The sequence below is a fragment of the Macaca fascicularis genome, chromosome 16 (genome assembly GCF_037993035.2).
Source record: "Macaca fascicularis isolate 582-1 chromosome 16, T2T-MFA8v1.1".
In the NCBI taxonomy this organism is placed as follows: Eukaryota; Metazoa; Chordata; class Mammalia; order Primates; family Cercopithecidae; genus Macaca; species Macaca fascicularis.
In genome coordinates this window covers 56,502,417-56,559,268 of record NC_088390.1, presented here as the reverse complement: position 1 = coordinate 56,559,268, position 56,852 = coordinate 56,502,417, and the positions used below count along the sequence as shown (strand labels likewise).

The window sequence follows — 56,852 nt, the reverse complement described above, 5'->3', positions numbered from 1 at the left end:
TTTATTAGCTCACATAACAAGAAGTCCTGGGGGTGGTTAATTCAGAGGCCCCGCTGTGACATCAAGGACCAGGTTCTTTTTGTCTTTTTCCAACACCCTCTCATTGTGTTGATTTGTCTCTTAGACTGGCCCCCTCGTGGTCCCAAGATGGCTGCCTTTCTTGTGCAGACAACAACGTCAGAGACAGAAGAAACTGGATGCTTTCTTATTAGTCTCTTTTCCAGGGGTCCCCAGCAGGAGACCTTCCAGAATTGCATAAACGTTCACACCTAAACTAATCATTGACCTGAGGAACTAAATTATCATGCTATATTTAGACCAATCATCATTCACCTGATGGGGCTGAGGAAGGCCAAGCCTCCCACAAAGTCCAAACCCCTGAATCAGAATGCGGTTCTGATTATCAAGGAAGAAGGAAGGGATGCTATTTGGAGTGGCACAAAAAATGTCTGTCCTTACTACTTGATGAGTACCGTGAAGGAAAAAAGATAGGCCAGGTGTGGATGCTCACACCTGTAATCTTGGCATTTTGGGAGGCCAAGATGGGAAGATTGCTTGAGCCCAGGAGTTTGAGACAAGGCTGAGCAACATGGTGAAACCCCATCTCTACCAAAAAAAAATACATATATATTTTATATATTACTTATTATATATATTAAATATATATGTTTTAGACACACACACACACATATATATATAAGCTGGGCATGGTGGCATGTGCCTGTAGTCACAGCTACTTGGGAGGCTGATGTGGAAGGATCACTTGAGCCTGGAGGGGCAGAGGTTGCAGTGAGCCGAGGTTGTGTCACTGCATTCCAGCCTGGGTGACAGTGCGAGACCCTGTTTCAAAAAAAAAGAAGAAGAAGAAATAAAAATAAAATAAAACTTCTGTCTTTTCCATATTGACTCCTAGGAAGTCTTTTTTTCTTTATTTCTTTCTTTTTAAGATAGAGTTTTGCTCTTGTTGCCCAGGCTAGAGTGCGATGGCGCAATCTTGGCTCACTATAACCTCTGCCTCCCAGGTTCAAGTGATTCTCCTGCCTCAGCCTCCCACATAGCTGGGATTACAGGTGCATACCACCATGCCCAGCTAATTTTGTAGATTCCTAGGAGGTCTTTATATTATGAATGCTAACCCTTTATCTGTTGTGTATGCTGTCACCATTGCCACCCAGGCTGCTCCTTGTCTCTTAACTTTATTCGTAATGTCATTTTCATAGCAGAGGGCTTTTGGGGGGTAATGTAATAAAAATCGGCTGATCTTTTTTGAGTGTGTCTCTTGTCTAAGAAATGCTTTCCTACCCTTAGGTCTCCTACATTTTCTCATAATGATTTTAAAGTTTTGTTTTTCACTTTTAGGTCTTTAATCCATCTGGAATTCATATTTATGGATGGTGTGAAGATTTTTCATAGGAAAAGCCAATTGTCACAACACGTTTTATTGAAGCCTATTTTCTCTCACTGAGTTGCAGTGCTGCCACTATCATAAATCACATTCCCACATATACTTGGATCTGTTTCTGGGCGCTCTATTCTATTGATCCCTTTGTCTAGCCCGACACCAATACCACATTGTTTTAATTATTATCGCTTTCAAAAAAGTCTTGGTATTTGTTAGGGCCAGGTCTGTTTCCTTATTCTTTTTCAGAATTGTCTACTTTTTTCTTGGGTCTTTGCTCTTCTCTATGAATTTTAGAATCAGTTTGCCTAGCTCTGTGAAAAATCCTGTTGGGATATTTATTGGACCTGCAATGAATCAACAGATTAATGTGGAGAGAATCGGCTTCATAACATTGAGGCGTCTCATCCCTAACCTAATACTTCTCTACGGCTCTCCATTTATTACTATTGTAGCCTATGTTTTACTTCCTAAATATCTTGCGATGTATTTTGTAATTTTTTTCTGGGTTCTGTACAATTTTAATTTTATTATGAATGATTTATTTTTGAAAAGATACTATGATTTCTAATAAATTATTGCTAGTGCATAGAAACACTGCTGAATTTTATATGGTTTTTTGCATTTGGATGTTGACCTTTGTCCAGCATGACTTCACTTAATCACTCTAATAATATGCCTGTAGAATCTCTTGATTTTCTGCATAAATAATCATTCAGTCTACAGAAGATGTCAGAGACATTTGCCTCTTATTTTCCTAATCCTTCTTTTTTTAAACTTTTTTTTGAGATGGAGCCTCGCTCTGTCACCCAGGCTGGAGTGCAATGGCACGCTCTCAGCTCACTGCAACCTCTGCCTCCCGGGTTCAATAGACTTTCCTGCCTCAGCCTCCTGATTACCTGGGATTACAGGCGCCCACCACCACGTCGGGCTAATTATTTTTAGAAGAGATGGGGTTTCCACCGTGTTGGCCAGGCTGGTCTGGAACTCCTGATCTCGGGATCTGCCCACCTCGGCCTCCCAAAGTGCTGGGATTACAGGCGTGAGCCACCGTGCCTGGCCTTATTTTCCCAATCCTTCTATCAGTGAATGGTGACTTCTAAATCTGACTTTAGATTTGGGCTTGGGCTTTGCCTGTGGGCTGGCCCTGGGCAGCTATTACCTTGCACTGTCAGTTATAAATAAATAAAACACCCTTACTTTCTCCAGAGCTTTACAGTTAGCAAAGCCCTTTCGCTTCCATTATCTCATTGATCCTTCTTACCCCCGCTTGATGGAGTGGGAGCGTCTGGGTGGAAACGGCCCAGGGCTCGTGTGCAGAGATCCAGCTGTGCAGGCATAGTGCCGAGGCACCTCGGACAGTCCCTCCTCTTCTCTCTTTCTCCTGTAAGCTAACGTTTGGCCGGGAATGGTCCCTGGCATTCCAACTCATGTGATGGATTTGGGCAGTCAGAGGCTCACGGAACCCTTTGAGGGCTGAAATTCACCGATAAAAAGGCGGGAGATTCTGGGTACATTTAGGTCTCCAGGCTGGTATCCCAAAATGTCTGGGGGGGATATAGAAATGTCCTTGGAAGTCGGAGGCTTGATACAGATGGTGGGATGGGTGGAGGTGGGACCGGGAAGAGATCATTATGTCCAGCCCCCTGCCTCCGTGCGGGTTCTTGTCCCCCTATAGATTAGAGCGTCTTCTGGATCAGGAAGGGGAGGACGAGATGGAGCTCGTGGCCTTGGGTTCCCTCCTGCGTCGCCCCCTGTAACTGCGGCGCCCGGCACGCACTGCTGACGCGCATCCCCAGCCCCGGCGGTGCGCTCCGCAGGCATCCCGCCCCCGACTCCCGCTCCGCCCCAACATCGCGCAGGCGCAAGACCGGGCAGGCACCAGCGAATGCGCCCTCTCGTGGCTGACTGGCCGGGTCGCAGTCTTTGTTGCTGCGCTGGAGGCGGTGAACGGGACGGGGAAGAAAGATGTGGGTGGAGTCTGGGAGGCAGATGCGAGAATCAGATCACAATGACGAGAAGCCCTTTCCTTTGTCCCTCACGGCAACGTATAGATGCAGATAAAGAAAACACGGCCTCAGACCTCAAGAGATTTAGAGACAGGTGCACAGAGACTGAAGCTGAATGAGACACACTGGATAGCATTCATTCATTCGTTCGTTCATTCAGCAAATATTCACTGGGATGGGGAGATACAGGGACAAAGGACCAGAGGGCTTACATTTAGGCACTGGTGGGCAGAGACGGGGCAGAGAGCTGGAGAGACGGATGCGGATGTCAAAAAGGCGAGGACAGAGAAGCGACTAGCTCAGGGCAGGGCTGGGCCGCAGGAGTGAGGCAGAGGCCGGGGAAGTCCCGGTGGAGCCTGCAGCACGGCACAGGCACCAGCTGTGCAAGGCGGGGTGTGAGCCCCGACCCTTCCAGCTACCCCGACCGACGCCCCAACTGGGGAGGACAAAATGGAGAGCTAAAGATAGATAATATGAGCACCAGAAGGGACCCTAGTTTCAATGAACTGAAGCAATCAGATCAGTGTAAACCATGTATTCATCATTCTACTACTACCAAAATAGATCGGACTGGCCAGAGTTTGGAGGATGCTAGGGAGTCAGCTCTTTATTCTGAAACTGTTTAATACAGGTAGAGTCCAGCGTTTCTCTTGTCTTTCTTATACGAACTTTCCCACTCAGTAACCAAATCTCAAGGGGCAGTTTCTGTCTATAGTTATTCCAGCTAATAAAGGAAGTCGTGATCAGAGTGATCAAATTTGAATATCACTATTCTGCACACACACACAAAATAAAAAGCTAATGGCGGAGGCACTGACACTGCCAAGACCACAGAAACGCATGATGTGCCTTCAAATGGAAGAACACTATCACTACCTATGAAGTGGTCTCAACGAAGGAAATTGAACGTAAACCTTATGAGGCCTCTAGATCCAACTACGATTTACAGGAGATAACAATGTACAGGAAATGCAACGTACAGGAAGTATGGAGGTGGGAGGAACATGTTAAAGATCACCATAGAGGTGCAATCAGCAAAATCCAGAGGACAAAAAACTACAGAAGAAATTATCTGGCTCCTTCAAGGAAAGAGAGAGAGGAGGGAAGGAAGGAAGGAAGGAAGGAAGGAAGGAAGGAAGGAAGGAAGGAAGGAAGGAGGAGGAAGGAGGGAAGAAAGGAAGAAAGGAAGGAAGGAGGAGAGAGGCAGGGAAGGAAGAAAGCAGGGAGAAAGGGAAGGAAAGGAAGGAAGGAAGGAAGGAAGGAAGGAAGGAAGGAAGGAAGGAAGGAAGGAAGGAAGGAAGGAAGGAAAAAAGAAAGAGAGAGAAAGATGTATGGGAACCTACAGATTTGAAGAAATTTAAAAGAGCCGTGTCTGGGCACAGTGGCTCACACCCATAATCTCAGCACTTTGTGAGGCCCAGGTGGGTGGATCACTTGAGGTCAGGAGTTTGAGACCAGCTTGGCCAACATGGTGAAACTCCGTCTCTACTGAAAATACAAAAATTAGCTGGGTGTGGTGGCATGTGCCTGTAATCCCAGCTACTTGGGAGACCGAGGTAGAATTGCTTGAACCTGGGAGGCAGCGGTGGCAGTGAGCCGAGATCATGCCACTGCACCCCAGCCTGGGTGACAGAGCGAGACTCTGTCTCAAAAAAAAAAAAAAGAAAGAAAGAAAAAGAGCCCTATCAATCATCAATCAGTTGCAATGTGTGTACCTTCTTTGTATCCTGATTCAAACAAATACACTGTAAAAAATATATATATATTTATGAGAAATTGGAAATTTGAACACTAGAAGTTTGATATTAAGGAATTTTATTGATGATGTTAATAACTGAACATGTTATGTAATTATGTTAAAAAGACTCATTATCATTTAAAGATACACACTGAAATATTGATGGATGAAATTAATCAGGAGGGGTATAGATGAAACTAGATTGGCCCTGAGTTGATAATTGTTGAAGCATGGTGACAGATACATGGGGGCTTATGACAGTATGCTGTAAATTTTTCAAACTAAGAAGTTGAAAGACCCTGTGACCTCCCTTCCCACCTCTAGACCCAACAGACAGAAGGTGCTGTGTGTGTTACAAGCAGCAGGCTGCAAACCAGACAGCTCTGAGTGGGAAGGTCCTCTGATGGCTGAGGGGTCTGAGGAGGGTTTCTGGGGACTTTCTGGCTTGTGGGACAGTCCCTGGCTCCCCTGAATTGGGCAAGGAAGATCCGATGGGGAAGTGGCTGCAGCTTTTCATTAAGGAAGGCTGGCCTCCAAGGGCCTGGTGACACTGGGGCCAAGCACTGCTACCTTAAGACAGCTGAGTGGGTGGCTCCAAAAATAGTTAGGGGGACAGTGGGGGGCGGGGAGTCACATGGAGAGGCTCAGGGGTGAGGCTGGGCAGGTGCCCGGGTGCTGGCACTTCTGCCTGCTCCCCCAGAGCCCTCAGACTCTCCCTCTGCATCCAGAACCTTTCTTCCTCCCTCCCTCTGTCTCAGAAGACAGAGAGATGGCCAGGTGATGCTGGGACAAATGCCACCTTGCCCGAGGGGACGCTGACTCTGGAATTTGGTGACTCTCCAGGGATGAGCAGGTCAGTCGGGTGGAGAGAGAGAGAGAGAGGAAGGGACAAGGACTGAGTAACCTGCCTACCAGTCACCCCATCTGCAGGCCAACACCTGTACCCTTAGGCTGGACCCAAGCGATCCTTGCCTGGAGTATTTTGTTGTCATCTTGAGGCCCTGGAGGAGCGCTCACACAGGCACCAAGGATTTGGGAACCCTGGCAGCCATAGGTCCCTGCTCCCTTCTCAGGGCACCTGGGGAGAGTGCCCCTATGCCTGCCCTAAGTAGGAGACCTGGGGAGAGGACACCCTGCCCCATCACCCCTGGACTGAGATCCTTTGGCAGAGGCAGGAAGGAAGGGCAAGCGGGGCGGCAAGTACATCGGCAGTTGTCATTGACTGAGTCAGGCACTGGGCTAAGCCATCTGCCTGCATTCTACTCATCAGCAATGTGGACTTGGGGAAGGTATACACCCCTGTGCCTCAGTTTTATCATCTGTTAAATGGGCACAGTAATAATACCTGCCTCATGGAACTGCTGAGGGGGTGGAATGAGGTAATACAGGTAGATATATGTAAGACTGTCAGCACAGTAACTGGCAGGGCTAGCTGGTATTACCCACTGGCAGGTGACCTCCACGTGGGCAGAGGTTTGCCTACCTCTGCAACTTCAATGTCTGATACATAGCAGGTGTTCCATAAATATGCACTGCATTCATTACTTTGTGGAGTCCTCACAATGATGCCAAGAGGCAAGCACTATTCTTGCCAGTTTATAGTTGTGGAAATGGGCTAGAGGGCAAATGGCACACTCAAGGCTGCATCCCCAGCAAGTGGCCAAGGTGGGACTCGTGCCCACCTCCAGGCTTCCGAGTCTGTGCACTGAGCCCTGACTCCATGGGCCAGAGAAGGCACCTCCTCCGCTCAGCTGTCTCTACCTGGCTGGTCCTGTCCCGGGTTTGCTAGACTTCCAACTGAAGTGCTTGGACTGGGGATAAAGGCTGGGTGGATGGCACCTACATTTGCTGTTAAGGAAACTGCCACCAGCCGGCTACACCTACTAGTTTCCAGGCCCTGTGCCAGGCCCAAGGATACAAACATGACAAGATCCTAGTCTTCGAGGAGCTTGGAGCAGTGTTGTGCGGTGGGATTGTGCCCAGGAAAGCACGCAGGGGCTGAGGGGTCACCCAGCTTGGCCTAACAGAGGAAGGGAGGTCAGAAAGGCTTCAGAGAGGAGAGGACATCTGTGCAGAGTCTGGAAAGGTGACTGGAAGGTTGCTGCTTGAATCAAGATGGGAAGGGAACTGCAGGCAGAGGGAACAGCCTGGGTGATGGCATGGAGACTTGAGAGAGTCTGCCAAGCTAGGCAGGAGCAGAGTGAGGCTGGGCAGGGGCCTGGGGTTGGGAAGGTGGGGGCAGAGGATGGGATTCTAGACCAACTGGCCAGTTTCAGGACGGGCCAGAAAGCCACCAACTGGGGATGAGCTGGGAACTCAGGGGCCATGAGAAGCATTAGAGTTTTAAGGAAGGATGGAGGTGGCCAGGTTGGTGGTTTAGAAAACACTGTGGCCACTGGAGGGGACGATCGGAGGGACAATGAGAGTGACGAGCGTGTCTATCCCAGATTCAGTGCCTGCTCCAGGCAGGGAGGGGAGGCTGATGCTGGCACCCAGCTGCCCCAAGCCACCTCCCTCCTTCCCTCCTCTCCTCCCTGCCCCCTGTCTCTGTCACTCATGGGGCGGGCCAGGCCGGGCAGCCATGGCTGTGACACTCTTCTGGACTCCTCTCCTCGTGGGCAAGTTGGGGCCTTGCTCAAGGGGGAGGCCTGGGCTGAGGGGGTAGGATTTAGGGGTGGTAAGATGGAGGTATGGAGGGCCCGCAGAACAGGGATCTGGGTTGGGTGAGGCAGGGGCCAGAAGGGCTTTGGGGTGTTAATGCCATGGCCGGCTGGGGTTCCAGGGAATGGGGCTGGGAGCTGGGCTCTGGGATGAGGGGGCTGGGAGCTCTGAGAGCTGGAGGTGTCCTAGGGCAGGGGTGAGTTTGACAGCGCAAGCCCAGAGGGTCGCGGACCCTTTAATGAGCTGGCTGGGCAGCAGCTTCTGAGCCCAGAGGCTAAATTTGGCCCTGGGAGGGAGGGTGGAGCTGGCGGCCAAGTCCTCTGCTCCTCTCCTGGGCTTAGGATTCCTTTTGCTCAGCTCCTACTGGCCTCTAGGGCAGGCCTTTTCCTTCCCTGTATTTCAGGGGAGGAAGGTGGGGTCTCCAGGCACAGAATGGCTACCCTTCCCCTTCTGTAGGCTCCGGGCCCCCTCTTCCTCTCCTCCGGGCTCTTGGGCATTTAGCATGGGATTCTTTTCCCAGTGCCTTTCACACCCTCACACACACACCCCCCACACACACCCTCACACATCCTCTCACACATCCTCTCACACACCCTCACACACTCCCCCCATCTTCACACACCTTCACACACACCCCCTCACACACACCCTCACACACACCTTCACACACCCTCACACACTCCCCCCACACCTTCACACACCCTCTCACACACACCCTCACACACACCCTCACACACCCTCACACACGCACCTTCACTCACACACTCACACACCCCCACACACCCTCACACACCACCTTCACTCACACACACCCTCACACACCCCTACACACTCTCACACACCCTCACACACCCTCACATACCCTCACACACCCTCCCTCACACACACCCTCACACACACACACCCTCACACACCCTCACACACCCTCACACACACCCTCCCTCACACACACCCTCCCTCACACACACGCTCACACACTCACTCCACACACACCCTCAAACACCCCCTCACCCTCACACACCCCCTTACACCTTCACACACACCTTCACACACCCTCAAACACCCTCACACACACCCTCACACACCCTCACACACACACCCTCACACATACCCTCCCTCACACACACCCACACACCTTCACACACCCTCACACACACCCACACACACCCTCACTCACACAAACCCTCACACACACCCTCACACACCCTCACATACACACCCCCAAACACACCCTCACACACACCCTGACACACACACACCTTCATACACCATCACACAACCCATGCACACCCACATACCCTCACACATGCACCGTCACACACACACCCTCACACATACAACTCTCACTCTTACCCACACACCCTCACACACACCCACACACTCTCACACAGACCCTCATACACACACACCCCCACACACCCCCTCACACATACCCACCCTCTCACACACACCCTCACACACACACACACCCTCACATACACACACACCCTCACACACACACTTCCCAAACATCAGTCCCTGCCCACTGCACCATTAATAGGGGCCTGAAACAAGGAATGGAAGGTTGTGGGAGAGGCTCTCCCACGAATCCCACAACCCAGACATTTAAAATGTCTAACCCAGCAGGGCCTGCTCCCTCACCCCCACCCCAATCCCTTCCTGGGAGGCAGCAAAGGAAGCGCTTCTCTTGGTCCCTTAGGGGCTCCAAGGACTTGGTGGGGAAGGGATCTTATCCCCTGCCCAGGACTGAGGCTGGCCTGTGTGTTTGGGACTTGTGGGGTCCCCACAGTTCTCCTGGCAGGACTGGGGGACTGCGAGGCCCAGCAGACCACGCTATACCCACTTGTGGGCCGTGTCTTTGTGCACACCTTGGACCATGAGACCTTTCTGAGCCTTCCTGAGCACGTCGGTGAGCGGCCTGACAGGCACCCAGGCGGGAGGGCTGGGGTGGACCCCGGAGGGCTCCTGCTGTGACTCTAATCCCCTCTCCTTGCTTCCACCAGCTGTCCCACCGGCTGTCCACATCACCTACCACGCCCACCTCCAGGGACACCCAGACCTGCCCCAGTGGCTCCGCTACACCCAGCGCAGCCCGCACCACCCTGGCTTCCTCTACGGCTCTGCCACTCCAGAAGATCGTGGGCGCCAGGTCATTGAGGTGCCGTCAGGGACCCTGAGAAAATCATAGGGGTGGGCCAGCGTGGCCTCCTAGGAGCAGCCCTACCAGTCCGATTGGGTGTTCCTTCACAGTCATTTACATATAATTTACATACCTCTAATTTGGTATCTGAGTCCTCTCCTGCCAGGCCCCCACTGTGCCACGTTTCTCCCCTAATCCACCTCTCAGGTGTCTATCCCATCCCCCAGGTCACAGCCTACAATCGGGACAGCTTTGATACCACTCAGCAGAGGCTGGTGCTGGAGATTGGGGACTCAGAAGGTACCTCTAGCTGTGCCCCATCCTTTCCTCACCAATGCCAGTCTTGGGGGACCTCCCCTGGAAAGGGAGGGGGCTGTGGACGGGAGAGGCTTGGAGAGGAGTGGAGCAGGGCATCCTGGAAAGTGGGGACAAGGCCTTAGAGAATGGATGCTGGGCTGGGGTTCCAGGCTCTGGAGTTCTGTTACCGGTTGCGTTGCAGAGACTACGGGGCCTTGGCTCGTTGGGGTCTGTGATGGATGGGACACTGAGGGGCCTGAAGGGGTGTGCGGGGATGTGAGGAGGAGCTTCGGGGAGACTTCGCGGGGCAGAGCTGGGTCTGGGTGCAGCCTGAGGTGTCCACCTGGCCTTCCCAGGCCCCCTGCTGCCGTACCAAGCTGAGTTCCTGGTGCGCAGCCATGATGTGGAGGAGGTGCTGCCCTCAGGCCCTGCCAGCCGCTTCCTCTCAGCCTTGGGGGGACTCTGGGAGCCGGGAGAGCTTCAGCTGCTCAACATCACTTCTGCCTTGGACCGTGGGGGCCGTGTCCCCCTTCCCATTGAGGGCCGAAAAGAAGGGTAGGTGTGCAACCCTAGAGGACTTCCTGAAAGAGGATGCTGCTGCTTGTGGCGGGCATAGAACAAGGGTCTCCCTAATTTCCAGGTGGGGCTTTACCATGCACATCTCCACCTCCCAGCGTCACACCACTCTCCACTCCCCTCTGGCTACCCCCCCATCTCCTTGTCCTTCCAGAGCCCAGACCCTAGTTACCTTGAACTCTGTACTTCCCGGTGCCTCATGAGGACATACCAGATCCATCCATTAAAAGACATTCCTTAGTGGGGAGGGTAAGGCCCCCTAGAAGAATGGGTTGCTCTGGGTACTCTCACCATGACCTCAGATCTCTGGGAGGACTGTGACTCCTGCCAGACCCCAGCTGTGCCATGTTCCTCCCTTAATCCTCCCTCCTAGCCGTCTCCCCCATCCCATCCCCAGGTCATAGCCTACAATCAGGACGGTTTCAACAACCCCTGGAGAGTGGTGCCTGGTGCCCCCTGCCCCCACTCTGCTGACAGTGACTTCTATCTGGTCCCAGGGTGTACATTAAGGTGGGTTCTGCCTCACCTTTCTCTACTTGCCTGAAGATGGTGGCATCCCCCGATAGCCACGCCCGCTGTGCCCAGGGCCAGCCTCCACTTCTGTCTTGCTACGACACCTTGGCTCCCCACTTCCGCGTTGACTGGTGCAATGTGACCCTGGTGAGGAGGGATCCTGGGTCCAGGCGTGGGTTGGGGCATGGTCCCCCATCACCGTCCCCCTTCCCTCCCATGCCTCTTCCTACCTCCGTCTCTCTGATTGCTCCAGTCCCCATTTCTTTCTCTGATGCTCTCAGTATTGCCCACAGGCTTAGTCTGATGATACACACACACACACACACACACACACACACACACACACACACACACCGCCTGAAGTTCTACCTTACTCCCACAAGAGGGCGACAGAGTCCGCAATCCACATGTGGGGTCTCCAACTCCCGCGCTCCAGATCCGCCCAGGCCAACAGCTATGTCATAGTCTGGTTCCCAAACCCTTTCCCTACCAAGGGCCTCTGCGTGACAGCTCTGTCTGATTTTCTCTAAGGTTCTACCTAGCAAACCCACTTACAACAAGGATCTGAGAACTCTTCACACTATAAACCAAAGATGCTCACAACAGCTTTTTGGATACTGAGCTGAGGTTCACAGGATCCCACTGCTGGTGTACTCTGTTCCTGTGAATTGACCAACAGAGCAGGGACTCATTCAGGGTCCACAGCCAGTGACTGGTAATTGACAACATTCTTGAGCCCTTGCTATGTGCTGGGCACTGTCCCATCAACATATTTTATGCTCACCACCACTCCAGGAGACAGGTGCTACTATTATCCTTCTGACTTTAGAGGTGACGAAACAGAGGCACATAATCATCCTAGCTAAGCACTTGTCTGAGTCTCGATTCAAACCAGGAGGTCAGACCCTAGAGCTGTGCATTAACCAATGCACTGTCCTGCCTCTGCTGGACTTTGTGTCTCCTGCCCCCTAGTCCTGGCCCCTGCCCTGTTTCTGGGGACCTCTGTGTCCAGCCAGCCACTTCTTGCATCAGCCCTGAGCTCTCTGTGCAGGTGGATAAGTCAGTCCCGGAGCCTGCAGATGAGATGCCCACCCCAGGCGATGGGATCCTGGAGCATGACCCGTTCTTCTGCCCACCCACTGAGGCCCCAGACCGTGACTTCTTGGTGGATGCTCTGGTCACCCTCCTGGTGCCCCTGCTGGTGGCCCTGCTTCTCACCTTGCTGCTGGCCTACGTCATGTGCTGCCGGCGAGAGGGAAGGTGAGTGTGGGCATGAAGGGCAGGGCAGTACCTGCTGGAGCTCACACCCATGGGACTCCTGGTGGCACCTGTGCTGTGTGGGACCCAGACGCCCTGGGAATGGGGTTCTCAGGCACAAAAGGAGTGTGGGGCCCCTTTGTAGGCAACTTAGGGCTTGAGACCTGCCTGGCTTGGCACCAGGAGGGCATTGTGGATAATCGCACACTGACCTCCACACACACTGGAGCCCTGGGGCACCTTGGGGTGAAGCCCAGAGCTGGGCTAACCCTCTCCTTCACTTTCCCACAGGCTGAAGAGAGACCTGGCTACCTCTGAGTGAGTAAAGGAAAGCAGGGGGTGGGATGGGAGCCCACCTAGACAGTTGTTGGACCCCCACCCCCAAACTATGCCATGAACAGCAGAGACAAAATAAATCATTCTGGGGTGACCTCTGAGTCCTAGCCCCGGGCTGGCTGGATGCTGGGCCTGATCTTTCCTGACTCTGCCTTCTTATCTGCTGGTGTCCATAGAAGAGTTTCTAGTGAGCTGGGTGTGGTGGCTCATGCCTGTAATCCCAGCACTTTGGGAGGCTGAGGTGGGAGGATTGGTTGAGCCCAGGAGTTTGAGGCCAGCCTGGGCAACACAGTGAGACCCCATCTCAACAAAATTTTTTTTTAATTAGCCAGGCATGGTGGAGCATGCCTGAGGTCCCAGCTACTTGGGAGGCTGAGATAGGAGAATCGCTTGAGCCTGGGAGGTTGAGGCTGCAGTGAGCCGTAATTGTGCCACTGCACTCCAGCCTGGGCAACAGAGTGAGACTCTTTTCCCCAAAAAAGAAGAGCCTGTTGTGACACAGGGAAATGGGAGCTACTGCCACTCTGGGGGAAATGGCTTGAGAAGCAACTTAAGAGACTTCCAGTATCAGTATGAGTCAGACACCTGCGGTCCAGGCCGGGCCCTGCCACACAATTACTCCGTGACCCTTCTTTCTGGCTTCAGATGCTCCACCTGCAAGACCACGCGGTTGGACTAGCTGGTGTCTATGAATGCTTCCAACTCTGCCAGCCGTTCCCAAATCCTTCCTCTCTTATTTTGGCCTGGTTTCTCCTACTCATGGCCTTACCCCTCCTCTGTGCCCCCAGCCCTTTTCCTCTCCCACTCCCCTGAACCCCAGATTCCAGGAGGCAGATGTGAAATGTTAGCTTCCTTTTATTCTCACTGCACTGAGCCAATGGCGGGCTTGGCACCCCTGACTGCTTGCCCGGCCTGCCTCGTTAATTGCAGTGGCACTTGGCGATCCTTTGAACCCTCTTGACAAGTCACTTGTGCCCCTGTTTGGAGCCCAGTAGTGACCTGCGCTGTCCAAAGGGGCACTGCCCAGAGCGGCACTGCCCAGAGAGGCACTGCCCAGAGCGCCTCCTCTGCTGCTGTTGTCTCTTGACCTTGAGCTTGGACTTGGAGGCCTGCTTCTTGCCCAGGGTGAAGGAGCCAGAGGCCCCCTGCCGGTCACCTGCTGAGCATGCCCTTGTCCACCAGCCCCTTGAGCACACGCTTGAAGTGATAGGCATTTCGGGCCATGTCGTAGCCCGCGGTGGAAACAGCCTTCTTCAGGGTGGCCATGGACACATACTTGCAGGTCCCCTTGTCTGCCACAGCCCTCAGGATCACCTTGGATATGCTGGGCTTCTGGCAGGCTTTGGCACAGGTGCGTTGCCCAGTCGCTTTCTTGCTAGGGACACGCTGCCCTGCTGGCCTCCACTCAAGGCAGTATTTGAGGTCAAGGGCACTGACAGGGACAGTGGCGAAGTGCCTTTCGGCTTCTCTCCCTGGGGTAGGTGAAATATCTTGGGTGCAAGGACCTCCAGGGCAGCTGGCAGTCTCCACTGGGCTGCTCTTTGCATGATGGCTGAGGTGCGTCCTGGTTCCTGGTCCTCCCCGAGGCTTCCTCTTGGGCTCCAGCCCTCGCCTTTCCCTGGGTGGCCAGAGAGAGGATCAAGGATGGTCACCCATGGCTGGCTTCCACAGACTTGTGCTCCTGGTGCAGGGGGTGGTGACGTTATCTCTGTGGTGACCTCAGAGGCTACCAGAATTCTGTGTGGGTCACAGTAGCCTCATTGTTTCCTCCAGGGAGGGGTGGACCAGAGATGCCAGATGGTGGAGGCATGTAACATGCCAGGTGTCCTGGGGAGGAAGGCTGCTCTCATGGGCCAAACAGTGGGCCTGCACGGTGCGTGCGCATATGCATGTGTGTGTGCACATGCCTGGGCTGATTTTATTTTGTTTTATTTTATTATTATTATTATTATTTTTTGAAACAGAGTTTCACTCTCTTGCCCAGGCTAGAGTGAAGTGGCGCGATCTCGGCTCACTGCAAGCTCTGCCTCCTGGGTTCACGCCATTCTCCTGCCTCAGCCTCCCGAGTAGCTGAGACTACAGGCACCTGCCACCATGCCTGGCTAATTTTTTGTATTTTTAGTAGAGACGGGGTTTCACCGTGTTAGCCAGGATGGTCTCGTCTCGATCTCCTGACCTCGTGATCCACCCACCTTGGTCTCCCTAAGTGCTGGGATTACAGGCGTGAGCCACCACACCTGGCCTATTTTTAAAACAATTTTTAGAGAGGATCTCACTCTGAGGCTGGGCGCGGTGGCTCACGCCTGTAATCCCAGCACTTTGGGAGGGCGAGGCAGGTGGATCACAAGGTCAGGAGATCAAGACCATCCTGGCTGACACGGTGAAACTCCGTCTCTACTAAAAATACAAAAAATTAGCCGGGCGTGGTGGCGGGTGCCTGTAGTCCCAGCTACTTGGGAGGCTGAGGCAGGAGAATGGCGTGAACCCGGGAGGTGGAGCTTGCAGTGAGCCGAGATTGTGCCACTGCACTCCAGTCTGGGAGACACAGCGAGACCCCATCTCAAAAAAAAAAAAAAAAAAAAAGAGAGGGTCTCACTCTGTCACCCAAGCTGGAGTGCAGTGGCATGATCGTAGCTCACTGCAACCTCGAACTCCCTGGGCTCAGCGATCCTCCCATCTCAGCTTCCTGAGTAGCTGGGACTAAAGCTACTGCACCTGGCATGGCCCTCAGTTTTAAACTCACCATTTTGACCCCACCATCTTGACCTACTGGGTTTTTGAGCCACTGGGTTGAGGAATACAAGCTTTGCAGGCATCAGGGCTATACCAACATTTATGAATTTTTTATAGGGAATATATTTTCCAGAGTGAACAGAGATGTAATTCCTTGATCTATGCTGAGTTGACTTAATTCCTCAAGCAACTTTCTATACAAAGCAGTTAAAAGGCTTTGCTTTTATTTTCTGTTTTCATTTTTGTAGAATTTTTTCCCCATGGGGATCAGTGATTTTTCATGTACATTTCACTGGGAAGATTTTATTCCCCAATTTTTTTGGACTGTGCCAAATGTAATCACTAACATCTACTGCCACTGAGGATATTCTCTTGTGACCAGTATTTCCTCCACATCCAGCTTTCCCTGGGTCAACTCTGTAGCTCTGATGTTGTCAGAAAAATCTGCTGCCTCCGTCCATTTGAAATCAATAACCATTTTACCATGTGCAACATTAGCCTTGGCTGGTTTGGATTTTGTGTTGATGAATTTCTACAAAATCCAGTTTTTCACTTGTTCAATGTCTGCCACTTTTCAGATTATCCACAAGTTATGATTCTGCTGTCTGCTTTTCACCTAGATCAGATTTCAGTGATTGCACAGAGTCCTCCAGGTCCCATGACCCTCTCCTGGGGATTTCTGTGCCAGAGGCAGTGCTTTCGGGACTGTGTGTTGGTGGTGGAGTGGGAGTGGGTGAGACCCGGGCCGCGTGTGTGTGTGTGTGCCTGAGTGTGTAGGAATGCCTGCCGTTTGTCTGTCTGCCCAAGTGCTGATGTGGAAGGAACGTGGGGAAGCCACTGCGGGGTCTGGCTTCTGCTCTTGCTCTAGAAAAACATCCCCAGCACATATTTCCACCTGCGTGTTGCCAGAGTAATGAGGCCCAGATGTGGGACTGGGAGTAAGGAGGGGACCCACTGACTGAGGCCTTCCTCTGCCAGGGCCTCACCTGCCCAGCTGTCTCCATCTCAGCATCCACACACTGGTTGCTGTCTTTCCCCTCAGTCTCCCCTTGCCTGGGAATAGAAAATTGTGTTTCGGATAACTCAGCTCACCAAATTCCAGACTCAAGAGCTCATCTTGCCCCTCCCCTGGCCTTAGATGGTGACTCCACCTCTTCCTGCTGGCCAGACAGGACTTGGTCCCACGCCCCGCAGGAGGAGCGTGGCCCATTCGGTGTGAAGCTAGGTCTTTTCTGTGGTCTAAACTGTCAGGCTCTAACTGGAGTCTGTGTCCACTAATTGGGACCTGAACATGGGTGGTGATCACTTCTCCTCTCTCATCTCATCAGTAACCAAGTGGCAAGTGGGGTTGCTTCATCCCTGCCTGGGACCCCAGCTCCTCTAAGAAAACCAATTCTTGGCTGGGTGTGGTGGCTCATGCCTGTAATCCCAGCACTTTGGGAGGCAGAGGCAGGAGGGTCTCTTGAGGCCAGGAGTTCAAGACCAGCCTGGACAACATAGTAAGACACCTGTCTCTACAAAAAAAATTTTTTCTTTTTTTTTTTGAGACGGAGTCTCGCTCTGTTGCCCAGGCTGGAGTGCAGTGGCGTGATCTCGGCTCACTGCAAGCTCCGCCTCCCGGGTTCATGCCATTCTCCTGCCTCAGCCTCCCGAGTAGCTGGGACTACAGGTGCCTGCCACCACGCCCGGCTAATTTTTTTGTATTTTTAGTAGAGATGGGGTTTCACCGTGTTAGCCAGGATGGTCTTGATCTCCTGACCTCGTGATCTGCCCGTCTCGGCCTCCCAAAGTGCTGGGATTACAGGCGTGAGCCACTGCGCCTGGCCAAAAATATTTTTAAAAACTAGCCGAGCATGGTGATTTGCACTTATAGTCCCAGTTACTCAGGAGGCTGAGGCAGGAGGATCGCTTGAGCCCAGGAGGTGGAGGCTGCAGTGAGCTATGACTGTGCCACTGCACTGAAGTTGGTAACGAAGTGAGACCCCATCTCTTAAAAATAAATAAATAAATAATATAAATAAACAATATAAAGCTCAGCAAATACTGGCTTCTGGAAGAATATGGCCCCTGTGGATGTCTGTTCATGTCTCTGTATCTTGTGAGCGCTTACCACGTGGTGAGCACTGTTCTAAACACTAAGCTGCATTTTCTCTTTTAATCTTCACAGCAGTCCTAGGAGGTAGGTTTTTTTTTTTTTTTTTTTTTTTTTTAATAGAGATGTAGTTTCACCATGTTGGGCAGGCTGGCCTTGAACTCTTGGCCTCAGGTGATCCATCTCCTTCAGCCTCCCAAAGTGCTGGGATTACAGGCATGAGCCACTGCGCCCAGCCTGGTGGTAGGTGCTATTATCTCCATTTGGCAGTTGAGCAAACTAAGGCATGAAGTGGTTAAGCAACTTGCCCAAGACACACAGCCTTGAACCCAGGCTGTCTACACCCACAGCCCATGTCTCGAGCACTGGACACTGAACAGGCACCATAGAGCTTTCTCTTTCCTTTTTTTCCTTGAGATGGAGTCTCTCTCACCCAGGCTGGAGTGCAGTGGCGTGATCTCGGCTCACTGCAACCTCCGCCTCCCAGGTTCAAGTGATTCTCCTGTCTCAGCCTCCTGAGTAGCTGGGATTACAGGTGCCCACCACCATGCCTGGCTAATTTTTTATTTTTATTTTTTGTAGCAACAGGGTTTCACCACGTTGGCCATGGTTATCTCAAACTCCTGACCTCAAGTGATCTGCCTGCCTCAGCCTCCCAAAGTGCTGGGATTACAGGCGTGAGCCACCGCGCCCAGCCCTGTAGAGCTTTCTGTTTATTTTCTGCCCCTGCACCATGTGTTTGAGTCTCTCCCCAAGTAAGTGTTGGGGAGGACTGCAGGGTGACTCAGAGGCAGTGCCAGGCTGCACTCCAGGGCAGCTGACTCCCAGAGCTGACGACTCCCAACTTGTGCCTCCAGCATCCAGATGGTCCACCACTGCACCATCCACGGGAACACAGAGGAGCTGCGGCAGATGGCGGCCAACCGCGAGGTGCCCCGGCCACTCTCCACCCTGCCCATGTTCAATGTGCGCACGGGCGAGCGACTGCCTCCCCGTGTGGACAGCGCCCAGGTGCCCCTCATTCTGGACCAGCACTGAGGGCTCGGCCAGGTGGGTCTGATGGGCGATGTCAGCCTTATTTCTGGGAACAAGATGGCCTTTATCTCAAGGCTGGGGCAAATGGTGGGGTCTGGGAGAGTTCAGGGCAACAGGCACATAGACTTGCCTGCCCCTCTGAGGCAGCTGCTGGGGGTACCCACCAGTGCCAGGGCTGTGACCCCAATGCCAAGCACTCAGGGTTGGAGGGTCAGGGTGGGGAAGGCAGGAGAACCGGCATCTGGCCCTCTCAGCCTTCCACTCTCTCTTCCCATAGTGGTTCCAGGTCCAGCCCTGACTTCATCCTCCCTTCTGTGTCCACTCGGCAAGCAGCACATCCCACCTGCTGATTCCAGCTCCTGGCCCGCCTGGAACCCAGGCTCTAAACAAGCAGGGAGAGGGAGTGGGGCGGGGTGAGAGTGTGTGGAGTAAGGACATTCAGAATAAATACCTGCTGCTCTGCTCACCTATTGCTGCTGGCAGCCTCCCCAGTCCTCACTGGCTCTGTTTCCCTTTGTGCTTTCTGGGAGGCCCCACAGGCAGCCAGTGCCTGCCAGCCTGCCCTTTGGACTCTTGGCATTTTGCCTTTTTCTCAAATTCTCCGGAAGAAAGAGGGAAGGACCTGCTACCTGCAGCCCTCCCACGAACCTGGTAGTGAGGGATGCCTGGATCATCATTCCCATTTCATAGAGGAGGAAACAGAGACCAAGGGAGAGTCAATGACTTACCCAAGGTTACAGAGCAAGCAAGTGGCAAAGCTTGGATTTGACCCTGGCATGTCTGCCTTCATCCTGCCTTCTACAGTGTTGAGGGGTTCTAGAAGCAGGAAATCCAGGCCCTTACCTGCAGATTCTGTTGGCACCTCAAGATTCCCTGGAGGGAGAGTCCCTCTGTCTGTTGTGTTTGGAGAGAAGCTAATCTAGATATGGAGAGTGGGGCCGGGCGCAGTGGCTCACACCTGTAATCCCAACACTTTGGGAGGCCAAAACAGGCAGATCACTTGAGGTCAGGAGTTCGAGACCAGTCTGGCCAACATGGTGAAACCCCATCTCTACTAAAAATACAAAAATTAGCCAGGCATGGTGGCACGTACCTGTAATCACAGCTACTTGGGAGGCTGAGGCAGGAGAATCACTTGAACCCAGGAGGTGGAGGTTGCAGATCACACCACTGTACTCCAGCCTGGGCGACAGAGCAAAACTCTGTAAAAAAAAAAAACAAAACAAACAAACAAACAAAAAGATATCAAAAGGAGGTTGGAATGCGGGTCCCGAATGCCCTAGGCTCAAGGACTCCCCACCTTGCTGAGCTCCTCCAGAGATGGGCAGGGATGCAGAGGACACAGCACAGCCTGGGACCCTTGTTGGGCTGAATGTCACTAGCACAGCTTGACCCCACATGAGCTCAGAAGAGCTCAGCTGGCCATGAGGAGGCCTGAACCTGTTTTTCCCAGGTGGCTACAACCAAATTGGACCAGTTCTCCCCTGATCACTGCCACCTGGCCACATCCAGGCTCATATACTCCTGCGTGAAGACAGGCCTGAGACGGGCCTGGCTAAAAGAGGGACAGCTGGCAAGGCCCTCCCCTAGTGGCAACTCCGAGAGAACCCAGACAAGGGCTGGCATCGCCACTCCAGCCTCCTTCTCCTTTTCCTCTGCTGGGAGCCCCTGGCTCCCACATCCACACAATTAGCCCCTCACTGCAGGTTCTGTCGTTGCCCAAAGGGCACCTCCTCAGAGAGGCCTTCCCTGTCCCCGCTGTGGTCCCACCGCCTGCCCTGCGAGGACTTCCTGCTCTCTGAGAGGATTTGTGCTGTCTGGGCTCACGTATTCCGAGTCCTCTTCCGCCCTAGAACATACGATTCTTTCAGCCTGCAGCAGGTGCGGTGCCTGCACACAGTGAGTGCTCAGGAAGGATGTTCTGAAGGGAGGCATGAAGGGACACCATGTGTATGGGTTTGCTCAGCATTCTTTCTTTCTTTTAGAGCCAGGGTCTCACTACGTTGCCCAGGCTTGTCCCAAACTCCTGGCCTCAAGCGATCCTCTTGCCTCAGCCTCCTGAGAAGCTGGGATGACCTCCGTGAGCCACCATGCCTGTGCTCAGCGTTCTTAAGGAGGTTGCTCCCCTTCTCAGGGGACGGGGTGAGCAAGGCCATGGCTAAAGGTTCTTCCATTATCTCCTGTGCCTCCCTGTACCCATTAGTTAGTCAATCAACTCGTCAAACATTGGTTTCATGAGCATCTGCTGAGGCAGGCCGAGGTGCAGTGTACTGCTTAATGATTGCCTGTTGAATGACTAGCTCTTTAGGTGCCCACGCCATAACCAAATGGGTTCTTTGACTAGCGGGTGCCTCTGGCTTATCATTGGCTATTTCTTTCTTTCTCCTGAAGGAAACCAGGAGTTGCGCAGACTGGAGGCTCCAGCAGCCAGCCTGCTGTCTGGGGTAGCTCCTCCTTGATCCCTGCTCCCTTGAGGGGGAGGCTGCCCACCCCTCATCTCTGGGCTCGCCCCCTGCAGCCAGGCAGCTCTTGGGCCTCCAGTGCTCTTCCTGTGCCGGCCAGGGCTGGGAGAGTGCAAGGCCAGCTCTTCACTTCCCAGCTTTGCCTTGGGGTCTTGGCAGCGCCTTTCTCCCTGCTCAGCTCCAAAGAGCACACGGGAGCCTGGCTGCCGGCCTGAGAGGAAGTGGCCCAGACAAGTAGCTGGGAGGATGGCGTGCCTGCAGAGGACGCCAAGCCCTGCCTGGGCACACACATCCAGAGGTCCCCGGCAGCACGCTGGGAAGGCACAGACACACTTAGTTCCTCCCCACCGGGCAACAGCCCCTCCCTGGCGTGCAAGATTCCAACCAGCAGTCACGCTCCACTCCCCACAGCCAAGGACAAAGAAGGGCAGCTGCCCCCACAGCCACCTCCATCGGGAGACGGCCTGCTGCACACTCTGCTCCACCCCTGTCTCCTCCAGTCCCATGATGGTATCGCCCCTGTGGCCCAGTGGGTGGCCTCCACCTTCCTTCTAAAGACAGCACCCACACGTGGCCTGACGCTCAGACATTCCCTCACCACCTCTCTATCGGCCAGACCTGGCGACTGAAGGCGCCACCTAGGGCCGGCCTCAGCCCCCTGCTGCACACTGCCCGGGAGCAGGACTGGAATCATGATCCTGCCACACAACAGCTGGCTCAGCCAGCTGAGGGTTAGTTTACTCATAAGATGATCGTCATAACCACCTTGGGGCTGTTGTGAGAATTTGTGGGAACTGGACACTCTGGCAACTCCCAAGGATGGAGACATTATTGCATACAAGCACACACACAATCCCCCAAGGCCAGAGGTCCCTGGGGTCTCCCTGGCCCCTAAGATCCAGGCTAAATGAACTCCATTTCCAGCTGTGCCTTGTAAAAAGTTCAGTCTCTCCCTGTGAATTGGGGGTGGCAGCCTAAATTCATATGATCTTTGGCATGGATCTGCTGCCTAGAGCTGCGCCATCCAGTCCAACAGCCTCAGGCCACGTGGCTACTGAGCACTTAAGCTGTGGCTAGTCCAAACTGAGAAGTACTGTCAGTGTAATTGTGAAATGATCAGATTTGGGGATACATTAGGTTAAATAAAAGACATTGCTAACATTAGTTTTACCTGTAGTTACTTATTTATTCTTTTGAGATGAAGTCTCACTATGTTGCCCAGGCTGGAGTGCAGTGGCATGATCATAGCTTACTGTTACCTCAAACTCAAGTGGCCTCAGCCACCAAGTAGCTAGGATTACAGGCACTCACCACCACATCTGGCTAATTTTTAAATTTTTTTTGTAGAGAGAGGGTCTCACTATGTTGTCCAGGCTGGTCTCAAACTCCTGGCCTCAAGGGATCCTCCTGCCTCAGCCTCCTGAGTAGCTAGGACATGCCCTACAGCACCAGCCTTTTTATTTTTTATTTTTTATTTTTTTTGAGATGGAGTCTCGCTCCATTGCCCAAGCTGGAGTGCAGTGGCACTATCTCGGCTCACTGCAACCTCCACCTCCCTGATTCAAGCAATTCCCCTGCCTCAACCTCCCAAGTAGCTGGGATTACAGGCGCACACCGCCAGGCCCAGCTAATTTTTTCTTGTATTTTTTGTGGAGGCGGGGTTTCACCATGTTGGCTAGACTGGTCACGACCTCCTGACCTCAGGCAATACACCCACCTCGGCCTCCCAAAGTGCTGGGATTACAGGCGTGAGCCACCACCCTCGACCCTTTTTATCTTTAAATGGCTGCTAGAAAATGAAAAATTTCATCTGTGCCTTGGGTTGTATCTTTATTGGGCTGCGCTGGTTTCATGGCTCTTCCTGTATCTCCATCCCAGATTAACTTACACCCGGAACTCAGCCCTTTACCCTGCTTTCTGCAGAACACCTGCTCTCTTAGGCCCCTGTTCACTCAGCAGCGAAGCCCTAGTGTGCAGACAGTTTGCCCCACAGCAGTGAATTCATCCAGAATTTGAACATGTGTGTGGCCGCCCTCTCTAAAATGTCTTAGTCCCCATCATGGTTCTCTGTACCTTCTCATTCAGTACCCCTTTCCCAGTTCCTCCCATTGTCTTTTGCAGAGAAAATCCCACTTTCTCCAGCACTAGCGTGTGCCAGACTCACCTCCCTCCTGGCCTTGCCTTGCACATTCTCTGCGAAGGGTTGAAATCTCTGCATGGGGAGGGCCTGCCACCCTACTGGACAAGACCCCTCCTGCTTCCAGGATCTTGCCTCCCTGTCTGTGGACATGCCCTCAGCCTGACTTGATACCCTCTAGAGCGCACACAGGGGAAGGGGACAGGGAGACACACCCTTCCCAGCACCAGGGCTCCCGCTGGCTGGGGGACATCAGGAGAGTGGTCTCCTCCCACACCCACTGATTTTTCCCACACTCCTCTTTGCTCCCCTGCCCCACTCATCCATATCACACAGACAGACCCTCCTATGCCCTCTGTCACGCTCATGTACAATATGTCCCAAATGCCATCGTCCATGTGTTCTCACAGTTCACACAGGGTTGCTTTCACTGCCTCACGTGTGGGGGAGCTGCCCTCATCACGCACAGATGCCCGCCCACCCCAACCCACACACATGCATGTGTATAGGGCCCCTGTGAACACAGATGCATTTATTTGTGCACAGATAGGTGGGCACAGAGAGTGAGACACATGCTCATCACCAGGCACCCCCAGGAGACGGGGAACCCTTGGTGGCACTCACCTCGCTCCCTCAAATGCCTCTTCTTGTGGACGCTGGTCTTGACGGCAGCCTCACATTCTCTCCCACGCCGCCCACGCTCACGCCTGCTCCACACACAGTCTCCTCGCCCCAGCCAGCAAGCTCTCTCGAAACCCCTCCCCTCCTCCACCCACCCAGCTCTGTCACTGGAGAAAGTCTGGAAAGCTGAGAGTTAAGGTGCTGAGAAAAAAAAAAAAAGGAGGGAAAATCCACTGTATTCTGGTGATAGAAACTCCTGCCGGGAGATGGGCTCAAGTCCCAAAAGGGACCCAGGAGTCTGAGATTACAGCTGAAATTAAAAATCCAAATGAAGCCTCCTCCCTTTCTAGAATTTACCATCTGGGTTTGACTGAAAAGTCAACCACAGGAGCCTGGTCCTTCTCACAGAGAAGACAAAGGTGAGTCTGACAGAGCGGCAGGCTCTGTGACACCCTGCAGGGGATAGTGAGGGTCTCGGGGAGCGGGTCTGGGTGGCTGTATTTAGGGCAGCTGTGATGTCAGCGGAAAGGAGGGTTTGAGTTGGGAATATGGCACAATGGCCCCTTTGTCCCCCTCCCCTCCTGTCCTGTACACACTGAAACCACACACCAGCCCCACACCACGTGATACAGGCTCTGAGCTGCCCATGGGGCACTGCCACAAAAGGCTGCCCCCGTTGCAGCCCTGACCCACAGTGTGTGTGTCCACATACATGCCCACGCATGTACACACACACTCACATACCCACATGTAGATTTGTACAGAGGTGACAAGAGGCATATTCACTCCTTTGCCTACAGCTCTGCTGCCCTATGCGGTAACCCTTATCCCACATAGAGTTAGTAAAATTAATTGCAATTCAGTAAAAGTGGAAACTGCATTCCTCAGTCACACTAGCTGCATCTCACATGCTCAACAGCTGCATGTGGTTAGCGGCTACCGTACAGGGCAGTGCAGCTCTAGGACATGTCTGTTGCTGCAGAAAGGCCTGCCCTGCACCCTCCATTGCTGTCCACTCCCCCATGGGCCTGACTTTCACTTGCTCTTCCTCTCACACTTGGTCACTCCGGTGCACAAAGCACACACAGCGCCATGCTCTCACCTAATGGGTGGCCTCTCTAGCTCAGTCTCTCTCTTTAGTCTCGCCAGTACCTAAGCGCAGACTCTGCCTAGCCCTGCATCGCAACACCTGGCCTCTAGTCTGGAGAGAATAACAGGATGGAAACATGACCACATCCACAATCCTAGGGTGAAGGACCAAGGGGAGCTATGTGGATCTGGAGAGCTTTGGAAACTCAGAGGGGCTGAGCTCAGGCTGGGTTGGGCAGGGAAATGGGAGGAGAATGACACATTTGAACATGGCCCAGACAGTAGGGCATTGAACATGCAGAGAGAAAGGACATCTAGGAAGGCCTGGAAGTGGGGAAATGCAGTGCATTTGTGGAAACTATGGCCACCCTTTTTGGTTGGTGTGACACATGTGGGCAGGGGAGGGGACAGCGAGCCTGGGCAGGTGGGTAGTGACCAGGTAGAGCCTTGGATGCCAGGCTCAGGATGTCCCTGGGTCCCCCATGAGGGCAGATGGGGATGTGGCCTGGACAGCCAGGGTCCTTAAGTCCCAGAGGTCCAGGTAGACAGGGTTTCTGCCAGCATGGCAGGCATCACCAAACAAGCAACACATTGATCAAGAGCTGGAGCCCAGCACTGTGGCTCATGTCCTTAATTCCAGCACTTTGGGAGGCTGAGGCAGGCAGATCACTTGAGGCCAGGAGTTCGAGACCAGCCTGGCTAACATGGTAAAATCCTGACTCTACTAAAAATATAAAAATTAGCTGGGTGTGGTAGTGCATGGCTGTCATCCCAGTTACTTGGGAGGCTGAGGCACGAGAATCACTTGAACCTGGGAGGCGGAGGCTGCAGTGAGCTGAGACTGCGCCACCGCACTCCAGCCTGGGCCACAGAGTGAGACTCTGTCTCAAAAAAAGAGAAAAAGAGAGTTGGATGGGCATCATACAACTTTGGGTAATTTGCATGTGAATAAACCTTCATTTATATGCCATCATTCTTATCCTCTGTATACCTATTCCCTTTCCACACTGTCCTAAGTGTGGTAGAAGTGCTAATGATGAATTATTAAAGGCCATAATGAATGGCCATGAATACTTAATGACACCACGATATTAGTATTGCCGATGAATATCTACAGACTTGACCATCTCTCTGGGGACCTTAGGGAGGAGCGTGGGCTTTTTGTTCCTTTCGGGTTTAGACCTGAGACGGGGTGAGAGAGGTGACCAGCTGTCGTCTCGCTGTCTCCCTGGCTCCGGGTGCCTGGTTCTCTCCGGACTTCTGACGCCCTGGATTCTCTGTCCCCCGCTGACCACACTTGCAGTCTCCCCTACCTGCGATGGGGGAGCCGAACAGTCAGTCACCTTCCCTCCCGGCCTCGGCTTCTCAGGCAGGTGGGAAGGAGCAGGCAGAAGGTGAAGGAAAAAAGAAGGGAGGGAGAAGAGGAAGGAAGAGGAAGCAAGAATTTAAGAAAAAAAAAAAAAGAAAAAGCTTCAAAAGGAGTAGGCAGGAGGCAGGGGCACAATGGCTCCCCAAGCCACCCCAGCCCAGGGGTGTTGTGGTCTGGGGATTCAGGAGGTTGAGGCACCCAGTCCGTGGTGAGCAGGGCCGGGCCTCCTTCCTTCCTGAGAGCACTGTGCAAGCGCCTTCCCCACAGCTCTCCCAGGCATCTGTCTCCCTCACTCCCCCAGGGCCAGGACAGCGAGCAGGGATCCCGCCTTCCTCCTGGTCCCTCCCAGACCCTCGCCAGGCTCAGCAGACCCCTCTCCCGTTGCATTGCTCCTTTGGCAGGAGCTCAGCATGGGTGTGGAGGGAGCAGAGGCCAGACGACTCTTCATGTCAGTCCAAGGAGAGGCCCCCAGGTCCTCCTCACGGGTTCCACTCCCCTCACCCTCCCAGTATCCGTGAGCATCCCACCGCCACCAACTGCAGGGCGTCCAGGGCGGTGGAGAGTGAATGGGCTTGAAGGGGAGTGGGCATAAGGTTTGGACATCCCCAGGTGTGAAGGGTGTGTGTGTGTTGTGCACGTGGATTGCCTGTATGGTATTGCAGGGGAGAAGAGAATTTGGAAACGGTGCAAGGGAATTGCAAGAGATAGAAAATAAAAGAGGAAATAAAAAGGTTTGAGGTATAAGAAGGGTGAGAGAAACGGGAGCAGGGCTATGGAGGGATCTAGAAGAAAATAGTGGGGAGAGAAAGGGCAGGAATGGAAGGCAAGCCCACCACCCCAAAGTCCCTTCCCCATATCTCCCCCTCCCCCAACTCCAAAGAAGGAAATTAGGAGGCCACTGCGGATTATGTTTGGGTCATTTCCACATGCTTTATTCCAGCAATCAAAATAATTAAAAACATCTCAAATTATTATACACATACAAAATAGGTACAGAGTCTTTTGCTTCCTCCCACCCCTAGGGGGAAAAACTGCTTTGTGCTTTGGGAAGTTGTCTCTGAAACCCGGGGAGAGAGGACGCAGGACAGACTAGGAGAGAGCCGGGAGGATGGGCTGCAGCTGTGGAGGAGGGTTTCAGAGGAGAGCGGTCAGAGAGCAGAGGCCTGAGAAGCCAGAAGCGGGTAGAGAGAGGGTGGAAAGTGAGCAACGGGCTGGGCTGGAGCCGCACACGCTCTCCTCCCATGTTAAATAGCACCTTTAGAAAAATTCACAAGTCCCCATCCACAAAAAAAAAAAAAAAAGAAAAATATCAAGGAATAAAAATAGACTTTGAACAAAAAGGAACATTTGCTGGCCTGGGGGGGCATCTCAATTTCTATAGCACCAGTGATTCCCTCCCCACCCCATCACATAGATGTAGCACCTTTGGTATAAAATGGGGAGCCGCTTCCACCCTGCCCCCATCCCCGCCCCCAGGCAGTTGCCCCGGTGACACATCAAGACAAGAACGAGGTAGTCTTTCAGCAACACAGTTACACAAGGAACAGAACAGTCTCTCCCGCCCAGCCCTGCGGCACGAGGGATTGACGCGTTCCCCAAATCCGATGTTTCTGCTTTGTCGTGGCCCTTCCTGACTCTCCTCCGAACCCAGTGAGGGGCTGGTGGCTCCCCCGGCATGACCCCCTCAAAAACGAAGGGGAGATGTTGCAAGAGACATGGGAGTGCCAGATGGCAAGGCTTCTTTGGCAGTCTGAGAACCCCAGGTCTCCCCAGGGTCTGGGGGTGCTGGGCGGGCAGAAGCGGGCTGAGGGTGGGGACCACTTGGGTGTTTCAGCATTGCCTTTGGTTGCTGGGCAGACAATGCATTGTTTCCTGTGTCTTCTGGGGAGACAGATTTGGGAAGGAGTGGAGGGGAGGCCCCAAGAGGGGATGGAGAAAGGAGCAGAAAGGGCAGCGTTGGGGTTTCATAAGCCCAACGGGCAGAAAGGGACTTACCCCCGCATGGGTCTTCAAGCAAGTGGACCAAGCTTCCTTTTTTAAAAAGTTATTTATTTATTCTTTTTTTTTTTTTTTGGTAAGGTTGAATGCACTTTTGGTTTTTGGTCATGTTCGGTTGGTCAAAGATAAAAACTAAGTTTGAGAGATGAATGCAAAGGAAAAAAAATATTTTCCAAAGTCCATGTGAAATTGTCTCCCATTTTTTGGCTTTTGAGGGGTTCAGTTTGGGTTGCTTGTCTGTTTCCGGGTTGGGGGGAAAGTTGGTTGGGTGGGAGGGAGCCAGGTTGGGATGGAGGGAGTTTACAGGAAGCAGACAGGGCCAACGTCGAAGCCGAATTCCTGGTCTGGGGCACCAACGTCCAAGGGGGCCACATCGATGATGGGCAGGCGGGAGGTCTTGGTGGTTTTGTATTCGATCACTGTCTTGCCCCAGGCTCCGGTGTGACTCTGGGGTGGGGCGGAGACAATGGGAGGGGGCATTACCACGTGGGAGTGATGGAAAGAGGACACTATGGCCTGCCCAAAAAGCCCAAGGCCAGAGAGGTGGGGCCCTGCCTGAGGATTCTGGCCACTCACCGTGCAGCCATCGACAGTGACGCTGTAGGTGAAGCGACTGTTGCCCTCGGCGCGGATCTCGATCTCGTTGGAGCCCTGGAGGAGCAGTGCCTTCTTGAGGTTGCCAGTCTGCTGGTCCATGTAGGCCACGCTGTTCTTGCAGTGGTAGGTGATGTTCTGGGAGGCCTCGGTGGACATCAGGCGCAGGAAGGTCAGCTGGATGGCCACGTCGGCAGGGTCGGAGCCCTCGCCGCCATACTCGAACTGCAGGGGAGGGGAGAGAGGGAAGAGTGAGCAGCTATGCAGGAACCTCTAGTCCTGCCTGGCCTCCCTGTCCAGGGTCCTCAGAGACCCTTATATCAAGAGGGGCCACCTGCCCATAGGCAGCCTGTGTCTGAACCACTATCAGGGACCTGGGACCCCTGCCTCCCAGCCCAGCTCTGTCCATCACCCTTAGCAGAGACCTACTCCAGGACTTCATGTCCCTTCTGAGCACTGGGCTAGCCCATCTCCTAACACTGGCTCTGAGGTCCAGCTCACGCACCTGGAATCCGTCGGTCATGCTCTCGCCGAACCAGACGTGCCTCTTGTCCTTGGGGTTCTTGCTGATGTACCAGTTCTTCTGGGCCACACTGGGCTGAGTGGGGTACACGCAGGTCTCACCAGTCTCCATGTTGCAGAAGACTTTGATGGCATCCAGGTTGCAGCCTTGGTTGGGGTCAATCCAGTACTCTCCTGTGGTAGGGCAGGGCAAGGTGGAGTCAGGGAAGTGGAGCAGCCAGCACCATATGGTAGGGGCACATATGGGCATGGGGACCCTGGCATGGCAGAAGTAGGAGGGAGGGGGAGGCTAGGGCAGGCCCTCACCGCTCTTCCAGTCAGAGTGGCACATCTTGAGGTCGCGGCAGGTGCGGGCGGGGTTCTTGCGGCTGCCCTCGGGGCTCCGGATGTTCTCGATCTGCTGGCTCAGGCTCTTGAGGGTGGTGTCCACCTCGAGGTCACGGTCACGAACCACATTGGCATCATCAGCCCGGTAGTAGCGGCCGCCATCGTGAGCCTTCTCTTGAGGTGGCTGGGGCAGGAAGCTGAAGTCGAAACCACCGCTGGGAGGACCAGGGGGACCGGGAGGGCCAGGAGGGCCAGGGGGACCCTGCACAGAGAGGGAGGAGAGTGGGGATTACCGGCTTCCAAGTGCTTTGGGGGCTGGAGGGCCATGAGCAGAGGGGATGAGGGGCTACGTACAACAGGACCAGCATCACCAGTGCGACCGCGAGGACCAGGGGGCCCAATGGGGCCAGGGAGGCCGTTGAGTCCATCTTTGCCAGGAGTACCAGCAGAGCCAGGGGGACCCTGGAGTGGGGGAAATGGTTTGAGAAAGGCTGCCAGAAGCCCCAACAACCCCAGCTCTGGAGGAGAAGCCCACCACCCTCCCTGCTGGCTCTGGCTCCACGGCCTCATAGAGCCAGTTTCAGCCTCTTTCCATAGGACATGCCATAGCTCGCTCCAGCCGCTGAGCCAGGGGAGGACGGACTGGGGAGCAGAGAGGCCAAAGCTAAATCAGATTGTTTGTTCAGGATTCTTCTTCTCTTTGTCCACTCCCTGTCCCTTAACCCTTCTCCAGAGAGGCAAAGGGTGCCTGGGTCCCTGGCAAGGGTCCCCAAGGTGAGCCTGGGCTTGGGACTCAGGAAGAGGAGAGAGAAGGCATGACTTACTCGGGGACCAGCAGGACCAGAGGCTCCAGAGGGACCTTGTTCGCCAGGAGAGCCCTGAAGGACAGATAAAAAGGCAATTCAGGCCCAGTGAGGGTCAAATGTAGCCTGAGGGCCTTGCTGGAGAGACGAGGGCAGCGTGGGCAGCCCATGCCCCTTCATTATTCTGGAAATCTAGCCCCAGGGTGTCCATAGGCAGAGACCTCTCCCATAATCCCTCTCTGTGTACCCCTCACCCTCTCAGAAGCTTCTTGGACATGCCCATAAATCTTCAGACCCCAGTCCTCACTAGGGAGGGGTAAGAGTGACTATCCAGAGGGGGAAACCGAGGCAAAGCTCCCCCTTCTATCATACAGCACAGCATGAGGACTGGGGAGGGGCTGAGCATACTCACAGGAGGGCCAGGGGGACCCTGGAGGCCAGAGAAGCCACGGTGACCCTTTATGCCTCTGTCGCCTTGTTCGCCTGTCTCACCCTTGTCACCACGGGGGCCTTGGGGTCCCTAGAAGAGAGACGGGGCATCAAGTGGGGCACTGTCCGCATCTGTAGGGTTCCGAAGGTGTGGGAGACACAGCAGGGAACTTACAGCGGGGCCACGGGCGCCAACAGGGCCGACAGGACCAGCGGGACCGGCAGGACCCTGAGGAGAGCAAGGAGAGCATGAGATCTTGGCCAGGGGAGGCTGAGGCTGGGGCTGCAGGATGAGGCCTCCCCCTGCTGCATCTCTCTCTCCTCAGCCCCTTCCCACTGTGGCCATCTCTCCCAACTCCCAGGGAAACCTCCCCACTGCAATCTTCATGAGAGCTGGGGCCAGCTCAAGGGAGAGGGGGTCCTGTCTGGGAGAGGGGACTTGAGGCTGAGCTTTAACTCAGTTTTTTGGATTAAGGCCCCGACATCTTGCAGGATCTCCTTTCCTCCCCCTGCCTGGGTGAAGTCCGACACCCATCCCCAGGCCTCTAAGGAGGCCTGGAGAGTCCCTGGCCTGACCAGACACAGGGAACTGGAGCCCAGCTACTTACAGTCTCACCACGATCACCACTCTTGCCAGCAGGGCCAACGGGGCCAGGGGCACCAGGAGCACCAGGAGCACCAGGAGGTCCAGCGGGGCCAGTCTCACCACGGTCACCCTGGCGGGGGAGAGCAGAGGAATATGGGCCAGCTCCAGCTGAATGGCCAGGATGGGGCAGGGAAGCAGCAGACAAGGCTGTGGTCATGGAGTGTCACCATCTTACCTTGGGGCCAGGAGAACCATCTCGTCCAGGGGAACCTTCGGCACCAGGAGCTCCCTGCAGAGAGAGAGAGAGAAGTGAGAGTCAGCCAGAGAAGAGGACTTAGGCAAGGCCACAGTGGCCATGCTGAGGGTACTGGCATGGGGGCTGGGGACTGCTCACCTCACGTCCAGATTCACCAGGGGGTCCGGCCAATCCAGGGGGGCCCATGGGACCAGGGGGACCACGTTCACCACTTGCTCCAGAGGGACCTTGTTTGCCAGGTTCACCCTAAGGGAGAAGAAAGAGTCAGGCCAGCGACAGGGTCTGAGAGGACCCATGAGTCCCCTGAGGTCATCTCTACCAAATCTGTTCTCCTTGGCTCCACCCCACTCCAAGTCCTGTGATGGTTTTTCTCAGGGTCCCCCAAGGTGAGGGGGGCACTTACAGAGGGGCCAGGAAGACCAGGGAAGCCTCTTTCTCCTCTCTGACCAGGCAGGCCGACCACGCCACGCTGTCCAGCAATACCTTGAGGCCCGGGAGTACCAGGAGCACCCTGTGGGAGGCAAACAGGGGTGAGGTGCGGGACAGCAGCACAGGGACCCCTCCTCAGCTCTGGACACCTCTGGAGCTGCAGAGATCTGAGCTGGCACTTACAGCAGGCCCATCAGCACCAGGGGATCCTTTCTCGCCAGCGGGGCCAGGGGGACCAGGGGGACCAACTTCACCAGGACGTCCAGCAGGGCCAGTCTCACCACGGGGACCTTTGCCACCTTCTTTGCCAGCAGGACCAGGAGGGCCAGGGGGTCCAGCATTTCCCTGGATGGGGATAGGAGCGGCCGTCAGACTCCAGGGGGCTCTGGTGCATCATTGGTTCCTCAGTCGGACCCACCATCCTTCTGGCAGCCCGCACCCACCACCCCCAACCTAGAGCAGTGGACTCCACCGCAGAGACTTACAGAGGGGCCAGGAGGACCGACTCGGCCAGCAGCACCAGGGAAACCAGTAGCACCCTGGAAGGGAGAACAAAGGAACCGTCAGAGGGAGAACAGCCAAGTCATCCTATCCAGCTGCCCTCACCTGCCACCGCTGCCTGGGGAGAGGGGAGAGGCTCAGCAGAGAGGCAGGTGATACTCACAGGGGGACCAGCGCTGCCACGAGCACCTTTGGGTCCAGGAGCACCAACATTACCCTGTAGGAGAGTACAGAGGCATCAAGCCTGGACCTGTCCTGAGTCCTAGGACACCAGCATCACAGGCAGAGAGGGCAAGCCACTCACAATGGGGCCAGGGGGTCCAGCGGGTCCGGCAGGGCCAGGGGGACCAGCATCGCCTTTAGCACCAGCATCACCAGGTTCGCCTTTAGCACCGGGTTGGCCATCAGCACCCTGGGGGAGGAAGCAGGGCCGTGAGTGCAGGGAGGCAGGCAGGAGTTTCCACCGGCGGGGCAACGGGCAGTAATGGAGGCAGGAAGATGCTTGGGTGGGAAACAATCCCGTCTCCACCCTTCTCCCCAGAGGAGGGCTGACGCCTTTGTCCTCATTCTGTCCCTCGAGGTCCCAGGTCCCAGTCGGTGATGAAAAATGAGGGGGTCTTGGTACTCACAGGGGGGCCAGCGAAGCCAGCAGGGCCGGGGGGACCAGGCTCACCACGGTCTCCCTAGAAGAAAAGGTGGCAGATTGGAGAGATGCGCTGACATGAGGGAAGGCGGAGATGGAGTGAGGGGAAAGGCAAGGGGTGGAGGCACAGACAGGGCCAGGAGTGCTATGTGAAGGGAGGGAAGGGCCAAGTGTGGGGTCTTAACAGGTCTTCTATACTTACGGGGGCACCACGAGCTCCAGTGGGACCAGCAGGGCCGCTGGGACCAGTTTCACCCTGAGAGCAAGGAACAAGAGGCTCAGGGTCAGGGCCTCCCCTGAATATTCCTGGTAGATGACCCCAGGAGAGCCTCCCCTCCCTCTGGTCCCTCCAGGTTCCCGGGTTGACAGCTCAGTTTGACAGGACCTGCTTTCCCAACCCAACCCCATGGAACCGTGCCCAGGCCTGCTGGGGAGGCTATGTGTTAGGGCAGAAGGTGGGGAAGCAGCCACCTCACCTTGTCACCAGGGGCACCAGCAGGACCAGGAGGACCAATGGGGCCAGTCAGACCACGGACGCCATCTTTGCCAGGAGAGCCATCAGCACCTTTGGGACCAGCATCACCCTAAAGACATGGATAAGCTTGAGATTTCCAGTGTGGGGCAAGGAGATGACCTGTAGTGTTCTGCTTGTGTCTGGCTTTCCTGAGAGGCCCTCTCCTGCTCTGCCCTGCCTCCACCTGGGGCAAGGACTCAAAGGTCCTTTCAGGAAAAAGGGTGCCTGCCTGGAGACTCAGGTAGAACTGGGGTTAAGAGGCCCCTGACTTGTATAGGGGGATGAATAAGGGAGTCTCCATCAAGGAGATGCCCCCACCTCTCATCACCATGGTAACTCATGGGGAGAGACAGGCCTGGACCACTAGGAGAGGATTCATCAGCAAAGAGGCCAGAGCAGAAAGGGGAAGAGGGGAGGATTAGTGAGAAGAGGAACAGATCCCAGGGAGAAGGAGAGATGATGAGGGATTCACAGTAGGCAGAGATGGGAGCCATGTAGGGCTCAGGGGAGAGGGAAGGTTGAACTTACTCTGTCACCCTTAGGCCCTGGAAGACCAGCTGCACCACGTTCACCAGGCATTCCCTGAAGGCCAGGGGCGCCCTGGCTACCGGGAGCTCCAGGGGCACCAGCATCACCCTATGCGACAACCAAGAAGACTGAAGTGAGGCATGGGGTCCCAAGAGTGGGTCATAGCCCTAAGCCCCGCTTGGTATCTCACAGGCTTAGTTCCAAGGCCAATGACAGGCCTTGAGAAAAGATGAAAAGAAAAGACTCACAGCCCAGACTCCAGGCTGTTTGTGGGCCCCTACCCTGGTTTTTTCCCCCCACCTTGCACCCTATCTCCATGGCTTTGGTCATAGCCAGCCATCCCCTGCTGCAGGAGGGGTGAGACCTGGTCCCCGGGCTGCTTGCCAGAGACCCTTCCACGCTGCCCTCACCTTAGCACCATCATTGCCGGGAGCACCATTGGCCCCTCGGGGACCAGCAGGACCAGGGGGACCTTGCACACCACGCTCGCCAGGGAATCCTCTCTCGCCCTAGAAGGGAAGGACAGGGCATGTGACAGCTGTTCTGGAGACAGGGCCACGTACAAGGCACCTTGATGGATGCAGCGAGAGAGGCCTACTTACTCTTGCTCCAGAGGGGCCGGGGGCACCAAGGTCTCCAGGAACACCCTGAGGGGGAGGGAGGGAGGGAGGAACAGACAGTGAGCAAAATCTACCTGGGGCCACTCTGCTGCAAAGCACTGTCCCTCCTCCTGGGGTATGGCTGTGATGAGAGGGGAGCCCCTTCTCAGCACTGAAGTGGAATTATCCCAGACAGCCCCTCTCTTCCTCCTGGAGATGTGTCAAAGGCCTCCCTGCTCCCCAAACTATGGACCAAAATGTATCAATAGAAGGGTTGAGGGAAAGTCACAGCATATTCCAGCAGCTCTTAAAAGAAGTCACCCAGGCTAGCAATCATGCAGCCCCCACTTCCCTCTGTGATGCTCCCTCCATGGTAGGAAGTTCTTTCTGGCGTCTGATCTCAATCCCTCTAGCTGATGGCTGTCTGATGAACTAGGAGCAGCGGCCTGTCCCTCTGGATTCCCTGCATCTCCCACCCTTCTGGCCCGCTGCTCCCAGCTGCTCCCTCTTACCTGTTCACCAGGTTTGCCTGCTTCACCGGGAGGACCAGCGGGGCCAGGCAGACCCTGTGAGTGGGAAATGGGGGAAGGAGGAAGGGAAGGTTTAGAATCTGGAAGAGACCAAAGAGCTGTTTCCCACCCCTACCTCCCAGCACCCTGACAGCCATGAGGCCTCACCTGGAAGCCGGGGGAGCCAGCAGGGCCTTGTTCACCTCTCTCGCCAGCGGGACCCTGCACAGAGAGAATAATGCGGTCACGGAGAGGCCCAGGAGACGAGGGGCTGAGGGTGTTTCCCCTTTCCTGCTCCCCAGATCTCCCTATCAGCGACACTCACAGCAGGGCCAGGGGGTCCCTGAGCTCCAGCCTCTCCATCTTTGCCAGCAGGACCCTGTGGGGAGAGAGCGAAGGGGAACTCAGGGTTGGGAGGCCCTGAGCAGGCTCTGAGCAGCCAACTCAGGTTGGGAGCAGCCAAGGACTGTGGCCTCTAGCACCGATCCTGCAGGGAGGAGAAAGTGCTGGGGCAGCAACCGGAAGCGGGTAGGGAGGGACGGAAAGGAGATACTTACGACAGCGCCAGGGGGTCCGGGAACACCTCGCTCTCCAGCCTTGCCGGGCTCTCCCTGTGGAGAAAGGGAGTTAGGGTTGATGGGGCTGAAGTAAGAAGCCAGGGCCTCCTGGGGACTCTCATTTACTCTGAGTGGGACTTTTTAAGGGACTTTCTTTTCAAAAGACTCTGCTGTTTGGCCCCCAGGGAATGCCCCTGCAGGCGCTTCTTGCTGGGCCCCTTCGAGCCCACTCCTCCTAAGATGCCCTTCCAGGCTCCTCCTCCTGCACCCTCTCCCCTGCCTTTTCGCTGTTAGATGCCCGCTGTGGCCTGCACTGCAAAGGGCTTTCCTCTCCTCTGCTATCTCCTTTTGGACCTTGAAGAATCCACTAAGACTGGGGGTGCCTACCATATCAAAGGACTGTCCTATCCCCACATGTAGGGGGTGGAGGGCCACCAACAACACTTATTTCCAGCACAGAGCAGTGGTCATGGAGCCTGGAGAAGTCTTTCATTTTTTCTTTTCTCTCTCTTTTTTTTTTTTTCTGTTTTTTTGTTTTTTTGAGACGGAGTCTCACACGGTTGCCCAGGCTGGAGTGCAATGCAGTGAGTGCAGGCTCACTGCAACTTCCGCCTCCCAGGTTCATGCAATTCTTCTGCCTCAGCCTCCTGAGTAGCTGGGATTACAGGTGCACACCACCACACCCAGCTAATTTTTTGTATTTTTAGTAGAGACGTGGTTTCACTATGTTGGCCAGACTGGTCTCAAACTCCTGACCTCATGACCCACCTGCCTCAGCCTCCCAACATGTTGGGATTACAGGCATGAGACACCACGCTCAGCCGAGAAGTCTTTCATTTTACAGATCAGGAGACTGAGGTCCAGAAAGCGAGAGTGAGTGGCCACACAGCAGGTAGCGCCAGAGCTGAGCCCAGAGCTCAGGACTCCTTTGAGTCTCAGGTGTGTCTGTCCCTGGCTCTTCATGGATCCTCACTGAATACTCACAGCAGCACCTTTAGGTCCAGGGAATCCCATCACACCAGCCTGACCACGGGCACCAGGGGGGCCTGGGGGTCCGGGGCGACCATCTTGACCGGCGGGACCCTAAGGATGGGAGGCACGAAAGCAGCAGTGAGGATAGTGAGGAGGTAGACAGGACAGTGGCAGGGGGTCAGGGGGAGTGATACTTACAGGGGGGCCAGTTTTGCCATCAGGACCAGGGCTGCCAGGGCTTCCAGTCAGACCCTAGGGCGGCAGAGAGGTATGAGTGGGTTTGGGGGAGAAGCATGATGGAGGTGGGGGAGGACTCCGGAGGGCAGATCCCTGGGCCTGCTCCAGAACGCCTCATCCCAGACCCCACACGGTATGGTCAGGGCCTGGCCAAGCCAGGCCGAAGGACTGGGGCCTCACCTTGGCACCAGGCAGACCAGCTTCACCAGGACGACCAGCTTCACCAGGAGATCCTTTGGGGCCAGCAGGGCCAGGAGAACCACGTTCACCAGCGGGACCCTGGTTGGGAGAAGTCACAGGAACAGTTAGGGTCTCAAGTTTGTGGCTCTTTGCCATGGGCCAAAAGAGGAAGACGATGCCCAGGGAGCAGCAGGGACAGTCCCCCGGCCTCAAGGAGAGGTTACCTTGGGACCAGCAACACCATCTGCACCAGGGAAACCACGGCTACCAGGTCCACCCTGCAGGAGGAGAGGAGGCCAGTTAACTCAGAGACACGTGGGCACCAGCCAGGCACTGAGGGTGGAGTGGGAGGGGGCGGGCAGGGGCACTTACACGCTCGCCAGGGGGTCCGGGCAGGCCAGTGGGTCCGGGTTCACCTCGAGCTCCTCGCTTTCCTTCCTCTCCAGCAGGGCCAGGAGGTCCTTGAACACCAACGGGGCCCTGGAGAGAGCCAAGAGGAGGGGGCGGCCTGTGGTGAGGGGCCATCCTATGCCAGCCTCAGAGCTGGCTGAGGCTGGGCTTCCAGCATCAGGGGTGGGGCAGGGGCTCCCCCAGAAGGCTAGGGGTTCCTCTTCCTTTCTGGATCTCCCTCAGGGGGCTTCCAGGGCAAGGTGGGCTGGGCTGCAAGAAGAATGACAGGGAGACTTACGGGTTCTCCCTTAGCACCAGTGTCTCCTTTGCTGCCAGGAGCACCAGGTTCACCCTGCAAGGGGGGAGAAGAGGATGAGCTGAGAGTTGGGGGCGCTCAGTTGGCCTGCATCTTCCTGCTCCCCAGATGAGAGCCGCACTGGAGCCAGTGCATGGGGCGGGCAGAAGTTTGGTACTCACGCTGTTACCCTTGGGACCGGGAGGGCCGCCAGGGCCCTGGGGTCCAGAGGGGCCTCGGGCACCAGGGAAGCCAGGAGCACCAGCAATACCAGGAGCACCCTGTGGGAGGCAGACAGCCAGGTGAGCCTAGGAGCAGAGGGAACGGGGCAGGCAGGCTGCAGGCAGCAGGGGTGGAACTGAAGCCTGGCAGGATACTTACATTGGCACCTTTAGCGCCAGGCTGTCCATCAGCACCAGGGTTTCCCTGTGGCACAGAGAAAGGAGTGTGAGCAACAGGCAAGGACTCTGAGGTTAGAAAGCGGCACAGGGGACACTGAGGCAGGGACACTTACAGCAGGGCCAGCAGCACCAGCAGGGCCAGGGGGGCCAGGCTCACCACGCACACCCTGGGGACCTTCAGAGCCTCGGGGACCTTGGGGTCCAGCTTCGCCCTGGATCAGAAGAAAGGACATATCAGAAGCCACCCTAGGAAACCCAACCTTGCCTCTTGGGATGACAGGAGGAAGGGGAGACAGGGACAGGAAAGCAATGATCAGGACTCTAAGATCAGACACAGAGACCCTGGGACAAAGGTGTTAGTGAACGGGTTGCTCTCTTGCCATTCTGGGTCCCTTTGGTTTGGGGAACAAGGAGACGTGAACTGCTTGGCCCATGAGGGTCATGCTCAGAGGAGAGTGGGGGGTCTCACCTTAGCACCAACAGCACCAGGGAAGCCAGGAGGACCAGCGGGGCCAGTAGGACCCTGTGAATGAAATGGAGATCTTAACGAGAAGGAAGAGATGGCAGCTGCAAGTCACACCCTGGGACAGAAGCAGCCCTGGGGTTCAGACCAACACAACCTGCCCCCAGTGTCAGCTCCGAGAGCAGACACTGAGACTCCTCCCCACTCCCAGGCCCTGAGGCCTACAGGCCACACTCACAGGGGGTCCGGCAGCACCAGTAGCACCATCATTTCCGCGAGCACCCTGCAGGAGAGAGGGGAAGCCCCGTTAAGTCCACTGAGCACTGGTCAGTCCCTAGAGCTCCTGGGGAGCCCCTTTCAGAGCCCAGGGTTCCCCCAAGGGGCTAGGAGTACTTACAGCAGGGCCAGGGGCTCCAGGGCGACCTCTCTCACCAGGCAGACCACGGGGGCCCTGACAACCAAACCAAGAGAAGTCAAACGAGATGGGAGACAGCCTCGTTCCCCCAGGCCTCCATCTTGCCCCTGCCTCCTGCCCATCCCTGCCCTCTGGAACTGGGCACACTCACCATCTGACCAGGAGCTCCATTTTCACCAGGGCTGCCAGGCTCACCCTGTAGAACAGAGAATAATGAGTGAGAAATTCATTCATGGTGGGACTCTGGGGATGTGGAGGACCATGATGTTCAGACAGCCTCTTACCTTGGGACCAGCAGGACCAGCATCTCCCTTGGCACCATCCAAACCACTGAAACCCTAAAGCAGGAAAGAGGTAGAAGGTGAGGATCTGTGGAGGGGGTGGAACAACCTTGACACCCACCTAGATCTGAGAAAGAGCCTTGAGAGGTCATCACCGCCATTCCCCTGTTTCTGAGCTAGACTAAACCTCAACTGGCTCAAGATCTCCCCCAGTCGTTTAATCGGGACTTCTTTCCCATGGAGGGAGGTGCTTTGGATGTCCACTCTCTGTCCCTCAGGGCTTCTGTAGCTGCCACCCACCATGATGCATCTCAAGATCTTTTGGGGAAGAGGCTGGGATTGGATGGGGGTATGCTGGGGACCTGGGGAGCTTAAATGACTCAAAGGGAACTCACTCTGTGTCCCTTCATTCCAGGGAGGCCAGCTGTTCCGGGCAATCCTCGAGCACCCTGGAGACAGATGAAGGCGGCGAGGAAGGGTCATTAGAACACACCACCATGGACCCAGCTCCTAAATGAAGCCCAAGTGCAGTGAAGCCCAGGTTCAGCCACAGTCCCCTGCTCACCTGAGGCCCAGGAGGCCCACGCTCACCAGGACGACCAGGTTTTCCAGCTTCCCCCTGAGAGGGAGAGAAAAGACCGTCAGGGCCCTGCCTCCCCACCACCGCCCAGGGGCTGGAAAAATGGGGAAGGTCTCAGTCTTCTCTGGGTTGTTGCAGGTCAGGTTTGGGGGCCCAGAATCTTATCTTTGAATCTAGAGCTCAGTTTAAATCTACAGTGAAACCTTCGTTTGGTGAAACCTGAGTGCCTCTAAAGGAATTTCTGTCTACTTCTGTCACCAGCATTTTAATCTTACCATCTGTGCGCCAGTTTCCCCAGAGGGATGGGGTTGGGGATTGCTCTAAGGTGGCTGGGGTGAGGAGAACAGTCACCTTGTTGGGGACATGGAATCATCTCACTAAGGGAAAGGATCATTGTTCAAGGGTAGTCCACGCATCAGAGGGGACTTGCCCTCCTTCCTCTGAGTATCGTTCCCAAAGGCGGTGGAGTGGAAATTGCAGGACCCAACCCACGGAGGCCATGGGGTCAGATGGTATCTTCTTGCTGGGGATACTTACATCATCTCCGTTCTTTCCAGGGGGGCCAGGGGGACCTCGGGGACCCATGGGACCCTAGAAAAGATAAAAGAGGTGGTTAGAATAAGGATAAGAAAAAAAGAAGGGGAAGGCTGGGATTGAAGGGAAGCGGCAAGGAAGACCCCAGGCCTGGGGGTTCTTCGATAGGAGAGTCTGTGTGTTTGTAGAGGGAGTGTGTATCTGTACAGAGAGTGCTTACTGAAGCTCCAGGCTCGCCAGGCTCACCAGGGGGACCTTGGAAGCCTTGAGGACCCTTGAGAAGAAGGAAAGAAAGATGGGGTTAGAAAGCAAGTCCCCGCCAACCTTCTCCAATCTTACCAAGAGATCTCTGAGCATCTCCCCTTCCCTCATCCCAATCTTCCCTCCAAAAAACCAAAGCCCAGGGAGGCATATGAATACGTCCTGGATACTCACAGGTGCACCAGGGGGGCCAGGGAGACCACGGGGACCAGAGGGACCCTATAGAAGGAGAAGAAAGGGGGGTCATGGTGATCCCTCTGTAGGAAAGCATGTGGATGTAGTCATTCATACCTGTTGGGACCACCCAGTCATCCTGCATCTTTTCTGGACTCTGAGGTCCCAAAGGTGATCTTGACCTCCCAAGCTGTCTATGCCAGCTGCCTATGCCCACCTTCTCTGGATACTCATTCTCTCTTCTGTCATCCCTGCTCCCCCTGCTGGCTCACCATGGGACCAGGCACAGAAATTCCTCCGGTTGATTTCTCATCATAGCCATAAGACAACTGGGGAGCGAAGTTCTAGAACAAACAAGAGAAGTCAGGGTCAGGATAGTGAATTGAAAGGCAGAAGACCGCACTGAGGATGGAAGAAACTGACATCATGCGCTTCCTGGTGTGATGTGCTGAGAAGAACAACATTGCTTGTAAGATATTCCTGCCAAAAATGCATCCTGCATCTAATCTAATCAGACAATCCCAAATTGAGGGACAGTCTGCAAAACAACTGGACTCTTCAAAACTCCCAGTGCCACGAAAGACAAAGAAAGTCTGAGGAATATTCCACATTTGTGGAAACTAGAGACATGATGATTAAGTGCAAAATCCATAATCCTGGACAAGATCCCAGGTGGGGTGGTGGGGGTGGAATCTATACAGGACGTTATTCGGACATGGGTGAACTTTGAATACGGACTGCACATTAGAGAGTGAATTTAATCACTGTGCTATGGTTAGTTAAGAGAATGATCTTGCTTTTAGGGAAAACACACCGAAGTATTTAGGCGCAAAGGAACCTGATGTTAGCAACTTACTCAAACAGTTCAGAAAAAAAAAAGCTACATATACATAAACAGAAACTAATAAAGCACATGTCACAAACTGTGAAGGGCATGTGAGAGTTTCCTGTAGGATTCTTGCAACTTTTCTGTAAGTTTGAAATTGTTTCATAGTATAAAATTAGGTCATCTGCCAAAAACAAAAACAAAACAGGGGAGAGTGGACACACAAGGCCTTTTCACTTACTCCTCCGAGGCCAGGGGGTCCGGGAGGTCCGGGGGGTCCGGGGGGTCCGGGAAGTCCAGGCTGTCCAGGGATGCCATCTCGGCCAGGGGGGCCTGCGGGTCCCTGCAGGGGGAGAGGGCGGGGCCGGTTGAGCGTGGGGCCAGGAGCCACGCCCACCTGCAGCTCCCCACAGCCCAGAGAGTGCAACGCTTACCCTTGGGCCTCGGGGGCCAGTGTCTCCCTTGGGTCCCTGTGGGATTGGGGAAGAAGAAACAAGAGGCCAGGTTAGAGAAGGGAGGACCGTGAGGAGGCACGGGCGGCGGAGGGACAAAAGTCGAGGGCAGGAGATTACCTCGACGCCGGTGGTTTCTTGGTCGGTGGGTGATTCTAGGGGGCGAAGAGACGCGCGTTAGAGCCAAGGTTTGCTAATGCCGCTCCTGGCGGCAGAGGCCTCCAGGCCGGAGGGCCAGCGAGCGCCGACCATCCCCATCCCCAGCCCCCAGCCCCAGCCCCAGCCCCCAGGCCCCAGGCCCCAGGCCCCAGGCCCCGAGCGCAGTCGCACCTGAGCCGTCGGGGCAGACGGGACAGCACTCGCCCTCGGGGACTTCGGCGCCGGGGCAGTTCTTGGTCTCGTCACAGATCACGTCATCGCACAACACCTTGCCGTTGTCGCAGACGCAGATCCGGCAGGGCTCGGGTTTCCACACGTCTCGGTCATGGTACCTGAGGCCGTTCTGTACGCAGGTGATTGGTGGGACTGGGACAGGCAGAGGAAGAGGGGCGTTGTCAGTAGTGCCTGCGACTCCCACCTTGGTGCTCCAAGACCCTCACCTTAACCACCTTTCCCCTGGGTCTAAGAGGCCTACTTGGATTTTTCACTTCCCGCGCCTTCTCCCTGTTCCTCTTTCCTTAAATCCTTAAAAGTTCGCCTGCTCCTCATCAGCGCGGGTGACAGCGCCGAGGCGCCTGGCCAGGGAGGCTGTAACTCTTTCCAGTTCTCAGGAATTTAAACAAAGCTTTAGGCCGCGGTGGCTTCCAACTCCAATCTCAGCCCATTGGCGCTGAAGCCAAGTGAAATAAAAACCACAGGGTGGGAGGTGGGGGAGGGCAGGGGGAGAATAGGAGGGGCCCTATCGGGAGGGCAGGCTCGCGGGGAGTGGCTTGCGCGGTGGAGACAGGAGGAGTGCGCGGGAGGAGAGAAGGGAGGTCCAGTCCTCATCCCGCCTCCTTCCCTGGGCAGGTGGGGTGGCAGGGGCGGGGCTAGGAGAATGGGAGCGGCTGATCGGAGGGGAGGCCCCCCCAAGACTTGAAATATACCTCAAAATTAGGAGACACCCTAACCTCCAGGACCTAGACATCTTAAAAGCCCGCTCTCGGGGCCATCCCCAGTCCCCCAAAGCCAGCCAATGCCTCCGGGTCACTTTTAGCCAAAGAACCAAAAAGTCCACAAATAGTCCAGAAGTTAACTAACCACTCCCACCGCACTAGCGGCTCCCCAGACGGCCGCTAGGTGTCGGGCAACGCTAAGCAATGGGGCCGGGGCGGGGCCAGCCTCACCGGCCCGACTACCTCTTTAAGAAGCTTGGGCTGCCCCATCGCCGGCTTTACTTTCCAGATCTAGAGATGGGGTCCGCACCCAGCAATAACTCAGGTCTTCCCGCTCCGGCTCCTGCCCCAAGAAGCGTTGGACCGGGAGACGCAGTGCTCAGCACCGGTCAGAAGGGGGCGCAAGGATCCCGCCCCACCAGATCCGCGCCAAAGTTTCTCATCCTCCACCCGCCCACGCTCCGCGCCCCCTCCGCCGCGGCCCAGCACCCCCACAGCTCCAGCAACAGTCTAGCCCGGAGAGAGGGCAATCTTTCCTTATGAATCATCCCACAGCCTTCCTGATTGCTTCTACATCTTGGGCTTCAAATCCCCCGCTCGGCGCCGCCATCCCATCTTCGACGTGCTTTCCTCACTCTGCACCCAGATCCCTACTTTCCCGGTTGCGCGCTCGGGATTCTCTCTCGCACCAGCTCACGCCGCGCTCCACCCTCACCTCCCGCTCCCGGGGCGCGTTCATCCCCAACCTCGCCCCAGGGTGAGCTCTGTCCTTTCTCAGGGCCCCGTGGAAGAGCCCTTATCATGTCCCTTCCATTCCCGAGTCTCCGGAGCATCCACGTCTCCGTTTAAGCCGCGGCCCCCAGGACCAAGCGCAAGGCGCGATATAGAGTATCCTTGCACTCCCAAAAGTTTGGGACTTACTGTCTTCGTCTTGGCCCTCGACTTGGCCTTCCTCTTGGCCGTGCGTCAGGAGGGCGGTGGCCGCTAAGAGGAGCAGGAGCCGGAGGTCCACAAAGCTGAACATGTCTAGACCCTAGACATGTAGACTCTTTGCGGCTGGGGAGGGGGTTAGCGTCCGCTCATGCGTGGCCTCACACTCCGCGTGCCTCCTGCTCCGACCCCAAGGAGAAACTCCCGTCTGCTCCGACGCCTGGCCCGGGCCTCTTTTATACTGTCCTGATGGAGAGCAGGGAGGAACCCTGCCCCTCAGAGAGGGGGAGCCGGCCGCCCGTCCCCCAGCCAATCAGAGCTGCCTGGCCCGGCCCCCAATTTGGGAGTTGGAATGGAGAGGGGGAGGAGGAGGGAAAGGAGTCCACCCCACATCTCCCCCCTTCGCAGCTCTGCCTCCCCAGCCCCCCAGCCCAGCCTGGGCCAGAGGTGCTGTGGCAGGGGTGCAGCTGGGTCCTCAGAATGGCATGGGCTAAGCCGTGGGTAGGGGTGCCCCTCTGCTCTCTTCCTGGGACCTCCAATCTAGAGGAAGTGGAACTGGGGAGCTGGGTGGGGAGACTTCCAAAGGTGGAAGGGTTGGGGGTGTTGGGGAGGGGGTCCTCCTGGCTGTACCCCACTCGCCCTCTGACTTTTCTGGCAAGAGCTAAGGGAGGGGCGTAAAAAGGCCAGCTGAGGACCTCTCCAAAACAGGGGAAGCTGGGAATTTAAAAGATGTGCCTGTTTGGGGGTGTCTTCTGGTGTGGCTAGGGAATGGAGCTTGGGAGTATTTGGGGGACAATTTACATATTCTTTTCTAGACATTAAGAACCAGATATCTGAGGGAAGGGTGCAGGCAAGGGAGTTTTAATTTTGAGGATGTCAATTCTTCTGCTGTGCTCCAGGACAGAATCAAATGCTTTCCTCCAAACCCTAGGCATGATTGAGAGATGGGGTGGGGAGGCTGAGGTGCACAGTGAGAAACATGACTAGGTGGTCTCTCCGGAAGAAAGCTTTGGTGTTGGGTGATGGAGCAGCCAGGTAGGGGTGGGGGATTCTAGGGACACAGAGGTGGGGATTGGGGCTTGCAATCCCCTAAAAATTCATTCCCCAAGCTCTTGTACCCCAGAGTTGGGAAGTATTTTTAGTGGGAGGCCTGTGATCATTGGTGACTTAGAGAAGAGTTTTGTTTGCTATGGCTGTGGCCAGGGGCTGCTTAGAGACCCTTCTACCCAACACAGTCAAACCAGGGAGCACCTGGGTGGAGGGAGGGAACTTAGCTAAAGAGATGTCTTTCTCGGAGCTGCGTAAAGCCCCTTCTCCAGTTGTACCTGGACTCAGTGTTGGGGATGTATGGGATATTTTGGGTGTCTGGGTGAAACTTGCCTTTGGGGTGTGGGATGAGCTGCAGAGGATGATTGACTTTATTTTAGGGGCTACTTCCCACTGCCTCATCTCTTTCCTGAAAATCCTGGTCACTGCTCTTTGCCTTAGGAACCAGAGAGAATCATCTGTACACTCTGAAAGGGGCTGGGGACCTGAAGGACAGCAGGCTATATCTAGGGAAGATGCCTCTAGAACTCCGTGTCCTTTCTTCCTCCAAGTCTGAATCCCCCAACAGGGCTCTGCCTCAACCCCAATCTACCTCGTCCTGACAAACTCTGTAAGGCTGAGAGAAGGCCTGGGGGTCTCCTTGCAGTGCCCTGTTCATTTCTCTCCCTCCTGTGCAGCTCCCCACCCCCGGTGCTCCAGAGCTGCAAACGTGGAAGCGGGGAGTCCCGCCTCCCCCAAACCATCCAAGATTCCATTGCCTCCCCCCGCCCCTCTCCACGCTCTCCCCCAGCTGGTTTTGTGCAACGAAGGCAAAGGGGAAAAAAAAGGAACAGAAGGGGAGGGAGCCACGTCGGCTGGCCGTGGGCAGCCAGGATGAGCGGTGCGGGTGGGGCAGCAAAGGGAGACTGCAGGGGCTATAATTAAAGGGAAAATATAGAGTTTCCAGAGAGGCAGGGCTGGAGACAGCAATGGAGGGACGGACCTTCATCAATTATCCCGACCATGTGGCAGCGACTTGTGGCCCAGGGTCTGCCCCCGCCTAGTGCCAGCGACTGCAGGGCAGGACTGGGGGGCTGAGGTGCTGAGATGGCAGTTCTTGAACCCACCAAAGTCCTGCCTTCTACTGTGGGTCAGTTCCAAGAGACCGCTTCCCTAATAGGGGACAGGGGTCCTGTTTTTGGAGGGAACAGACATTTGGAGTGGTGGTCTAGGGCAGGGTGTCACAGGACTTGGTGGTATGAGAGTTAGTGACCTGTCCACCTTGCTTCTTGGGTTTTTGTAGCGAGAAGGGCTCCTGCCTGCAGCTCCCCTCCCCTCCCCACATGTTCCCCATCCAGGCTTTCCCACGCCCATCTTAAAGAAGAGTTGAAACCTCCAAGGTGTGAACTGGGGGTTGCTACATCATGGGCCTGGGGTTCTGAAGGATATTTGGGGATCCCTGGTATTGGGGTTGTGTGTGCCTGGCGTGTGACAGCCACCACCCCAACGTCCAGTTCCAGGCCTTCCTCCCAGGGGCCAAGGCAGACAGTTTCCAAGCATCCTTTCCACGTGGCATGGAGCTGGGGCTCAAGGCCTCCCCTGCCACTCTTCGACTTAAAGCGCTTGGCGGGCGCCCAGGCTGAAGATGTGTCTTTCATTTCTGCAGTATGACAGTGAGAGGAAGAATGTGCTTGGGGCCTCCTCCCAGCCTGGCTGGGCCTTCCTGGCCGGGATTGAGGGCTGCAGACTGGGGGGATGGGAAGTGGGAGGGGGACGGAGCTTGTGCCTGGGAGAGGAGGAGACGCCACCTCATCTCTAGGAAACTCTGAAGCTCTGGCTTCTTGTGGAATGTAAGACTTTGTCCGGCACTTAAAGTGGGGGGGAGCAAAAGCCAAAATCTCCTCCCCACACCCCCAAGAAATGGTAAAGTCATCAGCAGTGAGGGAAAAAAAATTCCTTAAGAAGAAAAACAGAAAGAGGAAAGTGCTGAGCTCTGAGTTCTCTCCTTCTCCAAATTTCCCCAAGTGTCCCCCGCAACACAAAGAAGGAGGGAAGAGGCTCCCACCCTCAGAGCTCCTCAGGTGCCCCATCTGGACCCCATGGTGTGGGACAAAGGAGAACACACCTGGAAGAGGTAGCCCAGGTGCTGTGCACCTGGTGGGGGGCATGCCCCCCTGCCCTGCACATCCGAGTCACCCTTTCCAGCTGCTGCAGCCTCCAGTTGAGGTTCTGTTGCCCTTCCCCCAACTCCGATTCTCCAGAACGCTTCTCTGCTCCCATCTCTAGCCCCAGACTGGTAATAGAGAGGGAGTTCCTAGGAGAGGGGCTGAGGAGAGAGAAGGGCGGGGTCTAAGAGTGGGGTGCAGTGAAGACCCCAGGATGAAGCTCTCCATGAGTCTCTATCATGGAGCCCTGCACAGTTCCTGTTGAGGGAGCCTGGAGCAGAGTCTGGGGACAGACCCCTGGTGTGTGCGGGTCCTTCTTCTTCCCTTGCTTTAGCATTGCATGGTCTGAGCCCTTTGCTAGGTTCCTCGGCTTCCAGGTACAGCTCTGCTCTTCTATGCCTTAGCCCGAAACCCAAGTCCTCCAGCCTCCTAGGATTTCCCTCTTTCTCTTCCTCCCTCCCTCCTTCCTTTCCAGGGTTAGGGGGAAGATGCTGAAGTAGCTTTTGTCCATGCTGAGTGTTTGAAGCCTGTGAGACATCCAATTAGAAATATGGAGGAAACCCTTGGGTGCCTGGGTCGGGAGTTCAGAGGAGAGACAAATGTGGGGCCCGGGACGATGGTAACTGAAGCTGGGGTTGTGGATGGTGTTGTCTCAGAGAAAGCATGGAGGGAAGAGTGTGGAGGGGCTAGCACTGAGCCTCGGGGACCCTCAGGGTGTAAGGGCTGGGTGGAGGAGGAAGAGGAGACAGGGCAAGAGTGGCCAGAGAAGGAGGACTGGGTGAGAGGGATTGGGGGGTCATGAGTGCAGAGGAAAAAGATGGTGCCAGAAGGAAGGAGAGTTATATGCTGCAGAGAGAACTAGTATGGTAAGGAGTAAAACGTTCCCTGGACTTAGCAGAATGGTGGTGATTGATACCCCCCAGTGTGAGCTGCTGTGGTGGAGAGATGGGCAAGGAAGCTGGACTGGAGTGGGCTAAGGAGTGTGTGGGAGGCCAGGAAGCAAGGTCAGAGGGCAGCGACTGGGAGGAGGAGTCTGGCTGTGGCAGGAGTCTAGAAAGGCATCTGTCCCCTGCTCTTTTTCTTTCCACCCCCGATCCTGCCTTCCTTTCAGGTCCCTGCATCCCTCCTCTCCCTTCCGAGTTACCTCGCTGCTTTCTCCATCCCCCTCTGTCTCCAGAGCTCCTTTTCTGGATCACATTTGCCTCTTCTGCTCTCCTTCCCCCTTTCCTTTTCTTCCCAGGTGACCTGAGTCCTCAAATGTCCACAGCCAGGCCCAGCCTCCCACTCATTCTCCCCTAGAACAAGCCCTCATTCCAGACTCCTGAAGATGAGCCTTGTTTTCTAGTCCTGGATGGATTCCACCCCATTCTTTGCCCCCTGCCCCCAACACCCACACCCAAGTCCTAGACGGTGAACTTGGGAGCTGGAGAGAGAAGGGCTGGGGGTATGGCCTGTCACGGGCCCGGGCTCCCAGGCCCTCTCCAGCCACCTCACCAGGTCCCAGCCAGGCCCCCGCTGAGAATAACGCACTGGATGGGGGATGTTGTTGAGTTAGGGGACCCCAGTTCTCACTGCCGCTCTCTGGTAGGCAGAAGTGAGGGGTCAGCCTCATCTTTCCTGCTGGAGTGAGCTCCTGGCTGGGTAGCTAGCAGCTTCTCTGTCACATCCCTCCCTGCTCCTGATGTCTGGAGACAGTGTAGTTCTTCTTAAAAGTTGGCTTGGCCAAGTGCAGTGGCTCACACCTGTAATCCCAACACTTTGGGAGGCTGAGGCAGGCGGATCACCTGAGGTCAAGAGTTTGAGACCAGCCTGGCCAACATGGTAAAACCCCATCTCTACTAAAAATACAAAAATTAGCCGGGCGTGGTGGCGTGCACCTGTAGTACCAGTTACTTGGGAGACTGAGGCAGGAGAATCACTTGAACCCAGGAGGCGGAGGTTGCAGTGAACCGAGATCGTACCATTGCACTCCAGCCTGGGCAAAAAAAGGGAAACTCTCTTCCCAAAAAAAAAAAAAAAAGAAAGGAAAAGAAAAAAAGAAAAAGAAAAAGTTGGCCTCATGAATTGATTGAAGTTTTATTTACGCCTTTCTGGTTTGGTTCAATTCTGTGCCTGTTTTATCCCATTTACTTTTTTCCATTCCTTTCTTCCTTCGTTTTTTCTATTCATTTACCTTTTCTCTCCCCCTCCCCCTAACCTCTCTCCCTTCAAATTTTTCTCTTCATGCATTTTTCTTCCTTTTCTTCATTTTTTTTTCCTTTCCTTTTCTTTCCTCTGTCTTTGGCCCATTGTCCCACCCCTCCACCCACACACTCTTTTTTCTCCCTCCCTCTTTTCCTCTCTTATTCTCTTCCAGTATCTCCTCTTCCCCAGTCCTCGGTACTCTGGTGCCCATCCTGGGGGATGGCGCTCTGCCGGGTCTCCTCATGCTGTAGGCGGGCGTGCAGCCTTCGTGAGCTGCTCCAGGGGAGAAAGGGCAGCGGCCATAGGGGGTGTGGTCAGGGGGGCGGGTGGTGCAGGGCTTGCCTCACAGCCAGATGTCTGGATGCCGTGTTGTGTTTGGGAGATAAATGCCAGGGTTCCTTTGAATCCTGAATTTAAATAAAAGAAGCGGGGAGCTGAGGAGAAGCCTCTGTTGGGCAGAGGTACCTTCCAGATCTTGATCTCCTTCCTTGATACCCACCCCCCACAATCCCCACCCCAGGTAAGCCTTGGTCACCGATGTCTCCTGTCTTCTACTTCTGCCCCAGCCACCAGTCTTCCTCCTGGCAAACTTGAGATTCTGGAGATTCAGGGCAGGGTGTTGGGCAGGGGTCCTGGCAGAGGACCTCTTTGGACAGTCTGGCTCAGACACAGAAAGGATCCCGTAGGGATAACATGACCTTGCCTTCTTCCCAAAAGCCACCGCCACCTCATTTTGCTAAGGAGTTACATTCGTTTGCTAATGAATTCATTCAACAATACTCACGTGCCAGGCATTCAATGGTGAGCAGCACAGACCCTGTGTTTGCCTGATGGAGTTTGTGTCTGGTAAAGACACAGCCAGCAATGAAATCACATGAATAAACATGGAGGAGCAACCATTAAGGTTACTAAGGAGAAGAATGCAGAGCTTTGAATGGGCAGACATGGCAGAGGGTCTGCTCTAGTCCTGGAGCCCTAGGAAGGCTTCCCTGGGTAGGCTGATGAGAAGGAGTAGGAGGCAGGCTGGGGAGTGATGGGACCACATATGCAAAGGCAAGTGGGAGCATGGCAAGTGCTGGATACCCAAGGAATTCAGGGAAGGCCAGTGAGGCCGGAGTACCACAGGAAAAGGTTGAACAGGCCAGAGAAGTCCCATCACGGTGTAGTTTGCCTCCTTTGAGCTATGGGCCCCAGCAGAGGGCCTGAGGCAGGGGAGGGTCACAATCAGGTCTGCATTTGTAAAAGAACACCGGGGGCACTCGATGGAGTAGGTACCTGCGGGAGGAGGGCTGTGGGCGAAGGTGGAGGAGCAGCTGAGAGGCTGCTGCAGTTGTCCAGGTGAGGGGCTTGGACCCGGTAGGTGGGAATGGAGACAGAGAGAAGAGGATGGGCTTGAGAGCCCTTTATGAAGCAAAATTTACAGGTGCTGGGGTTGGATTGGATGTGGGGTGGGGGTGTTGAGGAACAGGGATGACCCTGGGCTTCTGGCTGGGCAAGGACCCTGCTTGGGGGAGAATATGCTGAGTTTGGTGCCTGTTGCTGACCCTCTAGTTGATCCTATTCACTAGGTGGTTACTTCAGGCCTTCTGGGGCCAGCCCTGTGCTGGGGAGAGCTCTGGGGACAATAGCTCCTATTCTGGGAGAGTGGGGAGCCAGGAAAAGAAAGAAAACACACACAAAAACGCCCTTCACTTGAGGCAGCACTGGCTGTGTGATTTTGAGTAAATGCTCCATCTCAGAACTTCATTTCCCCAGTCTGTGAACTGGGGTAGTAGTGAGACCACCTTGCTGGTCTATGTCTTGCTCAGTAAATGGAAGCCTCTAGACACAAAGGATGATGAGAGCGCCAATGAGAGATAAGGAAGGCTGCATGGAGGAGGCGGCTTTCCAGCCAGGCTTGGGAGGGTGGGTGACAGGGTTCAAATGCATGGTTTAAATGGGAGGAAAGGCACCGCCCAGCCTGGGAAGCTTGACACAGATTGAGTGAGAGACAGACAGAGAGAAAGAGGGATAAGGCCATGGGCAGAGGAAGATAAGGCTGGAAAGATAGGCTGGGGGCCAACTTCTAGAGGTCCGGGGTTAGTTATACTCGGTGGTGGCCATGGGAGTTGGTGACTGCCTTTGAGAGGAGAATGGTTGTGATTCTTTTGCCGAGAACTCACCCAGAGGACTTATACCTTTGTGACAGCAGAAGGACTCAAGTTAGAAGGCCGGGGCCCTTCAATGGAGGGGAAGATTAGAGGAAAGTGTGGGTAGCTTGGGAGGAACTTGTGGAATTGGAGATGAACAAACAAATGGGGCCCGGGAGCAGGTAAAGAGGTAGACCAGATAACCCCTCCAGAGTTGTGGTTTGACCTCTGCTGAATCCCAGAGCTTTAGAGTCTCTAAGTGGAAATATCACAGAATAAGAGACGTTCTGCTGGAAGGAAACTCCGAGTTTATTCTGTCCTCCCCTCCTTGTACAGATTAGAAAACTGAGGCCCAGAGAAGGAAAGTAGCTGCCAGAGGTCACACAGCTGGGACTGAGGGATCAGAGGTAAGAACCCTGTGACACTTCAAGAGCCCAGGTGGTTGGGGCTGGGGAGCTGGCAGGGCCAGGGAAGTCATTGAGGATGGCAGTGACAGCATGACACAGGGATCCCACATAATCCCAGTTTGGTCCTGGGAGGACAGCCCAGGAGAGCTGCTCCCCAACTCTCAGCTGAGCCATGTGGCCAGAGGGGGAAGGGAGCCTGGTGGGCAGGGAGGAACTGCCACATGGAAAAGCCTTGATTCGAACCATCTGGCCTGGGCGGGCGGAATGTGGGCTGCAGGGAGGGGAGGAGCAGGAGACGGGAAGGAGGCCGTGGTGGGCGGGTGGATGGCGGGTTTGGGCTGGGAGTGGCCTGACCCGGAGGCCCCTACCTTCCAGACTGCTGCAGCCCAGATGCCTTCGCAGCCGTGGTCTGGCCCATCCAACCCGCTGACCTCATTCCCAGCTCCCCTCCCTCGCAAGCTCCCCCCTTGCCTGCCACGTAGACTGGAGGCTTAGCTGCATCTTCGCTGGAGGGAGGAAGAGCAGAACACAGAGGCCCTGAGCCCAGAGCTCTGCTGGGTCAGGCTGGCCTGGGGAGAGCAGCTGTGTTCCTCAACACCCTCCATGACCAGGCTGGGCCTCAGTTTGCCCTCCTCAAACCTGAGGCCCAGGAAGTGGAGGGGACAGAGGTCATGGGAGAAGCATGACAATGAAGTGGGTTGGAGTGGGTGAGAATCAGGTGGGGGCTCTCTGGAGGTCATTGTAGCCATCCCCCTGCCTCCTCAGGGCAGGAGGGTGCTAGGATCAGACCCAGAAAGGGACGGGGCAGGACATTCCTCCTCTTTTCAAGCTGTTCACAAGAAGAGGAGTTCCATGGTCTAGGAGGGGGCCTCTATAAGAGCTAGTCTTCCTCCCCATGCTGTGTGAGGACCACGGTGTGTGGCTAGGATGAGGTGGGCGGTACACTGTCTTCCGTCTGTCAGCTGCTCTCAGGGACCTTCCCTTCAGTCCTGTCTCCAGGCTCTGCCTCTGACCCCTGCCTCCCCCTCGCTTCGCCTCCCTGCCCCCCAGGGTCCCGGGTCTCCAGCTGCCCCAGCTGAACAGGGGGCTGTCCCTGCCCCGCTCTCAAGGCGTTCCGGGGCTGTGAGTCATCGGGAATGTCAGTTCTGGCTGCAACTTCCCTCTCCTGACGTGGACCCTCTTTCTCCTCCTCCCCCGCACTCAGGGAGAGGGTGCCCCTCCCAGGCAGGGGGCTCTGAAGTGGGGGAGGAAGCCACAGGCAGGCCCGGGATGAGGTCTTGCTCCCCGATTGCCATTGGAAGGGGGCTTCGAAGACTTGCACGCCCCTCACCCAGATCCTACCTTCCCACGGCAGATAGAATTCCTTGACTTTCTCCCATTTCCCAGGTGGGGACACTGAGGAGAGGTGGGGAGGGGAGGGCCTGAACTTGGGTGGGCCCAGGTTCACTCACTCCCTTTTAGGGCACAGCTTTGTCAGACTGGGAACCTGCCCAGGCGTCCTTCTGAAGGGCCCTCCCCACATTCGAGGCTGGATCTGGCAGAAAAGCTGGAGAGGCTCTGCTGCCCGCTCCAGGGATGACACGTCTCTGCTGGGTGGAGTCCACGTCCGCAGAAAAGGGGGATGCCACGTGTCCAGACCCTTCCCACAGAGCCCCTGTGCCCTGCAAGTCTGCCTCCCACCCCTCTTCTCCTCTCCCTCCTCTCCCCAGCAGCCCTGCCTGCCCCCTCCCTCTGACCTCAAGAAATAGCTGGGGGGTAGGGGGAGGGGACACTGAAGGGAAGGCCAAGCTAGGAAAAGCTCCTTTTCGCCCCCTCCCAGCATGCCTGGGCATTTCACTGCCCATCAATGAGCCTCAGTTTCCTCAGCTGGAAAATAAGGGGGATGAACAGAAAAAGTCTCCACCCATGGGTGAGTCTATGATTCTGTCTCTGCACAGTCAGTCAGACTCGGGCACTCATACCCACTCACTCAAACCCACCTCTTCTCTCACACACATTCATTCATTCACACATTCACTGATGCACACTTACACACACATCTACACGCACACGTAGCCCTTTGCCTATTTTGGGTACAGCAGATCCCCACAATTTCTGTTTCCTTCTTTCTGACAGCCCACCATTTCTTCTCTCATTCCAATCATACCTCCCCCAGCCCCCACCCCACCCGCTTTAGCCACCCACTTTACATTTTTCTACTCCTGGTTCTCCTCCTCGTGAGGTCACTGGCAGGGCAGTGAGATTTGAACTTCAGAGTATTAGACCTCTGACCTTGCCAAAGACCACTCTGACTATCCCCTGAGGCTCTTTCTGAGTTTTGGGTGGGAGGGAGTCTGAGTGGGGAGAGGGAATAGAGCTGAGAAAGGCTAGTTCTTTCCTACCCCGCTGGGGATCTGCAAAAGGGTGCCCCTCACTTGTCTTTCCTGAACATCATGAACATTCGCTTTCCAAAAAAATCTGTCCCACTGACATCCGGAGGCCTCCTCTGAAGTGTGATCATTTTAGCAGCTTGCCCTGGCTGTTGCCCCAGGTTGCACCCTTCTAGGAACTTCCGCCTGAGGGAGACTGGTCAGAGCTCAGGAGGGACTGTTCCAGGGGATGAGATATCTGCTGGCCAGGAAAGGCGTGGGAATTGGGCAGCAGAGCACACCCTCCAGACCCGGCCCAACTTCGGAATAACAACAAACGATTGTGCCAGGCTCTGCCGTAAGCACTTTACATCTTTGTACTGCTCCAAAAGCCCTCTGAGATGGGTGCTCCAATTGTCTCCAATTTCAGAGGAGGAAAGAGAGGCACAGAGAGGTTAAGTCAGTTGCCTGAAGTCACAAAGCTATCAAGTGGCTGAGCTGGAATTCAAACCCAGGCAGCCTGGCTCCAGAGCCCCCACGCTTATCTGCTACTCCCAGCTGGTCCAAGGGACCCAGGATGGTCCAAGGGATGCCCTCCCACTTCATCTAAAGCAGTGGCTGTTTGCACAAACAGGCTCCCATCTGTGTGCACTCATGGAAAGATCACAGGATGATGTGGCTGGAAACTGACCACAGGCACCACCAGTAGTTGGAAAGATCAGAACAGAGCCGCCTCCCTCCCATTTGGTGAGGAACTATTGTGAGCTGACCACACCACACACGACATCTCATTTCATCCTCACAACAGCTCTGGGACGTCAGCCTTAATACCTCTATTTTATAGCTGGAGAGTCAAACGGGCCGAGGCGTTGTGCAAGATCCCCTTTCTCAAGCTCAGAAAGAACCCAGGTGTCCCGACAGCCAGATCAGTCTTCTCTCATTGATCCATACATCCCCTATTTCCAAATCCGCACGGCTTCTAGACACACACAGTCACATACAACAGACCACATAGAACGTTGGAAAGAATTACAGTTCTTGGTAGGCCACGGTGGCTCACGCCTGTAATCCCTGCACTTTGGGAGGTCAAGGTGGGTGGATCACCTGAGGTCAGGAGTTCAAGACTAGCCTGGCCAACATGATGAAACCCCGTCTCTACTAAAAAAACAAAAAATTAGCTGGGCTTGATGGCGGATACCTGTAATCCCAGCTGCTCAGGAGGCCACGGCAGGAGAATCGCTTGAAACCAGGTGGCAGAGGTTGCAGTGAGCTGAGATCGCGCCACTGCACTCCAGCCTGGGCAACAAGAGCAAAACTCTGTCTAAAAAAAATAAATAAATAAATGACAGCTCTCGGTAGTGTTTGAAGAGGCCCTGCACACCTCCTCACTGACAATGTCCCAGGAAGGGCTTATGCCCATTCTGTTGTGAGGGGAAGCCCCTTTCTGGGGCTCCCCACCAGCTGGGAAGTGGTAAAGCTGTGACTAGATCCCACGTCTGCCTGGCCTGGCCACAAAACTAGTGCTCCTCCCACCCTACAATACCACCTGCCACTCTCACTGTCAGCAGCCCAGAAGCAGCCCCTGCGCACACCATATCCCCAGCGAGCACACATGCATGTCACAGACAGGAAAGTCGTACTCACATAGTACCTGCACGACACAGGCTAAGGGCTTTTTGGTGTTTCCTGTGTGCCAGGCCCTGTTGTAAGGTCCATGTAGGCATGAGCTAGATGCAAGGCCATAACAAGCCTATGATGAAGGTTCCTTTAATATTCTTATCCTCGGCCGGGCGCGGTGGCTCAAGCCTGTAATCCCAGCACTTTGGGAGGCCGAGACGGGTGGATCACG

At 55.2% G+C, this 56,852-nt stretch overlaps 3 protein-coding genes across 4 annotated transcripts; 1 reads left to right on the top strand and 2 right to left on the bottom strand.

Annotated features, from left to right (window-relative positions):
* The first annotated feature begins 7,698 nt into the window (after positions 1–7,698).
* SGCA (sarcoglycan alpha) lies at positions 7,699–19,280 on the top strand. Of its 2 annotated transcripts, XM_005583655.5 has the most exons (10): positions 7,699–7,764; positions 9,597–9,716; positions 9,811–9,965; positions 10,175–10,247; positions 10,601–10,799; positions 11,318–11,480; positions 12,385–12,593; positions 12,882–12,908; positions 18,609–18,801; positions 19,064–19,280. In XM_005583655.5, the coding sequence occupies exons 1-9, from the start codon at positions 7,728–7,730 to the stop codon at positions 18,787–18,789; spliced, it is 1,164 nt and encodes a 387-aa protein (XP_005583712.4). In that variant the 5' UTR covers positions 7,699–7,727; the 3' UTR covers positions 18,790–18,801; positions 19,064–19,280. The 2 variants fall into 2 exon arrangements, with proteins under 2 accessions (XP_005583712.4, XP_045230923.2); XM_045374988.3 differs by lacking the exon at positions 9,597–9,716.
* On the bottom strand, positions 13,764–14,561 carry LOC102127439 (putative histone H1.9; the record flags this gene model as incomplete). Its single annotated transcript, XM_065532550.2, is given in 2 exon segments — positions 13,764–14,095; positions 14,097–14,561. Coding segments are annotated over 2 exon segments (714 nt in total), but the record flags the coding sequence as incomplete, so codon positions are not given.
* An 8,094-nt stretch (positions 19,281–27,374) lies between the features above and the next one.
* COL1A1 (collagen type I alpha 1 chain) lies at positions 27,375–44,956 on the bottom strand. Its single transcript, XM_005583658.5, has 51 exons — positions 44,736–44,956; positions 43,051–43,245; positions 42,841–42,875; positions 42,703–42,738; positions 42,510–42,611; positions 41,715–41,786; positions 41,443–41,487; positions 41,228–41,281; positions 41,011–41,064; positions 40,459–40,512; positions 40,289–40,342; positions 39,897–39,950; positions 39,764–39,808; positions 39,595–39,648; positions 39,436–39,480; positions 39,204–39,257; positions 38,848–38,946; positions 38,715–38,759; positions 38,516–38,614; positions 38,337–38,390; positions 38,021–38,128; positions 37,873–37,926; positions 37,649–37,747; positions 37,430–37,483; positions 37,244–37,342; positions 36,260–36,313; positions 36,028–36,081; positions 35,871–35,924; positions 35,706–35,759; positions 35,197–35,241; positions 35,005–35,103; positions 34,595–34,702; positions 34,029–34,136; positions 33,755–33,808; positions 33,539–33,592; positions 33,214–33,321; positions 33,073–33,126; positions 32,894–32,947; positions 32,592–32,753; positions 32,383–32,490; positions 32,118–32,225; positions 31,959–32,012; positions 31,746–31,853; positions 31,313–31,366; positions 31,121–31,228; positions 30,730–30,783; positions 30,260–30,367; positions 29,885–30,167; positions 29,562–29,752; positions 29,039–29,281; positions 27,375–28,909 (listed from the first exon to the last, which is right to left on the bottom strand). The coding sequence occupies exons 1-51, from the start codon at positions 44,836–44,838 to the stop codon at positions 28,763–28,765; spliced, it is 4,395 nt and encodes a 1,464-aa protein (XP_005583715.1). The 5' UTR covers positions 44,839–44,956; the 3' UTR covers positions 27,375–28,762.
* Between the last annotated feature and the right edge of the window lie 11,896 nt (positions 44,957–56,852).

Coding starts and splice junctions, on each gene's coding strand:
- SGCA (XM_005583655.5), top strand. CDS start 7,728: ATGGCTGTGACACTCTTCTGGACTCCTCTCCTCGTGG. Junction 11,481..12,384: donor ACTGGTGCAATGTGACCCTG/GTGAGGAGGGAT, acceptor CTCTCTGTGCAG/GTGGATAAGTCAGTCCCGGA. Junction 12,909..18,608: donor AGAGACCTGGCTACCTCTGA/GTGAGTAAAGGA, acceptor TTGTGCCTCCAG/CATCCAGATGGTCCACCACT.
- COL1A1 (XM_005583658.5), bottom strand. CDS start 44,838: ATGTTCAGCTTTGTGGACCTCCGGCTCCTGCTCCTCTTAGCGGCCACC. Junction 41,787..42,509: donor GACCCCCTGGCCTCGGAGGA/GTAAGTGAAAAG, acceptor TGTTTGTTCTAG/AACTTCGCTCCCCAGTTGTC. Junction 35,104..35,196: donor CCGGCCCCTCTGGAGCAAGA/GTAAGTAGGCCT, acceptor CTTCCCTTCTAG/GGCGAGAGAGGATTCCCTGG.